Source organism: Dipteris shenzhenensis, chromosome 25, assembly GCF_047967505.1.
Source record: "Dipteris shenzhenensis isolate YYH24624 ecotype China chromosome 25, Dip_SZ_1.0, whole genome shotgun sequence".
In the NCBI taxonomy this organism is placed as follows: domain Eukaryota; kingdom Viridiplantae; phylum Streptophyta; class Polypodiopsida; order Gleicheniales; family Dipteridaceae; genus Dipteris; species Dipteris shenzhenensis.
The window spans coordinates 18,017,739-18,089,827 of record NC_141620.1 but is presented as its reverse complement, the minus strand read 5'-3'; the positions used below and the strand labels follow the sequence as shown (position 1 = coordinate 18,089,827).

General features: G+C 41.3%; 1 protein-coding gene across 1 annotated transcript in view; it reads right to left on the bottom strand.

Annotated features, from left to right (window-relative positions):
* Positions 1-1,082, bottom strand: part of CCR3 (CRINKLY4 related 3) — a 3,122-nt gene extending 2,040 nt beyond the window's left edge. The window contains exon 1 of the mRNA XM_087396502.1: positions 1-1,082. This exon is cut by the window's left edge and continues 2,040 nt beyond it. Within this exon, the coding sequence (XP_087252628.1) occupies positions 1-1,035 (1,035 nt within the window). The 5' untranslated portion in view covers positions 1,036-1,082.
* Positions 1,083-72,089: the final 71,007 nt, after the last annotated feature.

Sequence of the window (72,089 nt, the reverse complement as noted above, 5' to 3'; positions counted from 1 at the left end):
CGGGCATCCCAATCTACATGGCAAGCATACATGCTGAGAGTTCGCACAGATGCCTCCCGAAATGTTGGATTTTACCTGGAAACTCCCTTGATCGCAAGCCACCGAATTGCAGAAACTCGGAATGGCGGTATCCGAATTCAACAACTTGCCCGCACCGAATTGCGCACCCCAGCAGAAGATCGACAAGTTAGAATTGATCACTCCGCATGTAAATGAATCACTTGCTGCTATGGTTGCAAAGGCGAGACCGGCAGGAGCAGCGGTGCGATTGGAGGAGCTATCGCCCCAGCAAACTACGTTGCGACTGAAGGGATTGATGCCACAGCTATGGCGTTCCCCCAATGCGAGGCCTAAGAACTGGGTGGGGGAGCTCGGAGCATCGAGCTGGTTGTGGGAGTTGTCGCCCCAGCATTGCAAATTCCAATCGGAGGTGAGCCCGCAGGCGTGGTGCGAGCCTGCCTGAATGGATTGGAATGTGGCATTGGGCAAGCCGCCGGGTTCCGTGAGGGCTCCCCAGCATTGCACGGTGTTGTCGGAGGCTTTCAAACCGCAGACGAAATCAGCTCCGGAAGCAAGGGAGACGAAGCGCACTTGAGAAGGGGTCGATGCTTGGATCGTTTTGTTCCGCCAGCAAGTCACGAGGCCACCGCTGCTGGCATTGGACAAAGCACAGACGTGGGAGTCACCGGAGACGAGCTGCTGGAAGGAGTTGTTTTTGAGGCGACGGGGGGAGGAGAAGTTGGCGGAGTTCCAGCAGAAGGGGCGGAGGGAGTCGGAGCGGAGGGCGCAGAGGGATTGAGGACCAGAGGAGAGGCCGAGGAAGGGGACGGAAGAAGGGGAAGGGGAGGAGGAGGAAGAATTGAAAGAGGAGCAAAGGATGAGCTGCGAAGGACCGGGGAGGATGAAGCAGGCGAGGGAGGAGGTCAAGGAGAGGGTGGACATGGAGCCGAGGGAGGAAGCGAGGGGAGCAAAGAGGAGGAGGAGGAGGAGGAGCAGGGGAGCTATGGCAGAGGCGCCATAGCTGGGAAAGTCCATTGGGGGGAAGGAAAGAGAAGGTTGGAAAGGCCAGAGGGGGGGCTGGAATACATTCCACCGTCACCACCTTCTTCTTCTTCTGCTGCTGCTTCTTATTCTTCTGTTTCGGCGTGGGTTTACCAAGTCTCTGCGGCAGCCATAGCCAGTTCGTTTCTTCTTCTTCGAAGTTCTTCTTCTGCTCTGTTTTACCAGTCGCTTATTAGCTCCATCACCGACCTCCCGCCGCAAATCCCTCCTACACCGCCCCGTTCCCCTCTCCACCTCTCTCTCTCTCTCTTTGTGCCTTTTCCCTCTGTCTCACCCCCCTCCTCCTCACCTTCCCGCCCACCTCCCTCTCATCTTCCCACACTCCTCCCTCCCACTTCGAACTTCGCACCCTGCCTGCACACCCCTGGCCCCCCCCTCCTCCTCCTCCCACCACCTCCCCTGCTTTCTCATGCCCTCCTCAGTCTCATCCCATCTCCCCTGACAGCCTGACTTCTTATAAAAAGTTCTCCTCCTTCTTCCTCGTCGTCGTTCGGCCGACTCGGCCCCTCCTCCCTTTTCAAAAACCGTTCCCTTTACGCCCCTCGCCCCACCACCACCACTCCCACCACCTCCCGCGCAACTGCCCGTCCTGCAGCTCCTACTTTTTGTCTTCGGTCCCCCTCTTCGGTCCCAAGATTCTTTCAGCAGAATCACGTCCGCCCCTTCCTATTGGACCTCCGCTCGCTGCTGCAGGCTCCTATGCAGTGACTGTATTACTACTAATAATCAGTTGCGCGGGGCCATTGTAAACTCAAGCGGATGCGGCACCTCCCTGAACCGTATATCTGGGATTGCAACGATTGCAACCTCTGTGAGTATTGAATCTTCTCGACGCAGAGCCTCAAGAATTCACAAGCGGTAGTCTGGAATCTGAAGGGGAATCGCGGCGACAATCCCTCTGTATCTGCGCACTAACTGGCGGGATTAGTGGGAAATTAATGCGCTTTAACTAAGTACCTTCACTAAGAAAAGCACTTTTAAAACTCTCCATCTCACCACGTGTACATCTTCAGGGGCTGCCACGTTGCAAGCGCCTACGTGGAGGCCCTCTGGGTGTGAATGCTCCCGCGACATTCAAAAGGTGTGGTTGCTGGCTTTTAATTTTACAAAGAAAGTCCTCGCTTTGAAATAAATTATTAAATGTGAATTTTCCCCCTTGGCGGCTGCCTGTTTTCAACCCATATTTTTCCTTTGTCAAGGTGTGCTGCCACGACCCCAAGGCCATGCCACTGGGTGACGACCATGCCACTAGGTTACCTCACGAAACCCAGCCTGATACAATATGAGCAAGCTTTTCTCCCTGATCCCTTTCAATGTATTTTCAAACTAAAAAGGGCGGAGTTGTCCCTATAACCACATCCTTGAATGACAAAGATGTGGTATTGCTACATTCAAAAAGGAACATGGAAAAAAGAGTTTATGCTCTCAATAGAGCCATTGCACTTGAGCTTTGAAATGTCTAGCAAGTGGTTCTCTCAAGGCCTATCATATCCACTATTCAAAAAATAAAAAGGTCTAACACCACTTGGATAACAAATTACCTATGGTCTAAAGCCCCCACTTTTGTGAACTTGTACGCTTTACAAATTATTAACAAGAGAGCATGAATGCACTACCTCGACATTTGTTCCTAGGTTGAGAGAAGCAAGTTGAAAAGAAGACCCACCTTCTTTAAAAACTAAAAGTAGCTAAAGAGTTTCCACAACATAAAAACAAGTATGATATTACTAGTTACATGCTCTTTCTAAAGCATTGCACTCTAGCAAAGTCCTCCTATTAAAAATGGTTTAGTAAGGACTAAATGGATCTCTTGATGTTCACACAAGCAACTAACCATGAGTACTTCAAAGGCTATAAAATGTACCCTCATAGATGTTAGGGATTCATAGCAAGCTACCCCAATTAAAGGCCATGCCCTCTGAATCATCACATGCACTAGAAATCATTTTCTTTTATTTGTTTCCTTGAAATGGACCATAATATTATTTAAAGTAGGGGGCTTATTTGCATCACATCTTCTCAATACCACTTGTAGGTAGTAGTTGAGTGCCTTTAACAAATTTTCATTTCCACCTCCTTAAAACGACTTGAGACCATGAGTTCGAGTGTGCCCACTTCTATGCATGCATCTTGATAAACACCTAATCACACTTTCTTTATCACCCAACAATGATTTGATTGTTCAACCAAAAGTAGGCATATTGTTAAGGTTTAAGTTAAAAGTTTATTCAAGTGGTAGCTATCTCCTTCAAATCTTGTACCATTATTGACCCAGTAGATAGGTGATCACTCTTTCTCTATGACATGCCACGAATACTTTTGTCCATCAACTAATTGAGAAGGTAGACTTCTAGTAGCTATGACCTAACCCTTCTCCTCAAAATAAAACTACCTTTTAGAGGGATACAAGCAAGTCTTCTTTGCATTTCGGTGTATGGAATAACACAAGTTCATTATGGCACAAGCTTGAACCCCCATTTGCTGTTGACATATCCTCCTTGATGGGACCACAGAGGAATATGTAAGATAGCACATGCAATCATCCAAAGAGGTCTCCTTATTAGATACTTAAACATTTTCAACAAAAATATTGTTCTAGAAGGAATTGTTCAAAGGGATTTTAGAAAAAATAAAAATACGACTTAGGATTAAATACTTATTTGAGATATGGGTTTTATATTAGTCCTACAAAAATATTGTTCTAGAAGGAAATTTTCAACGAGATTTTGGAAAAAAATAAAATACGACTTAGGATTAAATACTTATTTGAAATCATAAGGGTTTTATACTGGTCCCTCGAATGCATGTGCTATACACGCTCTCTACGTATTGAATCTCATAGCGTATCATCCTCAGGGAGATAATGTAAACTTTAAAATTAATATTATTTGAGCTATAAGACATGTTTGGGATGTTAGGTTGTTGGGATTGGGCCAGTTAAAACCACCTTCAACAACAGTGTTAGCTGGAAGACCTTTAATTCACAAAAATCACAAAAATGCAGGCAAAATTTTTCAAATTTTTGGGTATAGCAAGTATGCTACAAGTACACCTTACATGGGATGATATTTTTATCTCCATGTTTGCTCACACCACCAACCCCTATATGGAAGGTTGAAATTGCAAAAGCATGATGACTTACCAACAATGGTATGTAGTTATCCCAACATGTTACAGGCATGATATCACTTTCAATCCCTTCAAGTGGATTACAACAACAAACTACTTATTGTTGCTTGAGTTCAATAACGGTTAATGAAGTTAAAGGGAATGTGATCAAGCCACCATCCATTTGCTTCATATGAAACCTCATGATAGGGATACAATATTAAAAGGACTCAATCATCAAATCAAGTGTTAGGAATATAAGGAGTGTTTTTTCTACATGTATCATATGATGAATATGTAAAGTACATATATTTTCATGGAAATTATGACTATATGGTGTACTAGACAACACAAGAATTGCCTAACATGTTGATTATTAAGAAGACTAATACATTACAACCAATGAGAAGGCTTGTTAAGTAACTACTTAAACTAAATAGAAAAGGGACAAAATTTAAGCTAGATGCTTGGAAAGATGGGCCACCCAAATGTGAAACATGATCAAATGACACAAGGATCATGCAATATGATGGCATAGTTTCCAAAATCTTGTTGTCCAAAGGCTAGAGTTGAATTTTGTGTCTTACTCCTAGATTTTTCACTATATAAATATGTAGCATGTAACTTATTTAATGTAGTGTTATTTCTCTAAATTGAGAGGCTTACATGCTATTTACATGAAACATTGGTTACATGCTAACATTACTTACTTGGATGGAGCCCATAAATGGCACCAATGAGGTGAGGACACCTAGTAGTGGTGAATGTGCTACATGACATGATTGAAGGTTTTCATATGCATGTACCAACAAATACCAGAGTAGCCCTTTGGGACACCCTTTTCAACATAATGCAAGCAATAGGGAAGCTCATGGCCTCCCTTTTAGGAATGGCAAGAAATAAGGTAGCTTATGATTACCCTTTTAAATTGGACAGCTTATATGGCATTTTGTGGTTACCCTCTTAAATAGGGGAGCTCATATGGCTACCATTTTAAATAGGGTGCCCTTTTATATATAGGGTAGCTCATATGGCTACCCTTTCAAATAGGGTAGCTCATATGACTACCTGTTTAAATAGGGTGGCTCATATGGGCATTTGTGGCTTACTCATAGGGTGTTCATATAGCATGCACCTTGGTTAACATATGGAGGGTTCTTTACATCAAGAGACTTAAATGCTATTTAAATGAAATGTTAGTTACTTGGTAGAAGTGGGTAAATGGGGCCGATGAAGTGAGGACTCGTGGTTGGTGGTAAATGAGCGACATGATTGAAATATTTCATAGGAAAGTAGCAATAGATACAAGAGTAGTATGTTCCGATAGCTCGTATACACCCCCCTTTTTGGCATGAAGGCAAGAAATAGGGTAGCTTACGGCCACCATGGCAAGAAATAGGGTAGCCCATGCTGCACACACACACACACACACACACACACACACACACACATATGCATGCACGCATGCGCATGCGTGCACATGAGCACACACACACACACAGACATGCACACGTGCATGCATCCATACATATGTGTGTATGTATATACAAGCATGTGTGTGTGCATGCGTCCTTGCATGCAATTGTGTATGTGTGTGTGTGTTGCACACATTACTTTTGACAAAACCCATACAATTTTTGAACAATACTTTCACATGACATGACCATGTATCTCATTGTAGCATCTTAGTTGGGCATGTCTCATGAGGGATTTTCATATTAGATTAATATGCTTCTAGATGCTCCATATCTCGTATTAATCAATTGTGATCACTCCTTTTGTAATCACCGCACAAGATCTCACCATGAGTGAAAGTTGCAATCAATCTGTTCATGATGGACCACGTTGATTATGCTATTTAGCATCCCACATATTTGTGCCTACCTTGCAATGTATCGTTTCTATTTGAGGGATGATTTTGACCACCAAGCAAAATAGAGGCCTTGGTAAGTCAAAGCATGAATTTGCTACCAAGAGGAAAAGAAAGTTTTTCATATGTGTTTGCTTATATGGGGCCATCCTTCTGACACTTTAAAATGTACAGTTTCATTTCTACTAAAAGTTATGTATATAGTAGCTGCCATATAGCTCTTACCAACCTAATCTATAAGCATCTTTGTAGTATTATACTATACCCATAGTCTTATTTAGGTAGTAACGAGGTAGAGTATTGATGCTTACCTAAATAAACACCTATTTCATTAATTTTGGACTAGTGCACTGTCCAAATTCGTTTTGTGAGATAATTTTAGATAAAGCATTTAAAAAAAAGAGGCTCTTATAAAACAAAACTTTGAGTCAAAAAGTAAGATTTTAAAAAATCAAATTAGAAAAAATGACGTGACACGTTATTAAAATTAGAGTACATTAAAAAAAGAGGACTTCATGTTGTTAAAAGAGAAAAAAAGTAAGATTTTAAAAAATCAAATTAGAAAAAAAACTAGAGTACATTTTAAAAAAAGCATGACACATTTGTACAAGAAGTAGATCATATAACTCAAAGCCATATGGTGTTAAAAAACACCTTCCATTAGCTCAGCCTAGAAGATGTCATCTTTGTCTCTCTTGTCTATTACAACTTTACATTAGAGAACTAAAAAGTCTTGGTGGAACTGTAGTTTTATTTCTTGTCTATTACACTTACTTTAGAAAACACATAAGTCTATGGAATTAAATTTCACAGTTACTTTAAATTTCTATGGAATTAAATTTCCATCACTTGACTATTAAGTCATTAGAGAGAGCATATGTCCTCGAAAGTGCCTACTATGGCATTGGCTTTATGAAAACAAGCAGACTTTAAACTTGCAGGCCATGCATAACCAGGGCTGGCATCACAAATCTCCTCACAGACTCTCCTCACAACTTGTTTCGAATCTTCCGCCGACTTGTAAGCATTCAACAACTCTTCTTTTCTCTCTTGGCTTTCCTCATCTTCACCATTTTTTTCAATACAGCTTCTAGCCACCGCCATATCTTGTACGAAAATTTAACTCGTTCGCATAAGAAGTATGTGATTAAAAGAAGCGAAAAAGAAAGCTAAGGACATTCACCTCTTCTGTTGAGTTCAAATCAAGCAGCCATGTGCGAAACATATCCTCCTCGAATGATTTTCCCTTCATTGGTCCATACAAAAGAGATCTAAGACAGAATTTGAGTTCAGTAAAATGAAGTCGAGTAGTAACTAGTCATTGTCTTAGAGGGAAAGTGGGAGAAGGAGGGTGAGGGAGCGATAGCGAGGGATGCACAGTGAGCTGCCCCTCCTTCAAAAGTGATAGAAAGTGAGGGAAGATGTAAAGTGAAAGACGAATACAAGTTAATCAGAAGGACTACGATGTAAGAAATAAGAGAGTGTTTGTGGAAGGACTACGTAGGATGGAAGAATACAAGTGCACTAAGGCACGATGTGTTCGCTATGATAAGGGTTGGAATAAAGTGAGAGAAGCATTGGAAATGCTCTACTTTAAGTGAGTGGAGACTATCCAACTGAATAAAATTTTGTAGAGCATTGGGAATGCTGTACTTTAAGTGAGTGGAGCATTGGGAATTGATACTTTGCCATGAAATATATTACAAATATTACATCATCACATATTCATATCAAAATTCTCATCACAGAAGGTTATATTTCCTAATAATCACATCATCACACATTCATATCATAAAATTGTGTGCATGAAATAAATATATAAATATCATGGCTAAATGCCACTTAAGTAATAAGTCAGAAATTGGTGTATAATCAACAAAAACTACATCATGATTCATACATTGCAACAAATAAATGTCAACCATAATATTCATGGAGTAAACAACATCATGAGAATATGCTCCTCATGCATATATACAAACATAACATCATACATGCATCACAACTCTTCTGATGCTTCTAGTGGAGACTGTGGCAACTCTTCTGATGCTTCCAATGGAGGCTGTGGTGCTCTAGATGTACACTCAGTCTCTACTTCTTCTTTGTAGTATGTAGTGCTTTCGGAGTAGACTCAGTATCCTCTTCCTTAAATACAAGTGGAGGCTGTGGCAACTCTTCTGATGCTTCCAATGGAGGATGTGGTGCTGTGGGTGTACACTGAGTCTCTACTTCTTCTGTAGTGTGCAATGCTTTCACAGTAGACTCAGTCTCCTCTTCCTTAAATGCAAGCTCTGATATTGCTTCAGTTGCACGTTGTATTCTAATGGCAGCAATTAGGTCTCGAATGATTTCAGCCCTAAACAATTGTATATCCTCCTCTGAATATTTGAGCTCCAAAGAGTCTTCCGATGAGATCTGTGGCTTAAGTGAGAAAATTTCTTTGAAAATCAACATGCAGTTGTAGGCAACTCTCCACCCACAACTATGCCCATCTTCCTGCTCTACTACTAAATGCTTTTGGAAGTCCACCGAGTCTTTGTACTGTCCTGTTTCTCTGATAGCAGATACCAACTTCTCAATCGACCTGCTCATCATGACATATTAAAAAAACTTAGTGTGTCTATTACATAAGGTACATAATATAGAAGTAACAACAGATTAATAGAATACTTACGTTTGCACTGAGCCATGAAAGCCTACAATTGAGTTAACAAACCAACAATAGTTGTCTTCAAGGTCCCAAACCACCGGACTCCAATGTTCCCTACACGAATAATTAAGAACCATTATTATTTAACACAATGTTGCCAGTATAAGATGAAAATAAAGGTTGCCATGATACTTACATCTTGTGATATGCCATAAATAGGACTCGCACACCATGTAAATGTAAAGGCTGTAACCATTTACAAACATCAGCTATCGTCTTTCTGCTATCGCTAAGTATAGGAGAAAGGAGGGAATCCAACATATACACACGGTTTTGTATAGCTCTACCAAATCGTGAGATAACTATACTGCACCAACAAATAAATGAATATTACCTTATTAGATTTAATCAAAATATTGAATTATCGAGCAGAGAAAAAGTTTGTATCAAACCTGAGAATGGCCATCATAACGTCGTTATTGATCTCATTTGAAGCTCTAGACAGGATTGAAATCTCCTCTCCCCCAAATTCAAGATACTGAGGTCTATGTTGAATCATAATCCTAACATTAAAAGAGCTTCCCAATTCTTCCAATGAAGCCATGTTTGTAGAGTTGAGGTCTTTTATCCCCTTTGACTCTTTGACAGCATTCATTTCGCACTCCTCTAAGCCATTATCTATTTGCCTTGTGGGAGGGTCCATAATGTCGCCCTTAATGATTGCTCGAATGGTACATGTTATAAATGCATAGAGATGCAAATCCGTATATGTTGACAGTGTGGTGTCATTTTGTATCTCAAAAATTTGACCAAGTACCAAAAAGCAATTGTAGCCCACTCTCCATCCACAATTATAGATGTGGCTATTCTCTTGATATGATACCTGACATGTTATATACTCTATTTGTTGTGCCAAGTCACATTGCCGCATTACTGTGTCGATAGCACCTACTAACTTTCGAGCTAATCTGCACATCAAAACATATAACAACAGTGAATATGTGCATTGCATATCAATCTACATGTCAAGAAGTGACAACAAGTGTAGTCTATACTTACTCTAACACAGTGCCATGGACGGATGTCATTGAGTTGGCAAAGAAGCACTTCTTCGCAAAGATGTCCATGACTACCAGACTCCAATGTGAGCTGCATTATCAATAAATAATAATTACTGTGTTTGAGACAATTCTAGCAATGCAATAGAAAAAACAAGTAGGGTTTGATGCTTACTTCTCATAATATGCTGTAAAAATAACTCGTGCGTCATTCATAGGAACGTGCTTCAACCACTTGCAAACATCCTCTATGGTTTCTTCTTTGTTGCTAAGCACTTCCGAAATACGAGAATCGAGCATATATGAAACGCTTTGTATATTTTGCGAAAAATTTGCTATAACATTACTATATTTAAAAAAAAAGTATTAGCTTCTTGGGTTTAATCAAAATAAGCAAAGTATAAAGCCAAGGAAAAGGTTGCATCAAACCTAAGGATGGTTGTAATGACTTTGACATTAACCTCTTTCTTAGGATTCAAGAGGATTGAAATCTCTTCTTCACCAAATTCAAAAAAATGAGGTTGTTGTCGAATTAACAATATAGCGGTGAATGAACTTCCAATCTGCTCCAATAGATTCATATTTTCATGACTCATCTTATTGAGAGAGTAGTCTACATCGTATTCTTCTTCACTTGCTATGTCTTCTACATCCTCCTTCTGCTATAAAAATATAAAAAAGTTATGCGATGTACACATCCCAAATAAAGGCTTAAACAAGCAGATAAGGTTTCATACATGCTTTCATTAGAGTGAGTCTCTCCTCCTCATGGAGCAAAAATTTAAAAAGTAAGGTTTCATACATGCTTTCATTAGAGTGAGTCTCTCCTCCTCTTGGAGGAAAATTTTAAAAAGTTATGAGATTTACACATCCCAAATAAAAATAAAGGTTTAAATAATCATAGAAGTATAAAGATAGCATGCTTTCATTAGACTCAGTCTCTTCTCCTCTTGGAGGAAAATATAAAAAAGTTATGAGATTTACACATCCCAATTAAAGGCTTGAACAAGCATACAAGTATAAAGATAAGGTTTTATACATGCTGCAATGTAGTCATATTTTCAGGTTGTTTCCCAATGGTAGCAATTAGACACTGAATACTCTTAGCCCAAAATGCTAGCAGATCGGCTTCTGTATATGATTCCATTTTGATTGGTAACTCCAAATAAAAAATCTCTCTAAGAAACAACATGCAGTTGTAGGCAACTCTCCACCCACAGCTATGCCCATCTTTTTGCTTCACTGGCAGACGTCTTTTGAATTCTACTTGGTCTTGTTGCTCTGTGGTTGTTCTGACAGCAGATACTAGTCGATATGCAGCACTGTCCATCATGACATATTGAATATATTAATATGTCATGATCATAAGATACAAAATAAGAAAGTAACAAAAATATTAAGAGAATAATTACCTTGGGTATTTGGCTGATAGCCTTCCATTGAATTCACAAACCATAAACGGTTGAGTTCAAGGTCCCAGGCGATCAGACTCCAATGTGAGCTACATGACCAGAAGAAAAATGATTATTGTTTTTACATAAACTTGCCAAAGAAATAGTAAAAATAAGGTTAGAGTTGATACTTACGCCTCATGATAAGGCATAAAGATGACTCCCACCCCATCTAAATTCAAAGGGCTTAACCAGATACAAACATCTTCTATAGTCTTTTGAGGAGAGCTAAGAATAGAAGAAAGGAGAGCATTGAGCATGTAGACACGATGCTGCACTGCACTAGGAAGCTGAGAAATAACTATACTGCACAAAGAAATAAACAAACGTTAGCTCATAGAATTGATTTGCATTTTGCACTAGGAAACTGATATATAACTACACTTAACTACACTGTAAACAAATAAACAAATGTTAGCTCATTGAACTAGCAACAAATAAACAAACATTACCTGAGAATGGCCAAGATAACATTTTCATTAACCTCTTTTAAAGGATTGGAGAGGATTGAAACCTCCTCTCTACCAAAGCTCAAATACTGAGGTTCTCGTTTCAAAACAATCCTAACTTCAAATGAGCTCTCCATTTTATCCAATGCAGCTAAATTTGCAGAATGGGTCTCTGTTATAGCTTGTATTCTATGTTTGCGGTCATTCTGCTTTTCCATGGTGTCTTTAAAGCTCTTATGCTCATGGGATTCTTCAATCAAATTTAGAGGTGGTTGCATTGCTAAAGTAGAAGGGAGTGCTTCCATATTGACTTCATCCATTTCTTCTCCCTCTATTGCCTGTAAACAAATATGAGAGATTAGATTCATTATCTTTAAATTTAAATCTTATTTAAAAAATTGTATTTAGTTGAGAAATAGAGAGTTCATACCGCGAAGTATTGTCCTAGTGGCCTTTTTTCATAACCCTGCAAGCCATAATTATCAAAGAAGACATCATCATGTTTGTCTTCATCCACCAACCTCTGTCTGAACAGGTCATGTAAGTCCATCTTTTCATCATCATCAACTGGGACATTATGATCTTCAAGGTAATCATCCATGTCATCAGTGTCCTTGTGGTCTATCTCTTTTTCATAGCCTGTGGTTAGATCTGCTTGAAGCTGAAAATAAGCCATGAAATGCTTGTTTTCAATAATATTTGTGGAGTTGCCTTTTCTGAGGAGATCCTCAATAAATATCCCATCCTGCACAAGGTGACCTCCCAACCTGTCGGTAGCAAATTCTCCATCATGGTAAGTAAGAGACTCCCACTTTTTGTATGACTTCCATAGTTGTTTTTTTTATAATGTATGGATCTGGGAATGTCTTGCTCTTCTAGCATCAATCTCAAATTATTTGAATTACCTCTTATGTTCTTTTGTAAGGAGTGATCAGGGTTGGGACTCCACATACACAAAAAGAATGATTCAAGAGATTGAATCGCTATGCCACATTCTCTCTTGCCTCTCTTTACTGCATAAACACCACTATAGATCTTCAAATCTGATGAATATGCTCGCTCTAGAGTAACCTACATGGCTTCTTTGTCTTTTTTATCAACAAAAATGACAATGTTGCAAATTGCCACTTTGCTAATGGTGGTATATACTATTCTATCAATGAAGTTATGGATTTCATCGCTAGAAACTTCATTGATAAAGAATAGTTATGGCTTATCCCATGCTGACTCATTCTTGATGAAGTCATCTTCTGAGACTCCCCTAAAGTTCACAAGCTTTCCAGACTCTACCGTAACCTCTACATTGAATTGAAAGCTTTGGTGCATATTTGTCGGCATCCTTATCTTGTTGATTAATCTTTCCACATATGCAACCACGTGTTGTGGGATTTTTTTTCTCATATAAGAGGTTACTATTTCTGACCCATCTTCATCCTTTTTAATCCACTTGTTTGCCCATAGCTTTACCTTGGGTGTTGACAAAGAAGCTATATGCTTCACCACATTATAGTCAATGTTACAATGAGTAAGTGGAATTTGTTTCTCTGACAGCAAATACTTAATGGCACTATGCACTACATTGAATTGAAAGCTTTGGTGCATATTTGTCGGCATCCTTATCTCGTTGATTAATCTTTCCACATATGCAACCACGTGTTGTGGGATTTCTTTTCTCATATAAGAGGTTACTATTTCTGACCCATCTTCATCCTTTTTAATCCACTTGTTTGCCCATAGCTTTACCTTGGGTGTTGACAAAGAAGCTATATGCTTCACCACATTATAGTCAATGTTACAATGAGTAAGTGGAATTTGTTTCTCTGACAGCAAATACTTAATGGCACTATGCACTGCATCACGCCTCGCATGTACATTGATGCATTCTTCCATGCAGTGGTCTTTGTCTTTTTTTCCAAAAAACCATTCTTTCTTTAAAATTTTTTGTGCTGCCATGGATGCATACTTGTCAGGTAAGTATTTTATAGGCCTCCACATCCTTGCCGTCAACTCCTTCTTATCCATTACCTTTGACTTTCCGGAGATAAACAAAGGAGCTTCATAGATCAACTGTCCATGCTCACAAGCAATGCACGTTTCAAGCATCTCATTGAACACTTCAACAGGAAGAAATATGATAGAAGCGTAGTCGGCGTATCTGTCCCTCACCACCTTGAGGCTTGTCATATTTTCTTCTCGCCGCTCTTGAGTTCCCCTAGGCACAACACTCAAAGAAGTATAGAAGTTCGTGAGTGTGTCAGTGCCTGCTTTTGTGACCTTTCGCTTCAAATCAGGATTTGGAGAACCAAATGCTGTCCATATAACCCTTGCCTTCTGTAAGACCTCTGATGTTGAGGATATCTTACGCTTTCCATGGACATAATGATTAAGTCTTTCAGACTCAATCAAATACTTGATCTCATGCTTGAATATACAGATTGTTGCAAGATAATAATGGAATGAACTTATCTTTGCAAATTGTTTTGAAGTGAGTCTTTTGACCTCCTTTGCTTCCTTTGCGATCTGATTACAAGCATAAGCCCAATGTTGACCATCAATGGGCTGGAATCTCGGACTCAATCAAATACTTGATCTCATGCTTGAATATACAGATTGTTGCAAGATAATAATGGAATGAACTTATCTTTGCAAATTTTTTTGAAGTGAGTCTTTTGACCTCCTTTGCTTCCTTTGCGATCTGATTACAAGCATAAGCCCAATGTTGACCATCAATGGGCTGGAATCTGCAATGGAGGAGGAATTCCTTCTTTGCTTCCTTTAGCATATTCTCACCTTGTGCCTCTTTGCCTTGTTCATGTGGAATATTTTTAAGAGTGTCTTTAAAGAATCGACTGAAGGTTTCCTCGAAATGTGTAGGCCCTGTAAATGTTATTTGATCCAGAAAACTATTTTTGATTGGACAAAACATTATTGGGCGCAGGACCACATTGCTTGCCACAGGTTTCTTACCATCTCTCAAAGCCTCGTCGTATATTTGCAGTGCATAGGATATATCAAGGCTTTGGCCATTAGTAAAGACAGTTGCAGCTTCCACATCTTTGGCATTCACAAACCACGTCCTTTGACCCCAGATATATCCCACATCATCATCTGTAACTGCTTCATTAAGACACAGATTAAGATTTTTGATTGATATGAGTTCATCCTGATCATCTTCAGCCTCGGGTTCTGAGTATTCTTCATCTTTCTCTTCTTTTAACCGTTTTTCATCCACATTATCTCTCTCTATTGTGGGACGATGCCTTTTTTTACTGCTTGGAACCGTGGCTCTTGTAGTACTAGCCTTTTGCATTTCACATTGTGGTTTGCTAGCAAGAGCTTCTAGCATAACTGCAGTGGATCGACCTTGATCTTCTTCAATTTTTTTAAATTCCCGTGCACTCAAGGCTTGTGTTTCATCATCCTTAGTTACATCCACCATTTCTTGCTCTAGAAGTTTGCACTCATGTTCTACACATTTGTGACAGTGTGCCTGTTCTTCTTGTCCCTGCATCGAAGTTTGAGCTTTTTGATCTCCTTCATGTGAAGATCCTTGAATATGAGGAGCATATTGTGCATCCTGAAAGTACTCAAACATTATCTTTGCATGCATCCTTTTTGCCACCACACTAGGAAATTGCTCCCAAGTATATGAAAGAGCCTCCAATGTACTTTGCAGCTCTGGAAACTTTGATGGTTGAGGAGGAGGCATCACAAAGGTCTTTGAGTCTCTCCTTGACACAACAAAATGAAGACCGCCAACTTCAGGATCTGAACTCTTTGTAAAAATATCCATAAAAGTCTCTTTTGGCTCTATCATTATGCCTACTACAAGGCTTAAAGTCATATATTTTTTGAAGAAAGTAGCATCCCATGGATGCATCAGTTGGGTATCAGTGCACAGATATCAATGGATGGAAAGATTACATGTCATCACGAAGATTGAAGCTTTATGACTAGAGGGCAAATCAATGGATGGATAGATTACATGTCTTCACGAAGATTAAAGCTTTATCACTAGATGACATTTTATTTCATTGTAAAGCTTTATTGGCTAATTTTTTTACATTTGTACAAATATTTAAGCCTTGTAAAGCCTTCTAGGCTATTTCCCACATTTATTGCCATATGAAGCCTTTTAAAGCCTTTTGGGCTATTTCCCACATTTATTATATCAAGCATTGTATATTGTACTTTACTTGTATGTATGTAAATTATTCATTATCTTTTCTTGTAGGATTATGGAGCAATCAACTAATGTAGGGGCTATCCTAAATGACTCTGAGATCAGAGAATGGGTCTCTGATGTCACTTTGAATTTGAAAGGAAAGGAATATAGCCCCAATGGCTTTAGTAGGTGGACTCGATATCACATGGGCAGAAGAGCTCGGTTTCTTCATTAAAAGGAAAAGAGACTCTTTCTACTTATGTCAAAAAGGGAGTTCAATGAACTGTTCCACTGATATCCACTTATGCAGCCCACATGATATCCACTTATGCAGCCCACTGATACTCATTAAAAAGTGAATGGTCAGGATGGTCGGGTTTATTACAAGGTGCTTCATATGATAATAAATGTAAAAAATAGCATAGAAGGCTTTACAAGGTTTTTTATGACAATAAATGAGCTTAAATATTTATACAAATGCAATAAAAATAACCAATAATCATCAAGCTCCAATATGTCCCATGACATGTAATCTGTCCACTGATATATGTAATCTGTCCACTGATATCTGCTCATGCAATTTGCCCACTGATAAACTTCTTGGTAAATGGTAAAAGGTCTTATTTAATAGCATGTTATGAGTGTTAAACCGCATGTGAGCAAAGCGACTGACAACGATTAGGAACTAGTTAGAAAAATTTGAGCATGGCTTCGATTGGCAACTTGGAGAATTGTCTCTCCTCTAAGGCAATCTAATCTATGCTAAACTATGCTAAACCAACCGTCGAAGTGAAGAAAAGCAATAAATAATTTCTTTTTCTGTGTTCATTTTAATGTGCTGGGGTTTAAGAGGCTTAAATATGCAAAAGAAGGGGTTTTGATGTAGAGGCTAAACCTGCATGTGAGAGAAATGAAGAACAAGTATCTAAAGAAAAGTTAACATTTTTTAATTTAAAAGATGAATATATATAAAAATGTTCTCACCTTCAAAACAAACCATAAATTCACTCTTTTATAAATTTTTAAAAGTATAATATAAAACAAACCATAAATTCACTCTTTCTTTTCCTCCCTACTCATCTCTCTCATTGCTGCCAGGAGACTTTCTCTCTCTTCAAACCATAAATTCACTCTTCAAAACAAACCATAAATTCACTCTTTCTTTCCCTCCCTACTCTTCTCTCTCATTGCCGCCAAGAGACTCTCTTCTCTCTCTCCCTCTCTCAGCTCTCTCTTTCTTTCCCTCCCTACTCTTCTCTTTCATTTAAGGAGCCCCTCTTCTCTCTCTTAATCTCTTGTCTCCCTCCCTCTCTCTCTTTCTCTCCCTCCCTACTCTTCTCTCTCATTTCTCATTCTCTCTCTCCCTTTGGTGGCCACAGCCGCGAAGAGCCCCTCTTCTCTCTCTTAATTTCTCTCTTTCCTGCGAAGAGCCCCTCTTCTCTCTCTTAATTTCTCTCTTTCCCTCAAGAGCCCCTCTTCTCTCTCTTAATTTCTCTCTTTCCCTCTCTCCTCTCGCCACGTTTCATTCTCTTAAACTTCTCTCTCTCTCCCTCTCTCTCTTTCTCTCTCTCTCTCTCTCTCTCTTTCCCTCTCTCTCTCTTTCTCTCTCTCTCTCTCTCCCTCTCTCTCTTTCTCTTTCTCTCCCTCTCTCTCCCTACTCTCTCCCTCCCTCTAGCAGCCACGGCCGTCAGGAGACCCTCTTCTCTCTCTTAATCTCTCTCCCCCTCTCTCCTCTCTCTTTCTTTCCCTCCCTACTCTTCTCTCTCATTTAAGGAGCCCCTCTTCTCTCTCTGAATCTGTCTCTCTCTCTCTCTCTCTCTCCCTCTCTCCTCTCTCTCTTTCTCTCCCTCCCTACTCCTCGCTCATTTCTCATTCTCTCTCTCATTTCTATTCTCTCTCTCCCTTTGGCGGCCACGGCCGCCAAGAGCCCCTCTTCTCTTTCTTAACTTCTCTGTTTCCCTCTCTCCTCTCTCTTTCTCTCCCTCCCTATTCTCTCTCATTTCTCAAATTTACAAACTCATATATAAATAAGAAAATAATTAAAATAGAACTCAAAATCTCAAATAAGAAACTAATTTAAAAAGAATTGTAATGCCTTCTAAAAAAACCCCCTCCTCTAGGTGCCACGGCTGCCAAGAGTTTTCTCTCTCTCCCTCCGCCTCTCTTCTCTCTCTTAATCTCTCTCTCTCTTTCTCTCTCTCTCTCTCTCTCTCTCTCTCTCTCTTTCTCTCTCTCTCTCTCTCCTACTTTCTCTCCCTCCTTTCTTTTCTCTCTTAATCTAGTGCTATCTCTCACACACACACTCTCTCTCTCCTCTCTCTCTCTAGCTCTCTTTCTCTCTATCTCTCTTTTCAAATTTAGAACACAAATTTCGATAAGAAATTAATTCAAATAGAACTCAAAAACTTTAACAATAAACTAATTGAAAAAGAATTGTAAGTAAAGAAAAAGAATTACAAGAATTTTAAGAAATAGAACTCAAAAACTTTAACAAGAAACTAATTGAAAAAGAATTGTAAGTAAAGAAAAAGAATTACAAGACGAATGAAAAAGAATGCAAGTACTTAGAAAAAGTGAAAAAAGTAAGGCTCCGCTTATCCTTTCTCTTCCGCTCTTGGTTGCTTCAATGAAATGAGGAGAGAATGAGAATGAATGAATGGAAAGAAGAGTATATATAAGAAAAACTAGCCCACTCCTCCCACACATAAATTTGAATTTTTAAAAAAGAGAGGGAAATTTGATTTCATTATAAATTTGAATTCAAATTTGTGTTCAACATTCTTCTTATACTTTCTTCTCGTACGTTCCTTTTGAATTCAAATTTGTGTTCAACATTCTTCTTGATACTTTTTTCTCGTAAGTCCCTTTCATTCTTCTTGTAAGTCAAATCTTATTTGTCGCTCTTGATCGTGATAGTAAGTCAAATCTTATTTGTCGCTCTTGCTTGTGATTGTAAGTCAAATCTTATTTGAGCAAGAATCTTATTTGTCGCTCTTGCTCGTGATATTCTATTTTTAGTTGTAAGAATTCAAATTTGTGTTCAACATTCTTCTTGATACTTTCTTCTCGTAAGTCCCTTTCATTCTTTTCCTAAGTCAAATCTTATTTGTTGCTCTTGTAAGAATTCGACCTCTCTCCCTCTACTCCCTTGCTTCTCTCTCCCTCACTCTCTCTCTCTCTCTCCCATACCTTCCCCCCTCACTCTCTCTCTCCCTCCCCTCCCTCCCCTCACCTCTCTCTCCTTCTGCTCCCTCCTCTCCCCTCCCTCTCTCTCTCTCCCTCTCTCTCCCCTCCCTCCTCTCCCCTCTCTCTCCTTCCGCTCCCTCCTCTCCCCTCCCTGCTCTCCCTTTCGCTCTCCCTCCCCTCCCCTCTCTCTCTCCCTTGCCTCCCCTCCCTCCTGTCCTGGCAGCCATGGCTGCCAAGATGCCCCCCCTCCATCCCCTCCCCACCCTTCCACCCTCTCCTTCCCCTCCCTGGGTCCTTGGCGGTGGTGGCTGCCAGAACCCCCCCTCCCTCGACCTCGCCCCTGCACCTCCCTCCCCTTCCCCCCTCCATCCCCTCCTTGGGGTCATGGCGGCCGCGGCCGCTAGAACCCCCCCCTCGCCCCCTCTACCCCCCCTCATTCCCTCCTTGGGGTCTTGGCGGCCGCGGCCGCGAGAACCCCCCCCTCCCTCGACCCCCCTTCCCTCCCCTCCCTCCATCCCCTCCTTGGGGTCCTAGCGGCCGCGGCTGCTAGAACCCCCCCCTCCATCCCCCCTACCCCTCCCTCCCCTCCATCCCCTCCTTGAGGTCCTGGCAGCTGCGGTCGCCAGAACCCCCCCTTCCCTCCCTCGACCCCCTTGCCCTCCCCCCCCTCCATCCCCTCCTTGGGGTCCTGGCAGTCACGGCTGCCAGAACCCCCCCTCCCTCCCTCGACCCTGTCCCCACCCTCCCTCCCCTCCCTCCCCTCCTTGGGGTCCTGGCGATCGTAGACTCCAGAACACCCCCCCTCCCTCCCTCGACCTTGCCCCTTCCCCTCCCTCCCCTCCCCCCCTCCCTTCCTCCCTCAACCCCGCTCCCCTCCCCCCCCCTCCCCCCCTCCATCCCCTCCTTGGGGTCCTGGTGGCTGCGGCCACCAGAACCCCCCCCTCCCTTGACCCCCCTGGCCCCCCCTCCATCCCCTCCTTGGGGTCCTGGCAGCCGCGGCCACCAGAACCCCCCCGCTCCCTCCCTCGACCCCGCCCCCACCCTCCCTCCCCTCCCCCCCCTCCCTCCCCTCCTTGAGGTCCTGGCAGTTGTAGCCGCCAGATCCCCCCCTCCCTCCCTCCCTCCCTCCCCTCCCCTCCCTGCCCTCCTTGGGGTCCTGGCGGCCGTGGTCGCCAAAACCCCCCCTCCCCTCCCCCCCCTCCTTGGGGTCCTAGCGGCCGCGGCTGCTAGAACCCCCCCGCTCCATTCCTCGACCCCGCCCCCACCCTCCCTCCCCTCCCCCCCTCCCTCCCCTCCTTGGGGTCCTGGCGAATGTGGCTGCTAGAACCCCCCCCTTCCCTCCCTCGACCCCGCCCCTGCCCCTCCCTCCCCTCCCCCCCTCCCTCCCTTCCTTGGGGTGGTCCTAGCGGCCGCGGCCACCAGAACCCCCCCTCCCTCGACCCCCCTGGCCCCCCCTCCATCTCCTCCTTGGGGTCTTGGCAGCCGCTGCTGCCAGAACCCCCCCCGCTCCCTCCCTCGACCCCTCCCCTACCCTCCCTCCCCTCCCCCCCCTCCCTCCCCTCCTTGGGGTCCTGGCGACTGCGGCTGCTAGAACCCCCCCCTCCCTGCCTCCCTACCCTCCTTGGGGTCCTGGCGGCTGCGGCTGCTAGAACCCCCCCCCTCCCCTCCCCCCCTCCTTGGGGTCCTAGCGACCGTGGCTGCCAGAACCCCCCCCCCCCGCTCCATCCCTCGACCCCGCCCCTGCCCTCCCTCCCCTCCCCCCCTCCCTCCCCTCCTTGGGGTCCTGGCAGCCATGGCCGCCAGAACCCCCCCCCTTCCCTCCCTTGACCCCACCCTCGCCCCTCCCTCCCCTCCCCCCCTCCCTCCCCTCCTTGGGGTCCTGGCGGCCATGGCCACCAGAACCCCCCCTCCCTCCCTCAACCTTGCTCCTTCCCTCCCCCCCCCTTCTTGGGGTCCTAGTGGCTGCGGCCGCTAGAACCCCCCCACCCCCTCCCTCCCTCAACCCTGCCCCTCGCCCCTCCCTCCCCTCCCCCCCCCTCCATCCCCTCCTTCCCCTGTGAGGGTCCTGGCGGCCGTGGCCGCCAGAACCCCCCCGCCCCTCCCTCCCCTCCACCCCCCCCACCCCTCCCTCCCCTCCATCCCCTCCTTGGGGTCTTAGTAGCCATGGCCGCCAAACCCCCCCTCCCTCCCTCGACCCCGCCCCTCGCTCCCCTCCCCCCCTCCATCCCCTCCTTAGGGTCCTGGCGGTCGCGGCTGCTAGAAACCCCCCGCCCGCTCCCTCCCTCGACCACACCCCCTCCCTCCCTCCACTCCCCCCCTCCCTCCCCTCCTTAGGGTCCTGGCGGCCGTGGCCGCCAGATACCCCCCTCCCTCCCTCGACCCCCCCCCCCCCCCCCGGGCTCCTCCCTCCCTCCTTGGCTCCTCCCTCTCATCCCTCTCCACTTCCCTCTTCCTCCTGGAGGCCGTGGCCTCCAAGGCTTCTCTCCTTCTCTCCAAACTTTCTCTCTCTCTCTAGTTCCTCTCTCTCTTTCTTTCTTTCTCTCTCATCAATTTTTTTTAAAAAAATTTAGATAAAGAATTAATCAAAAAAATATGTAAGTATCTGGAAAAAGTTTGTAAGTTTGCTCTTTCTTGCTTTCTTGCTCTTCCTTCCTTGCTTTCTTGCTCGTCCTTGCTTTCTTGCTTCAATGAATGAAATGAGGGGAGAATGAATGAAGAAGGAAGACTATATATAAGAAAAATTAGGTTTTCCTCCTCCTCTCCTATTGGCTTTCCATTCCTCCCCTCTCTCCTATTGGCTTTTCATTTCTCCCCTCTCCCATTGGACCCCCATCCCTCATCCCAATCTTCCATTGGCCCTCCCCCCATCCATTTCTTCTTCCTCCCCCATTGCCACCACTCCCATCCCACATTTCTATTGAGATATCGAGCTCCACTCGCGATATGCTAGGGTGATCGTTGTGCATTTATGTCACCGACTTGTTAGCTGCAGATGCGGTTGGTACACCGCCCACGAATAATAGCTGGATGACAGCTATCCTTATCTACTCTAGTTCGTGGCTCAGTTAGTATGCCACCTTAGTTAGTTGAGTTTGGTTTGACACCCACATATAGGGTTCTTCTATTTCTTTATACTAGAGTTCTTTTGGCTTTCACAACTAAGAAGAGGAAAACTGTTTTCAGCCTCCACCTGTGTGTGTATTCCCCCATTGTGTATGTGAGAAAGCCGCAAGTGAGACTCCTTCCCTCTCTCCCACTATCTTCACATGGTATCAGAGCCTTGTTCATGGTAAGGAGCTCAAGAAAGCAAACCAGGTTCGCAATGTCCTGGTAAGAGGACCAGTGTTGCTTTCCTATTTCGAGTTTGGGAGCAAATCTCTACGCGTAGCACAGCCAGAAGTGCAAGAGTGCACTGTCTCAAATTGAGACACCCTTCACGGTGTGGCAAGAGCGCAGTATATTTCGAGGCCATTTTGGGGCCCGTTTTGAAGGCAAAAGTTCTTCGCAGGCACTCAAAAAAAGGCCTTGTTTTTGTTGTGTGACCACTGCTCTGCTGGTCGGTGAAAAGTTGCCACAGAAACTGCATCGTATGCCTGTGTGCAGAGATATTGGGAGTTGTAGAATCATGCTTGTTGCCTGTTGATGCAAAATCGTCACTAGGAAGTGACTGTGTGATTAAATACCACTTTCGTCAGTTTTGCAGATCTACCGTGTGAGGCAAAAGCTGTGTTTTTCTGCAGTGACAGAATATTTTGCAGTGTTCTGTAATGGCGTCTGATTCTCTTTCACAGATTGTCACTGAAAAGCTTGACAAGAACAACTTCCAGGCATGGAAGTTTAGAATGATGAATTTCCTTATGGGAAAAGGCTATTGGGAGTTCATTACAGGAAATGAAGAAGAACCAGTTCTTCCTAATGTTCCTAATCAACAGGAAATGCAGGCATTTAAAGGATAGCATGAGAGAGCCAAAAAAGTTATGTACTGGCTGTCTATCAGTATTTCGGATTCTATGATTGTGCATATTCAAGATGCAAGTATGCCAAAGGAGGCATGGGATACTTTGGCAAATATGTACAGCACAAATACACAAGCCAGGAAAATGCAGCTCAAACAGGAGTTGCACAATGTGCAGAGAGAAAATTTGAGCATCAATGACTACCACATGAAGGTGAAGAAAATTGCAGATGCACTTGCTTCCATTGGGTTGCTAGTGGAAGATGATGATCTAGTTTTTGTGACCTTGAATGGTCTAGGAAAGGATTATGCACAGCTCCGGACATCCATTGCCGTCCGTGAAAAATTTCCTAATTTTGAAGAGTTGTTTGCTCTTCTAATTTCTGAAGAGCAGAGAAATGGGGGTGCATCTTCTTCAGGAGGAACTTCAAAAGAAACTGTCTTCTACTCCAATGCTGGAAGAGGTAGAGGCAGAGGTAGAGGAGGCCGATCTGCAGGCCATGGTAGAAATCAAAATATGCAGCAAACTCAAGAAAACCAGTCCTATGGAGGAGGACGTGGGAACTCTAGAGGCAGGGGGAGCCAAAGAGGCCATGGTGGATGGCAGAGAGGCCAAAATGCAAACAACAATGTTGAATGCTACTACTGTGGTAAAATGGGTCATACGGCTAAGGACTGCTATAAAAAGCAGAATGACATTATGAATGGAAAATTGCAGCAAGGCAATTATGCATCTTCTACTAGATAGGGCGATGACAAAAATGAGCATCTATTTATGGTGCAGCACATGACCAATTCTGTGACAAGTGCAGAAGAACGAAATGATGTGTGGTATGTTGACTCAGGTGCATCAAACCACATGACAGGTCATGCAGAGTGGATGCAGGATGCAAGGAAAATGGAAAATCCAGGATTTGTGGAGACTGGTGATGATACTGCACATCCTATTGTGCAGATTGGTAAAATTCCTTTGTCTATGCAGGATGGGAAAAAGAAATACCTGTCTGATGTATTTCATGTCCTGAACATCACTAAGAACCTAGTTTCTGTTGGTCAAATGGTTGAGCAGGGCTTGCAGTTCAGATTTAATCCTCATGGATGCTTTGTTGAGGATATGAAAAATAACGGTTGCTTGATAGCAAAAGGAAAGAAGAAGGGCAGGATGTTTACGTTGGATGTGGACATGCCTGAATTGAGTGCAGCAATGTTTGCACATGGGACCGGTGTAGTTGCAGATATTGATATCTGGCATAAACGCATTGGTCATGTTAATATACAGTGACTTAAATCAATGCAAGCCCAAAATATTGTTGCAGGATTGCCTAAATTCAAGGTTGCAGAAATGCATAAGGTTTGTGAAGCCTGTCAATTTGGAAAACAAGCAAGGAAACCATTTCCTTGGCATGTTCAAGAGAGTAAAAAGCCATTGGAATTAATCCACTCTGATGTGTGGACTACTAAAGCTGCATCTATTGGAGGCTGTCACTATTTTGTCACTTTTATTGATGACTTCTGCAGAAAAGTTTGGGTGTATTTTATGAAAAAGAAAAGTGAAGTGTTTGGGCACTTCAAAGCTTTTAAAGCTATGGTTGAAAAAGAAATAGGCCTGCAAATAAAATGCCTAAGGTTAGATGGAGGGGGAGAGTACCTCTCAAATGAGTTTGCAAGGTTCCTGTAGGAGCATGGCATAAAGCAGCAATATTCATGCAGTCATACCCCACAGCAAAATGGACTTGCAGAAAGGAAAAACAAGCATATTGGAGAGGTATCTAGGGCCATGCTAAATGAGAAAGATCTACCAGATTATTATTGGGCTGAAGCAGTTGCTACAACAGTTTACATAATGAACAGGACTCCCACTGTAGCAATACATGGCATGACGCAAGAGGAGATGTATACTAGTAGGAAACTAGACATTTCTCATTTGAAAATTTTTGGTTGCATTGCCTATGTTCATGTGCCAGATGAGTTGAGGTCCAAGTTGGATCCAAAAGCTAAGAAGTGCGTCTTTATTGGTTATTCTCTGTAGCAGAAAGGGTATAAATGCTATAACCCTTCTACTCGTAAGTTTACAGTGAGCAGAGATGTTGTCTTTGATGAGATGAGTAGCTGGTATAAACCAGTAAATGTGATGATTGATGTAGATGCACGAAATGGTAATGTTGCACAGAATTCAATGCAGCAGTCACAAAATATCAGTGGACCTGTAGTGTCCTCTAGCAGTGGTTCACATACTTCACCATGGATAGGTAGATTGAGATCAGGAGAATCTCCTCAAAGCAATGCAGATAGTGGTATGCACGTATCACGAAAAGGAAAAGAGAAGGTAGATCAGCCCATGTTTGATGTGAATGCACGTCACTCTTATGTGAATGGTGAATCCAGTGGCTTAGAACAGAGCATTGATGATGAGTTGGGTATTCCTTTTGTTATTACACCTGGAGTAAGGAAGATCAGGGATGTTTTGAGAGCACCTGGAAGTGAGCCTATTTTGCATAGGTCTACCAGAGCTAGGTATCCTATGGATAGGCTAAAATATGATGGATTTATAGCATTCACTATGCCTATATGGTCAAAGTGATACAGGAACCAGAACCCACTTCTTTTGAACAAGCCATGGGAAATGAAAAATGGGAGAAACCCATGGATGAGAAAATGGATGCCTTGGAAGCAAATGCTACATGGGAATTGGTGCCTTTGCCTAAAGACAAGAATGCAATTCACTGTAAGTGGGTTTATAAGATCAAGCACAATGCAGATGGTTCTGTGAACAGATACAAGGCAAGATTAGTTGTCAAGGGGTATGCACAGACATACGACATTGATTATGAAGAAACATTCAGTCCGGTTACAAGGATGGCAGCTGTAAGAGCAGTCATTGCTATGGCTGCATCAAAGGGATGGTCTTTACACCAGATGGATGTAAAGAATGCCTTCTTGCATTGTGATTTGCAAGAAGAGGTCTTTATGGAGCAGCCACTAGGTTATGTTCATGCTATTCATCCTGAGTTTGTTTGCAGGTTGAAGAAAGCCTTGTATGGCTTGAAGCAAGCACCTAGAGCATGGTCTGACAAGATAGGACAGTATCTTGTTACTATTGGCTTTCAGATTTCCAAGGCAGATTTCTCACTCTATGTGAGAAAAACAGATAAAGGTATTATGCTGCTTGTCATTTATGTTGATGATTTGATCATCACAGGTGATAGTGATGAAGATATCCTTCATGTGAAAATGCTATTGAAGCAAAAGTTTGAGATGAAGGATTTGGGAGAGCTGCATTATTTCTTGGGCATTGAGGTGATTAGATCACCAAGTGGGATACAGCTCTTGCAGAGGTAGTATGGATTGGACATGCTATCCAAATATGGGATGATAGGCTGTAAGCCTATTTCAGTTCCTTTGGAGCAGAATGTGAAGCTGAGCACAGATGCAAGTGAGCTTCTAGAAGACCCTACTATGTACAGACGCATAGTAGGAAGTTTGATTTATATGACTATTACCAGGCCAGATTTAAGCTATGCTGTTGGATTGGTAAGTCAGTTTATGCAGGCTCCAAGGAAACCGCATTTGGATGCGACTAGACGCATACTCAAGTATGTGAAATCTACATTATAGTATGGACTATTTTATGAGGTTGGGGTTTAAATACAGTTGCATGGATACACTGATGCTGATTGGGCTGGTAGTACTTCTGATAGACGATCTACCAGTGGATATGTGTTCTCTTTTGGGAGTGCTGCAGTCACCTGGAGCAGCAAGAAACAGCCTACAGTTGCCTTGTCGAGCACAGAGGCTGAGTACAGGGGTGCAGCAATGGCTACATGTGAGGTAGCTTGGTTGCATAAGCTACTTTATGATATGCATCAGTCTACAGATGGGCCATTTGTCATTTATTGTGACAACATGAGCAGTATACACTTGGCAAATGACCCAGTCTATCATGCTAGAACAAAGCACATTGAGGTGCATTGTCACTATGTGTGGGAGAAGATTTTACTAGGTCTTATTGATCTAGTTTATGTCAGCATGGAGGATCAAGTAGCTGACATATTCACGAAGGCATTGGGCACAGAGAAGCTGCGCAAGTTCAGAGACCTACTTGGTGTGTAAGGATTGGGATTGAGCTCGAGGGGGAGTGTTGAGATATCGAGCTCCACTCACGATATGCCAAGGTGATTGTTGTGCATTTATGTCACCGACTTGTTAGCTGCAGATGTGGTTGGTACACCACCCACGAATAATAGCTGGATGACAGCTATCCTTATCTACTCTAGTTCGTGGCTCAGTTAGAATGCCACCTTAGTTAGTTGAGTTTGGTTTGAGACCCACATATCGGGTTCTTCTATTTCTTTATACTAGAGTTCTTTTGGCTTTCACAACTAAGAAGAGGAAAACTATTTTCAGCCTCCACCTGTGTGTGTATTCCCCCATTGTGTATGTGAGAAAGCTGCAAGTGAGACTCCTTCCCTTTCTCCCACTATCTTCACAATTTCCACCACGTCCCATACTCCTCCCATTTCCCAAAATCCCGTATTTCCCCATCTCACCCTCCTCTTTTTCATCCCCCATTAACTCCCCTCACTCATTTCACTCCCTTATTATCCTACTCCCCTATTACCTCCCCCTCTCCCATTCCATTCTTCCCTCCCCACTCTCACTTCCACTTCCCATTACTCACTTGCCATTTGAAAACTATTAATATATTATTATACTATTTTTTATACTTATTATCATACACCCCTATTACTTCCCTCTCCCATTCCACTCCTCCCTCCTCACTCCCACTTCCACTTCCCATTACTCACTTGCTATACACATTTGCAAACTATTAATATATTATTATATGATTTTTTATACTATTTGCAAACTTACATGTGGGCAAAATCACAGGTGTCAAAGCGATCCTATTGTGGTCATACAACAACTGTGCTTTTATTCAAGGGCGTATTTATCCTCATCAACAAGCTTATTTTAGCTTTTATTTTGACACAATACTGAAGGTATGAAGTGCATAATTTGTGCACTAGGTGTTTACTTTGTTGTATCAAAATTGTTTGCCACACACACTCACATACACATACCGAGAATTTCCTAATATTATCACATCTACATTTCTCCGATGGGCAAAAACCTTTGTACACGCCTCAACCTAGGTCGTATTGACTTGCATACAAAGTGGTGCACCCATCCCATAAGTACTTGTTCGGATAACACACCTCCAAACTAACCTCCAAACGTATTTTATGACGATTGTGCATAACACTAGGAACAAAATGGTGTATAATGTGCGATCAACTATGCAAAGCATATCCAATGGACATAAGACTTTGCATGTTCCTCAACCTAGGAAGTACTGACTTGTGTGCAAAGTGGCATCCCCATCCGATAAGTACTTGTTTGAAAAATACACCTAGGATCATGTTTTTTGACGGTTGTACATGACACCAAGGCAAAAACGGTATTTAATACTCAATCTACCATGTAAAGCATATCCAATGGGCACAATACTTTGCACGTGCCTCAAAAGTGGTGGTATGGTATTACATGCAAAGTGGAATGCCCATTCAATAAGTACTTGGTATGATAATACACCTAAGAGCGTGTTCTTTGACAGATGTGCATAACACTAGGGGGAAAACGGTGTATAATGTGTGATCTCCCATGCAAAGCATAACCGATAGACACAATACTGTGGACGCACATCAACCTAGTTGAAATTAACTTTCTTGCAAAGTGGCTCCCCCATTTGACAAGTACTTTTTAGAATATCACACCTAGTTTGATCGGATAACATACCTAGCAGCGTGTTTTTTTACGGATGTGCATGACACTAGAGCAAAAATAGTATTTAATGCTCGATCGACCATGCAAAGGACATCTAATGGGCACAACACTTTTCCTACACCACAACCTAGGTGGTATTGAAATGTTCTCATAGAGGCACACCCATCCGATAAGTACTTGGTCAGATAACACACCTAAGGGTGTGTTTTTTTGTGGATGTGCATATCACTAGGGAAAAAACGGTATATAATGCATGATCGACCATCCAAAGCATATCCGATGGTGAAAATACTTTGTATGCACCTCAACGTAGTTGAAACGGACTTGCGTGCAAAGTGGAGCCCCCATCCAATAAGTACTTGTTTGATTAACACACCTAGGACCGTGTTTTTTCATGGTTGTGCATTACACTAAGGCAAAAACGGTGTTTTATGCTTGATCGACAATGCAAAGCATATCTGATGGGCACAATACTTTGCACATACCTTCAATTAGGTGTAATTTACTTACATGCAAATTGGCATTCCCATCCCATAAGTGCTTGATCGGATAACATACCTAGCAGCGTGTTTTTTTACGGATGTGCATGACACTAGAGCAAAAATATTATTTAATGCTCGATCAACCATACAAAGGATATCTGATGGGCACAAAACTTTTCCTATGCCTTAAAATTGGTGGTATTGAAATTTTCTCAAAGAGGCACACCATTCCGATAAGTACTTGGTCAGATAACACACCTAAGGGCGTGTTTTTTTACGGATGTGCATATCACTAGGCGAAAAACGATGTATAATGCATGATCGGCCATGCAAAGCATATTCGATGGTCACAATACTTTGCACACACCTCAACCTAGTTGAAAGATACTTGCGTGCAAAGTGGAGCCCCCATCTCATAAGTACTTGTTCGAATAACACACCTAGGACCGTGTTTTTTTATGGTTGTGCATTACACTAAGGCAAAAACGGTGTTTTATGCTTGATCGACAATGCAAAGCATATCCGATGGGCACAATACTTTGCACACACCTTCAAATAGGTGGAATTGAATTACATGCAAAGTGACATTTCCATCGCATAAGTACTTGATCGGATAACATGCCTAGCAGCATGTTTTTTTACGGATGTGCATGACACTAAGGCAAAAATGGTATTTAATGCTCGATCGACCATGCAAAGCATATCCCATGGGCACAATACTTTTCCTAGGCCTTGACCTAGGTGGTATTGAAATGTTCTCAAAGCTGCACACCCATCCGAGAAGTACTTGGTCAGATAACATACCTAAGGGCGTGTTTTTTTGCCGATGTGCATATCACTACCGGAAAAACATTGTATAATGTGTAATCGACCATGCAGAGCATATCCAATGGTGACAATACTTTGCACGCATCTCAACCTAGTTGAAACAGACTTGTGTGCAAAGTGGAGCCCCCATCCAATAAGTACTTCTTTGATTAACACACCTAGGACCGTATTTTTTCATGGTTGTGCATGACACTAAGGCAAAAACGGTGTTTTATGCTTGATCGACAATGCAAAGCATATCCGATGGGCACAATACATTGCACACACCTTCAACTAGGTGGAATTGAGTTACATGCAAAGTGGCACTCCCATCCCATAAGTGCTTGATCAGATAACATACTTAGCAGCATGTTTTTTTACGGATGTGCATGACACTAGAGTAAAAATAGTATTTAATGCTTGATCAACCATGCAAAGGATATCCTATCGGCACAAAGCTTTTCCTACACCTCAAACTAGGTAGTATTAAAATGTTCTCAAAGAGGCACACCCATCCGATTAATACTTGGTTAGATAACAGACCTAAGGGCATGTTTTTTTGCGGATGTGGATATCATGAGGGGAAAAACGGTGTATAATGCGTGATGGACCATGTAAAGCAAATCTGATGGTGACAATAATTTGCACGCACCTTAACATAGTTGAAAGGGACTTGCGTGCAAAGTGGAGCCCCCATCCGATAAGTACTTGTTTGAATAACACTCCTAGGGCCGTGTTTTTATATGGTTGTGCATGACACTAAGGCAAAAACGGTGTTTTATGCTTGATCGACAATGCAAAGCATATCTGATGGGCACAATACCTTGCACACACCTTCAACTAGGTGGAATTGACTTACATGCAAAGTGGCATTCCCATGTCATAAGTACTTGATTGGATAACACACCTAGCAGTGTGTTTTTTTACAGATGTGCATGACATTAAGGCAAAAATGGTATTTAATGCTTGATCGACCACGCAAAGCATATCCGATGGGCACAATACTTTTACTACACCTTAATCTAGGTGGTATTGAAATGTTCTCAAAGAGGCACATCCATCTGATAAGTACTTGGTCAGATAACATACCTAAGGGCATGTTTTTTTGCGGATGTGCATATCACTACGGGAAAAACATTGTATAATAATGTAATCGACCACGTAGAGCATATCCGATGGTGACAATACTTTGCACGCATCTCAACCTAGTTAAAACGGACTTGCATGCAAACTGGAGGCCCCATCCGATAAGTAGTTATTTGATTAACACACTTAGGACCGTGTTTTTTCATGGTTGTGCATGACACTAAGCCAAAAACGGTATTTTATGCTTGATCGACAATGCAAAGCATATCCGATGGGCACAATAATTTGCACACACCTTCAACTAGTTGGAATTAACTTATATGCAAAGTGGAAAATCCATCCCATAAGTGCTTCATCGGATAACATACCTAGCAGCGTGTGTTTTTTTACGGATGTGCATGACACTAGAGCAAAAATAGTATTTAATGCTCGATCGACCATGCAAAGGATATCTGATGGGAACAACACTTTTCCTACACCTCAACCTAGGTGGTATTGAAATGTTCTCAAAGAGGCACACCCATCCGATAAGTACTTGGTCAAATAACACACCTAAGGGCGTGTTTTTTTGCGGAAGTGCATATCACCAGGGAAAAAACGGTGTATAATGCGTGATCGACCATGCAAAGCATATCCCATGGTGACAATAATTTGCACGCACCTCAACATAGTGGAAATGGACTTGTGTGCAAAGTGGAGCCCCCATCCGATAAGTACTTGTTTGAATAACACACCTAGGGCTGTGTTTTTATATGGTTGTGCATGACACTAAGGCAAAAACGGTATTTTATGCTTGATCCACAATGCAAATCATATCCAATGGGCACAATACTTTCCACACACCTTTAACTAGGTGGAATTGACTTACATGCAAAGTGGCATGCCCATCCCATAAGTGCTTGATCGGATAACATACCTAGCATCGTGATTTCTTACGAATGTGCATGACACTAGAGCAAAAATAGTATTCCATGCTTGATCGACCATGCAAAGGATATCCGATGGGCACAACACTTTTCGTATGACTCAACCTAGGTGGTATTGAAATGTTCTCAAAGAGGCACACCCATCCGATAAGTACTTGGTCAGATAACACACCTAAGGGCATGTTTTTTTGCAGATGTGCATATCACTAGGGAAAAAACGATGTATAATGCATGATAGGCCATGCAAAGCATATCCGATGGTCACAATACTTTGCACGCACCTCAACCTAGTTGAAAGATACTTGCATGCAAAGTGGATCCCCCATCTGATAAGTACTTGTTTGAATAACACACCTAGGACTGTGTTTTCTTATGGTTGTGCATTATGCTAAGGCAAAAGCAGTGTTTTATGCTTGATCGACAATGCAAAACATATCCGATGGGCACAACACTTTGCACACACCTTCAACTAGGTGGAATTGAATTACATGCAAAGTGGCATTCCCATCACATAAGTATTTGATCGCATAACACACCTAGCAGCGTGTTTTTTTACAGATGTGCATGACACTAAGGCAAGAATGGTATTTAATGCTCGATCGACCATGCAAAGCATATCCCATGGGAACTACACCTTGACCTAGGTGGTATTGAAATGTTCTCAAAGCCACACACCCATTCGACAAGTACTTGGTCAGATAACATACCTAAGGGCATGTTTTTTCGCCAATGTGCATATCAATACCAGAAAAACATTGTATAATGTGTAATCGACCATACAGAGCATATCCGATGGTGACAATACTTTGCATGCATTTCAACCTAGTTTAGATGGTCTTGTGTGCAAAGTGGAGCCCCCATCCGATAAGTACTTCTTTGATTAACACACCTAGGACTGTGTTTTTTCATGGTTGTGCATGACACTAAGGCAAAAATGTTGTTTTATGCTTGATCGACAATGCAAAGCATATCCGATGGGCACAATACTTTGCACACACCTTCAACTAGTGGAATTGACTTACATGCAAAGTGGCACTGACATACAAAGGATATCTGATGGGCACAAAACTTTTCCTATGCCTCAACCTAGGTGGTATTGAAATGTTCTCAAAGAGGCAGACCCATCTGATAAGTACTTGGACAGATAACACATGTAAGGGCATGTTTTTTTGTGGATGTGCATATCACTAGGGAAAAAACGATGTATAATGCATAATCGACCATGTAAATCATATCCGATGGTGACAATACTTTGCACGCACCTCAATGCAATTGAAAGGGACTTGTGTGCAAAGTGGAGCCCTCATCCGATAAGTACTTCTTTGAATAACACTCCTAGGGCCGTGTTTTTATATGGTTGTGCATGACACTAAGGCAAAAACGGTGTTTTATGCTTGATTGACAATGCAAAGCATATCCGATGGGCACAACACCTTGCACACACCTTCAACTAGGTGGAATTGACTTACATGCAAAGTGGCATTCCCATGTCATAAGTACTTGATTGGATAACACACCTAGCAGCGTGTTTTTTTACGGATGTGCATGACACTAAGGGAAAAGTGGTATTTAATGCTCGATCGAGCATGCAAAGCATATCCGATGGGCATAATACTTTTCCTACACCTTAACCTAGGTGGTATTGAAACGTTCTCAAGGAGACACACCCATCTGATAAGTACTTGGTCAGATAACATACCTAAGGGCGTGTTTTTTGCAGATGTGCATATCACTACGGGAAAAACGTTGTATAATGCATAATCGACCATGCAGAGAATATACAATGGTGATAATACTTTGCATGCATCTCAACCTAGTTAAAACATACTTGCGTGCAAACTAGAGCCCCCATTTGATAAGTACTTGTTTGATTAACACAGCTAGGACCGTGTTTTTTCATGGTTGTGCATAACACTAAGGCGAAAATGGTGTTTTAGGCTTGATCGACAATGCAAAGCAAATTTGATGGGCACAATACTTTGCACACACCTTCAACTAGGTGGAATTGACTTACATGCAAAGTGGCATGCCCATCCCATAAGTGCTTGATCGAATAACATACTAGCAGTGTGATTTTTTATGGATGTGCATGACAGTAAGGCAAAAATGGTATATTTAATGCTCGATTTACCATGCAAAGCATATCCGATGGGCACAACACCTTTCCTACAACTCAAACTAGGTGGTATTGAAATGTTCTCAAAGAGGCACACCCATCCGATAAGTACTTAGTTGGATAACACACCTAAGGGCATGTTTGTTTGCGGATGCGGAAATCACTAGGGGAAAAACGGTGTATAATGCATGATCGCTCATGCAAAGCATATCTGATGGTGACAATACTTTGCACACACGTCAAACTAGTTGAAAGGGACTTGTGTGCAAAGTGGAGCCCCCATCCGATAAGTACTTAAGTGAATAACACACCTAGGACTGTGTTTTTATATGGTTGTGCATGACACTAAGGCAAAAACGGTGTTTTATGCTTGATCCACAATGCAAAGCATATTCGATGGGCACAATACTTTGCACACACCTTCAACTATGTGGAATTGAATTACATGCAAAGTGGCATTCCCATCGCACAAGTACTTGATCGGATAACACACCTAGGAGCGTGTTTTTTTATGGATGTGTATGACACTAAGGCAAAAATGGTATTTAATGCTCGATCGACCATGCAAAGCATATCCGATGGGCACAATACTTTTCCTATGCCTTAACCTAGGTGGTATTAAAATTTTCTCAAAGAGACACACCCATCCGATAAGTACTTGGTCAGATAACATACTAAGGGCGTGTTTTTTTGCTGATGTGCATATCACTACCGAAAAAATATTGTATAATGCGTAATCAACCATGCAGAGCATATCCGATGGTGACAATACTTTGCACGCATCTGAACCTAGTTGAAATTAACTTGCGTGCAAAGTGGAGCCCCCATTCGATAAGTACTTATTTGATTAACACACCTAGGACCGTGTTTTTTTATGGTTGTGCATGACACTAAGGCAAAAATGGTGTTTTATGCTTGATCGAGAATGCAAAGCATATCTGATGGGCACAATACTTTGCACACACCTTCAACTAGGTGGAATTGACTTACATGCAAAGTGGCAGACGGGTCCCATAAGTGCTTGATCAGATAAGATACCTAGCAGTGTGCTTTTTTCAGATGTGCATGATGCTAGAGCAAAAATAGTATTTAATGCTCGATCGACCATGCAAAGGATATCCGATGGGCACAACACTTTTTCTACGCCTCAACCTAGGTGGTATTGAAATTTTCTAAAAGAGAAACACCCATCTGATAAGTACTTGGTCAGATAACACACCTAAGGGCGTGTTTTTTGCGGATGTGCATATGACTAGGGAAAAGACGGTGTATAATGCGTGATCGGCCATGCAAAGCATATCTAATGGTGACAATACTTTGCACGCACCTCAACCTAGTTGAAACGGACATATGTGCAAAGTGTATCCCCCATCGGATAAGTACTTGTTTGATTAACACACCTAGGACCTTGTTTTTTCATGGTTGTGCATGACACTAAGGCAAAAACGGTGTTTTATGCTTGATCAACAATGCAAAGCATATCCGATGGGCACAATACTTTGCACACACCTTCAACTAAGTGGAATTGACTTACATGCAAAGTGGCACGCCCATCCCATAAGTGCTTTTTGGATAACATACATAGCAGCGTGTTTTTTTACGGATGTGCATGACACTAGAGCAAAAATAGTATTTAATGCTCGATCGACCATGCAAAGGATATCCGATGGGCAAAAAACTTTTCCTATGCCTCAACCTAGGTGGTATTGAAATGTTCTCAAAGAGGCACACCCATCCAATAAGTACTTGGTCAGATAACACACTTAAGGGCGTGTTTTTTTGCGGATGTGCATATCACTAGGGAAAAAACAGTGTATAATGCATGATCGATGATGCAAAGCATATCCAATGGTGACAATAGTTTGCACGCACCTCAACATAGTTAAAACGGTCTTGCGTGCCAAGTGGAGCCCCCATCCGATAAGTACTTGTTTGAATAACACACCTAGGGCTGTGTTTTTATATGGTTGTGCATGACACTAAGGCAAAAACGGTGTTTTATGCTTGATCCACAATGCAAAGCATATCCGATGGGCACAATACTTTGCAGACACCTTCAACTAGGTGGAATTGACTTACAAATGTGCATTCCCATTACATAGTACTTGATCAGATAACACACCCAGCAGCGTGTTTTTTTACAGTTGTGCATGACACTAAGGCAAAAATGGTATTTAATGCTCGATCGACCATGCAAAGCATATCCGATGGGCACAATACTTTTCCTATGCCTTAACCTAGGTGGTATTGAAATGTTCTCAAAGAGGCACACCCATCCTATAAGTACTTGGTCAGATTACATACCTAAGGGCGTGTTTTTTGTAGATGTGCATATCACTACAGGAAAAACGTTGTATAATGCATAATCGACCATGCAGAGCATATCCTATGGTGACAATACTTTGCACATATCTCAACCTAGTTAAAATGGACTTGTGTGCAAGGTGGAGCCCCCATCTGATAAGTACTTATTTGATTGACACACTTAGGACTATGTTTTTTCATGGTTGTGCATGACACTAAGCCAAAAGGGGACGAGCATTTTCTGAGCAAAAACGTACGAGCGATCTGAGCAGTGGACCTTTAGTTAAGTCTAATTTGATACCTTCAATATATATATTTTTTCAATAAACATCATGTGCAAAAAAATAAAGTAAAAATAATATTTCTTCCAAACAATTTATAGTCAAATGGTCTAGAATCTCAGGAAGATTGAATTGAGAGACATGGATAGATTTCTATAAAAGGACCATTCAAACACACCAAAAGGTCACCAAAAACTATAGTGTGGTGAGTAATACATTGTTCATACACAACTCTTAAAGAAGCTGTGGGCAACAAAATACTGTTTATATACATATAGCTATATTGTGTCAAGCAAATGACTATCAAAATGCACCCAAAAAGTCAACACAAGCTACAATGGTCATACAATATTTGTATGCACATATGCAAGTTCCTTTGATATAACCACAAGTAGAGATAAACGCCCTTCTTAGCAAGCAGGTAGAGCTTGGTAGAGTTCTTGCCTACTTAGTGCAGATTGGTGAATGAACATGTGTATCTTCTCATCTAGACCCAAGTATTGCATATAAATGTAATACAGATGTTTGCATGGGATATATCTGTTTTTCCCTTGAGAATGGCCCATAAAGTCCAGACATGTGCATGATGGAAACACTGAAACCACAACATTGTACTTGCTCCCTTTTCTACGTGCTCCTGGAGTGGAAACTAGGTACTCCACATGCTCTCTAGGGACAACTATATTAACATTGTGAACAACACATTCCAAGGAAATAGACTTAGCTATCCTTGTTCTCATTTCACATGTCACCTCAGTTACCCATTCCACAACCATGCCATCCCTTGTGCTCGATCTACTTGTTAAATCAGCAGATTTGGCCCTAGTGCATTGCTTTTTTAATCTAAATCCTCCAGCTACTAATAACCTCATTTCTTCCTCATCCAGGCTTGTCCCCTTCTCAATAGGCCACTCCCTCGGCACCTTAGGTGGTTTTTCTTCAATGCAATTTGATGGTGTCCATGTGTGGTCCATGTTATCCCCACAAAACCAAATCAATTACCTTCGAATGCCTGCTTTGGTGTTGATTCTCCCAAAAAAGCTAGGTGCAGGAACACCTCTCTTTCCCATCCTACCCTTGTGATCTATCAATTTGTGGCATTTGATTCCTTTGTCCCCTAAGTATCCTTGACACCTCACCTCACTACCTGCATTAGTTCTTCTTATAGCCCACATAGTCTTGTGTACTACCTCTTCTTCAACATATTGATTTGTTTTCAAGATTGGTGTGGTATTTTGTTTTCTCTTTCTTGGCTGATTTACATACTGGTATTCTGGACGATGTGAATCATTTGCATACACTGCTTCTGAGAAAGATTTTGACCGCTTCCTTCTCACAGTCTTCAAATCACCCATACAATCTTGACCTCCAATAGTTGCATCCACCTTGCTAGCCACCTCATTACTGAGATCAATGAACTTGCATGAGTTGCTCCCTATGTCCCCATAAGAGTGCCTTCGAGATAGCTTTTCCAAACTAGGTCCACAACCCAAGTGTAGTCCCTTTAGATATTCTGTGTATCTTGCAGTTTGCAGCAAAGCACCCGTCATATCTGTCTCACAAGCATTTTTTAGTGTGACATATTTCACTCCCTCATTCGATGCCAACCAACTTCCATGGACTGACTCTGCAAGGTTGGCTCTAGGAACTAAAAACTGGTCAGATCCCTCCATGCCCTATGCCACAACATAGATTAGTTTCCAATAATCAAAAAACAATAAAGTTGTGAATGAAATAACAATAGACCTACCTTGAGAATGTATTCTCCCCAATGAGCCACTCTTGCATGCCACCACACAATCCATGTTTCTAAAATGGAGATGTCCTTCTTATGTGCAAGATGCTTGAACCACAAATGGAGGTTTTTCAACTCGATGTCTGTAGCTTCTTGAGATGGAGCATTCTTCCACTGTCTACACCTTAGCTTGAACTCCTCACGATCAAATGATGGAAGGAACTTAGCATGGTTTTCCAAGCTTTGCTCCCAATGGAATAAGCAAGATCTCTCTTTTTCTTTGAGCACCTTATTGGCATCACCATTGAATACCATTCTAATTGCATGCCAATTTGCTTGTGCCTCATCAGCCATAAACCCTTTAAATTGAGGCTTTGGGAATCCCTCCTTCTCCATGACTCTATTTAACATTTCCCAAAAAAGGATCTGGGCTTCTGTATCCTCAACCTTGAAATCCCCAATAGCAATAGTCTGTAGCTCTTGAACAAAAGGGTTGTAAACATGGCATGCCATTGTATTCCAATCATGCATACGTTTGACAAAATCAAAGCAAACCCAGCACGATCCTAACTCTCCACCTGGCCTCATCTTGTTCACTAGATCAACACCACTACCATGTCCCTTGGTAGACATCTTGAAAACATGACATCTTTCAAATGAAGAAAATTCAAGTTGTCCAGGGAACACCATGCTCTAAAAATAATCATATACACACTTTCTTTTCAGTTGTAAAAGAGCATCATAACCATCTGCAAAGGATCCACTTTCAATTTGGGCCTCCCTTTTCCAACGTGCGAGCCTACAGTTAAGAACATGTAGCATCAAAATCCCATTACTTATTTTTCATAAAAACTTGAGCACTTTTAATCACATTAAAAGGACAAGTATGCACATACCTTCTCTTGTCCAAAGTTGGAGTAATCTTCTCTAGTAATGATGTCAATTCAGCATCACTCATGGCTTTCAGATCATCTTGAATGACGGCATCCAATATTATTTTTTTTGCTAATGTTTTTTGCAAGGCTTTAGGTCTTCCCATCCCATCTCTTTGTATGAGCTTAGTCAACCTAGCCTTAACTTCCTTCACAGCACCTCTAGAACTTCCTTCACCAACGGGATGCAAATGATACCCTGAGTGTATAACACACCTCTTAAATTGTGTATCACCCTTGGGGTGTGGGTAACATAAGAATAGCCTACATGGGCACTCTTGCTCGCAGAAAGGACGAGCACCACAATGCAAACACTTAAGAGTACTATTTTTGCCAACATATGATCTTTGAGGACACACTCGTGAAAGTATCCCTTGCCAATGCTTCTCATTGGCCTCTTTGGTTCTCTCCAAGTAAGGACAAAATATGTTTTTGCATTGTAGATGCCCACCACATCTTCGAATTCTAACTAAACCATCAAATCCTGTCATATTACTTGTTATATCATCCGTCCAAACATGGCTGTCGTATTTGGTTTCTGTCCCCTCAGCACGGTTAGGGAGGTCCGAAGCGGGAAGCTCAAACAAAATATTGCCATCATACTTTACTAGAAGTGCATCAACTTCTTGTATTGTTGTTACAATGTCCATAGCTTTTTTGAGTGCACTTCTTGCAGGAAGGTTTTTCAAGAGAGGAACCAAACTCATGGTCTTATCGGATTGTTCATCTACTTGTTTTTTATCCGACACTTCCTTACTGATTTCTGTCAAAAGCTTTACACCTCTAACAATGAAGGTGGTTCCAAACTGAGTGTCAAGATGAAACAAGGACTCCTCACCTACAAAGGGAACCTCAAAGGACAAGTCGTCACACTTGCTATCAAGTAGTTGATGCAAAGAGATTGAGCTCGGTGAAAGTCCAAATGCTAAGTGAAGGTATTCCCTACTAATGCGTGCAACACCATTAGTTGTTGCAACTTGCAGTGTCTTCGACCTATTGTCATTGGACACAATTGCAAAATCCATGGAGCTTGTGGAACACAATCTCCCTTCCTTCAAGTGAAAGGGAAATTAGTCTTACTAGTTTTGAGATCTATTGCTAGCAAACGAGGCACAAGTGAGTAAGCATGTGAGCAACAGTAGTTCATGCACTTGTCTCCTTTCGAACTCTATATTGACCAACTCTGCACTTGTAGTGCAAAAGCATAGAAAGAGGCCATCATTGTTATTTGATACTAAATCAGCTAGACGATCAAACTCATAATATAACCACATTCATTGCCACCGCCACGTCCCAAGCGCCCACGTTCCAAGCACTCAAGTTGGCACTCTACTCATATAATCAATTCACAACATTCAGTCTGACCGCCCACATTCCAAGCACTCAAGTTGGCACCCCACTTATCATTCATTGAAACTTTCTCTAGGATGGAGAGGATGGGGAGTCATAAAAGAGTCATGTTACTCAAGGTTGATTTTTCCAAGGCTAATGCACACAAAAAAGAACCACTACAACTTAGTTTCGCTAGCGAAACGATATTAGCAGATGCAACTAGCTCAAAGAATGGATGGGAGGTGCTGATAGAAGCTTGGATGGAGGGTTTGTCAATTTCACTACACAAGCAAGTTTCAAGTTTATGGGAGCTGTTGCTTATATCTCTTATAGTTTCGGCGACAAAATTTAAGTAGTATGCTATGGGCATTTTTTAAACCATTTTGAATAGCACTAAAGGGATGTATGCTATATGTGTTCTTATCAATTATGTTAATAGATTGTGTAGGCTAAGGCTAATGACTCTTTGCGATTGACAAGTACTAGATGCACCGAGTAGTATCCAATGCCCAAAGGAATAAGGGCCAAATTAGGACTCTCAATCATATAATATTTTAAAATCTCATGCCCAATGTTTTGAGCAATGAAAAATATCAAAATGTCAGTACTTTACTTTAAACAATGGAAAACATCATCTTTAGGATACCTTTGCCGAAGAGGCCTTAAATGGGTGTGTATCCCTAGTATAATTTTTACTCTAAAATTAATCATACCAAAGGATGGAATAGTTGCGAGAGAAAAATCATGGACATGATGCCATCATTAGATCTAATGAAATAATAGAGCTCAAGAAGGTTAATGGATTGAAGGTGGTAGGAAAAAGTAAAGACATCATAGTTTCGCTGGCGAAACACTATTGGAGGCCATTTCATTTGGAGTTCACAACTATAGTTTCGCTGGCGAAACTAAACGGGGCGGAAAAAATGAAACTAAGCGAAGGAGGAAGGTCGAAGGGAAACGGAAGTGGAAGAAAGGAGGGTGGAGAGGGAGAGGGAGAAGAAGAGGCAGAGGCAGAGAAAGAGGCGAAACTAGTTCAGAGAAAGAGAAGGGGAGGCAGAGCCAGAGAAAGAGGCAGAGAAGACTAGTTTCGTTGGCACTAGTTTCGCTGGCGAAACTAGTGAACACTAGTTTCGCCTAGTGAACACTAGTTTCGCTCGCAAAACTAGTTTCGCTGGCCAGCGAAACTAGTGAACACTAGTTTCATCAGTGAAACTAGTTTCGCTGGCGAAACTAGTTTCGACTCCGGTTGCGCCCATGCCTACGACTCCGGTTCTGCCTACGCCCACGCCTATGCCTTCACTAGTTTCGCTGGCAAAACTAGTGAACACGTAGGCATGGGCGTAGGCGGAACCAGAGTCTACGCCCATGCCTATGCCTAGTTCTTTTTTTGCCTATGCTTCTTGTGAGTGTTATCTCATGCCTTCACTAGTTTCGCCAGTGCCCACACCCACGCTTCTTGCATGCTTCTTTTTTCGCCAAGCTTCTTGCATGCTCTTTTTTCGCTTGCATGCTCTTTTTTCGCTTCTCCACTCACCTAGTTCGCTCTCACTATCTGTTTCCTCTACCATAGCCTCGGCTTCCTTACGCTTGCAAGACATCTTTGCCTTCACTTCGCTGGCTCCTACCTTGTGGCTAGTTCGCAGGTTACCTTGCTGCCATGCAAAGCTGTATACAATGGTTACTCTCTTAACCTTCTATATATTTACCACAGCACACGATTCCTTCCTTATGTCTTCAAGCTTCTTACCTCTAGCATTTAGTACTCTACTTACGTGGACAGTTCGTGCCTACTCATTGTCTGGCTCCCTCTTGCCTTTCGGGAAGTTGCAAGAGGGAGGGTATTTCCTGTCTTCATGGTTCACAGCTCCTTGACATTCTTCTTCTTAGTATGGTTCGGCTCCTTAAGATTGTTTTCTCTTAACTTCTTTGCTCGCTACCTTCATGGTGTCTTGGCATATTTACTAGCGATGGATTTGTTCCTGAGCTCCCTTTCAACCTTCTCTGCCCCACTTCTTTGTGCCTTTGACTGATTCACCATCAAGATTCTTAGGTTGCTCTCATCCACTTCTCTGTCTTCAATATCACTCCTCCACTTCTCCTTCTTCACCCACGCCCACGCCCACGCCTACGCCCACGCCTCCTTCTCGACCCTCCTTCTCTGCCTACTTCTCCTTCTCCTTCTCGACCCTCCTTCTCCTTCTCCTTCTCGACCCTCCTTCTCGACGCCTCCTTCTCGACCCTCCTTCTCGACCCTCCGCCCTCCTTCTCGACCCTCCGCCCCATCACCACCGCCCTCCTTCTCGACCCTCCGCCCCATCTGTAAGTGCTCTCTATCTCGTCTCCTTTGTAAGTGCTCTCTATCTCTCACACTTTGTAATTTTTGTTTTCTTTGTCTTCCTTCTTCGAGCTTCTGCTCCTCCTCGGTCAGCAGTTTCCTCATTGATTTCCCATCAATTTCCTCCCATCTCGCTCCCCTTCTCTCCACAGTTCGTCGGTGTGTCTTCCCCCTGCTTTCAGACACCACCCCATCCACATGAATATCTTATTCGTCTTACACAGCATCATTCCGCCTGAGAAAGAGAGACAGATTCGGTGATAGGCTGACGTTTATGCATTTGGGGTGGTGCTGTTGGAGCTCATGACAGGAAAGCGGCCAGTTCAGTCCTTTGGAGAAGAAAATCTTGTCTCATGGGTAAAGCTTCTCTCATCCTCAAGATCTTTGGAGCTCGCTGATCTCCTGCTCATGGATAGGGATTACTAGGGAACTTCAAGCTTCATCATTGATACGACTCTCCATCTGTGAGACGAGTAAAGGGACTTATCGTTCACCTTTCATTAAGAGGTCGGCAGAAAGTTCTCTTACTCTATGACGAAGAACCACTTACCTATTTATAGTAAGAACAAGTGGCCTCTCGCCTTCATTTCCATTCCTGAGCTATTGATGGACAAGAGTAAAGAAACCTTACGCTGTAATTGTTTAGAGATTTGCATAAGTTTTCCCTTTCTCTATGTAAGTGACAGATTGCTCACGGGCTTGTTCGCAAGGATTAAAGGGAACTAAAGGAGACTCCAGCTTTAGGATGTGCACATAATTTTGTGCTATCTCTGATATGTTCTGCAGATTTTGTCTTGTTTGCTCTTCATAATCTCGCTTTCGCGCAGTGTAAATCCTGAATACTGAGGCACTTCATTGGTTTCAAATCTTTAGGCGAAGGATCCTAACCTAAAGGGCTTGTATACCCCCTCAAAAATGCAAAGAATGCTCTGCATAGCCGCCCTTTGTGTTCATCCGATTGACACTATTCGGCCCTCTAGCAGCAAGGCAATTCCTTAATTACTCTTGACTTGGCATTTTTGACTTATGGCTCATTGGATTGGCTTCTATCTCCAGGGTCCTGCTAAGGTATGTTGTGTATGAGACACAAGATTCAGAGACATTGCATGAGTCACATCACTGCAGGTCTTGAGCCTTATGGAGAAAGAGCAAGATAAGAGTCTGAACCAGTTATTGTGCGAGGCTTATGCCAGCTCCACTGTCTCTTCAAATGGATGATAAATAACTTTCAGAGGATTTGGAGTCCATTTGATGTAAGATGAGCGATGGCGGCACTTTGATTTGGAGAGGGAGAGAGTGCCAGAAGCACTGCCCATTTGTGCTGGGCACAAATGTCTCCTGGCAGAGCCAAAAGGCCTTGTGGTGGCTCGACTCTCCATTTGCACTGAGCGCAAATTGGCAGAACCGAATGGCCCCTTCTCCCTTTGGAGGCTTGACAAGCCTTTGCGCTGGGCGCAAATGAGTGTTGGAAGGACCAAATGCCATATATGGATAGTTTGGCGAAGGGAGGACGGGGCCATTTGCGCAGAGCACAAAAAGCTCAGCCTAGAGCCAAACGGAGCCCAGACTTGGGACAGGCTAGCCAGCATCATGCAAACATATGCATATCTGGCCTTCGAATAAGCATCACGGGAGAAAGGGCAACAATACGAAATTTGGGAATCAGTCTGAATTTCCATGCTTTCTTCTGTTCAGCAGAATTTCTCCCGTGCCTTCACTCTGTCATTTTTCAGATGGTTACACTCTGTCATTTTTCATTTAATCATTTCAAAGATGGTTTCACTATGTCATTTATTTGTTTTTCTTCTTGTGCAGGTGAGCTTATTGAAAGTTGTGCAACAAATGCCTCCAGTAAGTTTGGTTTCTTTTTCTTTTTCTAGTTGCATTTCACCTTTGCATTTTTGCAAATCTTGTAATTGAGTTCTTCAAATGTGTAGAGAAAGAAACGTGATGTGTCTAGTCCTATCACAAGGAAAGGTGGCAAAAGGAAGAAGCAAGAGTCAGAGGTCAAGAATGAACAGAAGGAGCTTGAGCAAGTTGACATTGAAAATGATATTGAGGATCCTGAGGACAACAAGGATAAAACTATAGATGATCCATCCAACAAAGTAGGAGTTAAAGATGATGTGGAGGATATCATTCCAAAGTGTGTTGAGAGACCTTCAGGTGCAGATATTTTAGAGCTTCTTATAGTAACTAAAGAAATTCCACCTCCTCGAATGCCCTTGTGTCGTTGTCTCATAAACCCAGTTGTGCATCAAATTAGGAATGATTTGACCATTTTGAAAAGAGCATTTGAAATAGAGGGATACATTCCGACAAAAGGATCTTTTATTCTATCTATCAAAATGCCTGATGGGTCTTCCAAGGATGTTGATGATGTCACAAGAGAACGTTGGGACAAGAATTGGAGCTTAGTTAATGATGAGTTTGAATCAGAGATAATTGGCACACCATGGAGCTTTCTATCGAACAAAATGTTCTTCGTGTGGGAAGGAAATCATCGTACGGCATCTTGGATGGAAAGCATAGAAGAGATTTACACAAATATCAAGTCTAGACACATTAGAGTGCAAGCTCAAATTATTGAACCGGAAGCAAAGGATGAGCTTAAGCTTGTTGCTGCTCTGCAAAGATTTAACTTCAAGCCTTGTTGTTTATGTTTACTATATTGAGATGGTAAGTGCTTGTAAATGAAACCAATTTTGATCCATTTAAGTCAATGGTTGCAGGCTTAATGAAGATGCAATTGTTGTTACTAATCTCAAGGATTATTTGTACCACACAAGCACACTCGTATTTTGTGATGCTCAATATTTTACTCAGGATTTTAGTGAGGAGGAGAAAAAAGCTATTGAGTTGGCAAGACAGAAAGAGGTTGGAAGTGGACGAAGGGTGTGGTATCCCCTCACCCAAACTATTCTTGGGAGGATGGTATTTGCTGTAAGTATTAGTTCTTTAGTTTATATATTTTCTTTTTTTGTGACTTTGCTTTGTGTTCCAATAACATTATGATGAGATTATCTGTTTATGTTGAAAGGGGAAATGGAAATCAGATTTTGAGGCTCAATGCAAGAAATTGCATTCTTCCATGCCAAAGGATGAGAGAGAGTCCAAGATTCATGAGATTAAAAAGACTGTGGGAGCAACATATCGAAGAAAAATTACACGGGTAAGTTTTCAATTTACCAAATTTTGTATTTATAGATCACAAATTTGAATTTGTAGTCCACAAAATTCTACGTTTTATATCTCAGATATTTGAATTTATAGTTTGCAAATTTGAATTTATAGTTTTCAAATTCTAATTTTACAACTCATAAACCTTAATATATGGTTTGTTGTGTGTATCAAAGTCTCTTCTAAAACTTTACTATTTGGCAGATGCTTTCAATAGTCAATCCTTCCCATGGCAAGGAGTGGTTTAATATCCTTTGGAATTTACCATTTGAGGATACATCAATGAAGATCACTTTGGAGAAGCTTTACCAAGTATCAATTGCAACCTGTTTTAAGGCAAAGCAACTATCTATTCTTTCTCTTCTTGGTGCAGATGACAATCTAAAGGAGAGTTATGGGATGCCTATGACTGACCATGGTTTCATACCTTGGCTTGCAAAAGAAGTATGGATGGACCATGTGTTGGCAGATGCTGGGTGATTGCTTGACCAAGTGATGAAATCATCAAGCATTGAGGGTGCAGCTACACTTCCAGACAGTCCTTCTATTCTGGAATACTTTGATGGCATTATAGTGAGACACAGGCCTTTTTTTTTTGAGCCTTTTGCTTCATTGATGACAGTTGCTGTTGTTCCATCCAAGTAAGTTGATCTTACAAATGCCAGAGACGATTGGTTTACAGGTGCATTTTGGCTTTCGTTTTCAATGGAAAGATATCTTTGTAATACCTTGCATTCTCTTATATTATCCTAAAAATCATTTAGGTATCTCCATTATCTGGCTGCAAATAAGAGTCTTAAGGTGGTACCATCCATTTGCAAGGCTTGGACTATGCTTGCACCTGCTACTTATTGCATGTACACCTCTCATATTTTTAGAGAGAATAAGCATAAGGATGGTCATATATTGCTTACGGAGTGGGAAAGGAAGCACTGCCCTTGGTGGATTGAGATGAAGGCTGGAACATTTATCGAGGAAGAGAAGGAAACTTATGATCGCCATTTAAAAGGTGAGTGCAAGTCAAACTCGGGTTCGTCGGGCAACATGGATGAGGCACAAAAGAAGAGGCTTGAAGAGGAGCAAAAAGCAATAGTAGAAAAACAAAAGGCAAGTCATGTGACTCCAAATAACAAATGAGGTGGAAGACCTAAACCAACGGGCACTTCTAACACAGGTCTATTTTCTTATAACTCTTTCTTTCATGTTTCGAAGTGATTAGAAGCTTCCTACAAATTTAATTTAGGATTCTTTGTTATTGTAGACAATGATCCACGAAAGGAGGAGTCTCTTCTTAGCAAGAAAGTGTGTAATACGGATATGGTTTATGTTCCTTTGTCCACTTTCTCATCATTTGCAACTCGTATCTCACAAGAAAACTACAAAGTTTGGGAGTATGATTATGTATCACTTGGAAAAGAAGTTAAGCAATACAAGTACGATGGGGCTTTTCAAATCATAAGAGATTTTTACCATGAACTTGGTGGCATGAAGAAGTCACGCAATGGAAAAAATGCTGCATGGAGTGTGGATTTTTGCTTGATTGACCTTCCTACAGGATCTATAGTGAGTGGAATCAAGGGTGGAATCCCTGGATGGAACATTCTAAATGAGGAGCATATCTCATGCTCACTTGCTATTGCTTCATCTGTGATGGATGATTATGGATGGACATTGGTGATGTGTTCACCTGTATCCACTTCATTCGTTGAGCGTTTGGCAAGACAAATGAGACTAGAGGTTTCTTGTAGGTGAGCAATATATCACAGTTGATAATGTCTGTTTATGTGAATTGCATTCAGCTATTGGTATCTTATAGTTAGTACATGTAGATGGATCGTGGAGACAGGAGATTGCATTGATGTTGCGGATAATGTTGGCTTTGGTGTCAAGGTATGTCATTTGGCTATTTACATGATTGTCATGTTCTTGTTTGTTCGTATTTTAGCATTCTCCGTTAACTTTTTCAATCTATGTTTTATGTAGATTACTGCCTTTCAAATCCTATTGTTCTCTAGGATTGGCAAGAAGGCACATCATATCTTGATAGGGCAAATAAAGTTTCCCAATCCCTTAAGGTGTGCATGGACAATTATTTCATCACTCATTACTTGCCTTCAAGTGTACGGTGCATAAAAGAGGGAAAGGGTGGACAGTGGCGTGGTGGGTTGGAGAAGAGTAGCTCCATGATGTTGATGTTCATGGAGTTGTTGTGTCCGATTGGAGGCTCTGTGCTTGAGCTTGGTGCAGGTACAACACCTGGGATGAAAGCAGCAATTCACTCAGGACGTCCATGCATGGCAGTGGACAATGACAAAGAGATTTGCACAGGATACTTAGAAGGCATGCTTAGAGACAACTTCACAGAGGCAGGGCCTTCAAGTGTGAATCAAGCAATCCTCATGATAGATGATGAGGAGACAGACTATGACTTTGATGCACCTCTTGATTAGTGAGTAATTTATTTGATCTATGTGTATAATTTAAGCATGGTTAGATACTGACTAATTGAGCTTAGTGTTCTGCCTTGCTATGCAGAAGATGTGGCTACCCAAATGGCAGGAGATAGCACATTCGATTATGAGTTGGTGGAGAGGCATCATGGACATCTAGACTACATAGATGACTTGGCTGATGAGGTCTAGAGAGCATGTCCTAGCTTTTTATGGATTGATGCAAAACTTAATTTCTCATGTTTTCATTATCATCTCATGTAGACCTGGTTTCTTATGGATGGATAGCCATTACCTTCTTATGAAAACCTTAACTTCTTATGGATTGATAGATTATGGCTTCTGAATCATGTGATTTTAATGTTCTTTGACCTAATAATATGAACATGTCATAGTTGTTTTGGAAATGTATGGCAAGTTGTAATTTTTAGGTTTGAATTTTTAGGTGAATTCATAGTTTACATCTTTGATTGTTAAAATATATATCCGTCCCTCTATTGAGTTTCGAAAGACTAAAAACAAATAATTGTTGGCAATCTCACAAGCTTGAGGGGAGGTATTAATAAGCATATCTACTTAAAAGTGAACAATGCCACTAGTCCTAATTTTGTTGGCATGTTGAGGCTTATAGAAAATACAATGAATGTGCAAATATAATACACACAATTGCATCATGAGAGCATTCAAACCAAGGGTATATGTCTTTGGCTCTTTGTACCTTGGTACATGCATGCAGCTAATATGAGAGCTGTCGATTGAGGTTTTAAAAAAAAGATATTCCATAAAAAAACATTCATTCAAGTATAACTCCATTGAGTGTTGCTCGGATAATCCGCTCAAGGGTTTCCGCTCATAATATGTACGCACCCAAGCCAAAAATGGTGTTTTATGCTTGATCGACAATGCAAAGCATATCCAATGGGCACAATACTTTGCACACACCTTCAACTAGGTGGAATTGACTTACATACAAAGTGGCATGCCCATCTAATAAGTGCTTGATCGGATAACATACCCAACAGCGTGTTTTTTTACGGATGTGCATGACACTAGAGCAAAAATAGTATTTAATGCTCGATCGACCATGCAAAGGATAACTTGGCATGTCCATCTGATGAGTACTTGATCGTATAACTTCTCCTGCCAATAAGATAAGTACTAATTAAAAATTATAATAAATGAGTAGATTATTAAAAAGAGACTAATATTTATGTAATTTTTGCTACTGCAACTTACTTGCGAAGGACTCTCACAAAGGAGATGGCTATAGATTTTGTTCCAGAAATGGATGTGATTTTATGTAGTAAAAGAGAAGTAGTTGCATTTGCTACAATCCATGATAGTGATCCCAATTCAGTTTGCCACTTTTGAAGACTTGGCGAAGATAAGGTGGCAGTTACTGTATCAAAGATTCTTAGCGCACATGTTGAGCTAAAGTATAAATGTGGAGATATGGAAACACTTGGAGACGTTATGCCCTACCATACATCCAACAAATCATTTATAGCATGGGACAAAGATGAGACTTATGCAACAGACATTATTAAGAATACAAAGTGCACCACCTTGGATTTTACTATAGGGGACATTTTACAAATGAGATCATTTGCAAATAAGACTGTAAGGTGAAGTATTGGGATTTGAACAAGTGGAGCAATGGTCATTTGCACAAATGAGGATTCTAAAAGTCACTGATGATGGTATGATTGATAACATAACATCCTTATGTGATTCCTACTATGAGGTAAGCAAGAATATGAGATGGAGCATGCAATTTTTAAACATGAGAAAGAGGCACGTGGTTTTCAATGATAAAGACAAGGTATACTACAATATCAAAGGACCTAAAAAGCATGCCCATGTGCCAGGATCTATCACTTTAAATGTGGATGATTTCAATGTACTCAATTATAGAAGTGACATCTTATCTGGAGTGGATGAGTTCATTGGTTCCAAGAAACAAAATGATTTTAGAAGCGAAGCCTTAACTGGGGTGGATGAATTCTTGCACAGTGAGAAGGGCAAAGGTTTCAATAGCGATGTCTTGTCAAGTGTGGATGAGTACATGCATATTAACAAACCTGGTGTTAATCAAGCTTGTGGATTTGTGAAAGCCATGCAAGATGTCCCAATGAGTGATGTTCTCTCAGGAGTGGAAGAATTTCAAGGTTCTCAATACTCTCGTAGAATATTGAATTTATTGAATGGTCCTAAGAGTATGTTAAAAACGAGGATGAGATCAACAGAGGATTATTCAATATTTAACTTTGATTGTGATATGGCCAAGGATGCAACGACCAATCATGGATGCTTGGTTACAAACAAATGTGAGGAGGAGAAGTGCATAAATACAGATAACAACATGCACGAGGAACGAAAATGGTCATACATATGCATGAAGAGAAAGCGAATCCAGGTAGATCCACAAAAGCAACCAAAGAGGAAGAGAGTAATGAAGGAGGAGAACATGTTAAATGCATTGGGATATCTATGTTGCAAGCGAAGATGTGCACTTTATTGATCTTGTAGACATTAGGGAATGTAGAGGACACGTGTGGCAAAGAAGAGGAAGCGAAACAAATGAATACCTTCTCACAAGTCTCTCTTGCTTTCTTTAGAATGGCAATAAAAGGCTAAGTTCAAGACAAAAGGTAAAACCTCTCGTAAATGGAAAAAAGATTTGCAATAAGGCATATTGCAATATTATTGGATTATCCCATGGTACATATTGGGATTTAGTCACCAAGGCAAAGGACGGCAACAAATTTAGCATTCACGGTAATAGAGGAAGGTCCAAATCAAGAATCTCAACTGTCAGGGCAGCAACAATTTTGCAAGACTTCATACATGAAAATGCTTTACCTCAACCCCATATATCTACCAAACTCCCTAACGGTGACACGATCACTGAAATGCACCTTCCAATGGGCTTGACAAAGCTCGAAGTATTTGACTCTATTATAGAAAAGCAAAGGCAAATAGGGGATGCTGTAGCTTCTTCTCATACTTTGTGTACTCTTTGGAAGAAGAACTTTGGATATGTTAAAATCCCAAGGAGGCAAAAAATGTCAAAGTGCAACGTCTGTGATGATTTAAAGTGAGCGATTGAGAGTGCAACATGTCCAAATCAAAGGGAATTATACAAAAAAAACCAAAAATCTCATCATGACCTTATTCGACATTCCAGACAAAAATATGCATTTTGGAAGGAGCAAGCTATTTCGCATCCCAATGACTAGATGTGCCTTATTGTAGATGGCATGGATCAGAATACAACAACATTGCCTCATTTTGTTGCCACTCCACCTAAATTACAAGGAAAGCACTTTCTAAAGACACATCTATGTGGAGTGTTAGTGCATGGAATTAAGTTCTTTGCAGATATATGGATTGATTCCTTGCATCTACATGATAGCAATCAAGTTGTAACATCTATTATGAATGCAATTTGCAATGTACATGCAGAAAAAGGTCGCCTACCACCGACTTTGAGAATACAAGCTGATAATTGTTGGCGAGAAAATAAGAATGTACTCATGTTTGCATTCTGCTCCATGCTAGTTGCTCATCGAATCTTCAATGAGGTCGAATGTGGATTTTTGTATGTTGGGCATACACATGAGGATATCGATCAGGTTTTTAGCACGGTCTCAAGGGAGCTTAAATGCAAGAATGTGGAGACAATAGATGACTTGGTAAGAAGATGTGGTAGGCAAGTTGGTGCTCGTAAGGAAATTACAATATGTGAGAGGCTCGAAAGAATGTATGATTGGAAGAGCTTCATTCTACCTTTCATACAAACGGGTGGTGATGCATTGACAGGTCATACCAATCCACACTACTTCCATTTTTTTTTAAAAGATAAAAAACCCGTAATGCAATGGCAACAGCATTCTCATGATACAAAATGGGAACCTAAAGAACCTTACAGTCTCTTAACTTCAATTTCCAGCAAGGAAAGGTATCCAACATGGGCTCCTATACAAGAATTCAATGAGAGGTCTAACTATGAAATAGAAGGATTAAAATTATTTATTACATACAAAGAGGAAATGCTCCGGAGATATCTTGATTCGAAGCCTACTTGGAGAGAACACACTACCACTGTAATTAACAAGACACAAAATTTAATAAAGGGCCTTGAGAGAATGCGAGTCTCAAAGGATGTCAAGGAAGAATGCAATATGTTTTGGCCAAATGTTCATAACGATTTGCGCCCAACTCCAGTCTTTGAAAATGAATTTGTATCATTACTCCCACATCCATATTGTGGACTGAAGAAGAGAGAGTTTATGCCACAAGTAGATATAGAGGTCGATTATTTTGTTGTGGTTCGGCTATCGGATGATGAATATGAGAATGTGAAGTTTTGGGTTGCAAAAGTAGTTGATGTGCAAAGAGATGACCAAGGGAGAGCTACAACATTTACAGTGGCATGGTATGAGCCAAAGGGCAGGAAGGAGAATGTGGATAACAACACATTGTATACTAATTGTATAATGAAGGAGTGGGTCCCAAATGATGAAGCGGTCTCTCAAGTTTCGACAGAGACAATCATAGTGTCTTGGCATTCACTAAAAATAAAAATACCACAGCAAAGTATTTTGCATATACACAAATTTTTAAGGATGCTCGCCATGGAGGAAGTAGAAGGAGACATCGCAAATGAAGAATGTCCATGATTAAAGCTTTGTATTGAAGTCCATTGAAGGATTTTATTTGGGTACTAGGCAAGAAGCCAATTCAAGAAAATTGTAATCCGAGTCATCACCTCCTATGTCAAATGAGAGTCAAAATATGCACTGGATGTCACCCAAGGGTCAAGGCTTGGCAAGACAATAGGGAGTTAATGCAGATGGCACCTGGCAAGGGACTATCACATTGAGCAATAAGACAATGGGGAGTCAATGCACCCAAGGGGCAAGGCTTGGCAAGACAAATGGGAGTTAAAGCAGATGGCACATGTATTTTGCACTAGATGTCACCCAAGGGTCAAGGCTTGGCAAGACAATAGGGAGTTAATGTAGATGGCACTTGGCAAGGGACTATCACATTGAGCAATAAGACAATGGGGAGTCAATGCACCCAAGGGGCAAGGCTTAGTGAGACAAGTGGGAGTTAATGCAGATGGCACTTGGCAAGGGACTATCATGACATTGAGCAATAAGACAATGGGGAGTCAAATTATGCAGATGGCACGAATTGAAGCTCTTTAAGAGCAACAATTTAAATTGTAAACATATGTTCAATCTATATCATTTTGGATATAAAGACTCTAGCTAAGAGCAACGTCTCTCAATGTAATCATATAATAATAGCTATAATTGCTATTATACCTCTTTGGTTCAATGCAAAACTTGGGTCTTATGGCATCATGTCTTTTTTCTATTTATTAAAAGTTTTAAAAATTTTGTGCATGTTGTGAGTGACAATGTTATTTTCATGAAATATTTAAGTCTCCTTTCATGGATTTATAAATTTATCACGTCAAAGAAAAATATTAAAAATAATTAAATTAACAAATAACTTAGATATAGCTAGAATTTCTAATATAGGATTATTTCAAATTCTTGCATGTTGGTGCAAAAGTATAGATTGAAAAAACAATATTTTTATGTGAATATGATAGTGCCACAAAGGGAACTTTTGATTTGGGAAGAATATTTTCAGAAAGTAAAATTTTGATTTGGGAAGGATATTTTCACAAAGTAAACTTTTCATTTGGGAAGGATTTTTGGGCTTCATCCAAAAACAACAAAAAAAGTCCAAAATTAATGAAATAGGTGTTAATAGTCATATTATATTCTAGGTGCACCTCCTCATGTCTTCTTCCTAGACAGGTTTGATGTCTAGACTGCAATACACCAACCTTGTGAGCACCGCAGGAAGGTAGAAGGAAGACGATATAGATGATATCATCCTCATACCACAACTTGCAATAGAACATCATTGTGTAATCTTAGAAAGAAACTCTTTGTAACTCTTTTCTAGACAATCACCTGGCTTATACCGAGTTCAGTCATCTTGTCCTAAGCACATTTTAACTATTTCACGTAATCAATAGTCCTAAGTGGTAACAATAGTTGACAGTCTCGTAGATTCAAGATGACGGTCAGTGGTATATGTATAGTCATAAAGACAAACGGCATATATACCGTATCAATTGGTTCTTGTAACTCCTTGTAGATAAGTGATCATGTTGTGTCGCAACGCACCACCCAAGTTGACCTTGTACATTGGACTACTTGTCTAGCTTGGTGGGCTTGAATTGTTGACCTTGTTTATCACCACAATGTGTTGATGGATCATGTGCTTGATCAACTGTCATGCCACGTACACTAAGATGTTATTCACCAAGTAGTACATGTGTCGGTATTGCCGACCATCCATGAGTACTCAGCATAGTCTGTGCTTGCTATGATCAAGCCTTATTGCGGATTGAGGATGTCTACACACACACACACATTCTAATTTAACCACATGGTCAAATATTTTTAAGTATTTACATATGTATTTATGTGTGTCTAGGTTTATAAATATAAATGCCTAAATATATAAATATTATACAATATATATACAGCCACATATACATACATACATACATACATACATACATACATACATACATACATATATATATATATATATATATGTATGTATGTATATATATACATACATATACATATATATATACATATACATATATACATACATATACATATACATGTATATATACATATACATGTATATATACATATACATGTATATATACATATACATGTATATATACATATACATGTATATATACATATACATGTATATATACATATACATGTATATATACATATACATGTATATATACATATACATGTATATATACATATACATGTATATATACATATATATACATATATATGTATATATACATATATATACATATACATGTATATATACATATACATGTATATATACATATACATGTATATATACATATACATGTATATATACATATATATACATATACATATATATACATATACATGTATATATACATATATATATATATATATATATATATATATGTATATATACATATATACATGTATATATATATATACATATATATACATGTATATATATATATACATGTATATGTATATATACATGTATATATATATATACATGTAATATATATATATACATGTATATACATGTATATATATATATACATGTAATATATATATATATACATGTATATACATGTATATATATATACATGTAATATATATATATACATGTATATACATGTATATATATATATACATGTGTATATATATATATATATATATATATATATATATATATATATATTGATATAGATATGGTCATGTATATTTATAAAAATATATATAAATATTTTTTTATGTTCTATTTTATTATTAATTTTAAATAAATATTTAATATTTATATACAATTAATGTATGTATTTATTTATTTATGAATATTTATTTAGATATACATACTCTATTTTCATGTATTTTAGATATATACTCAATTTTATATCTAAATAACCAAATTTTGTATTTAAATAACTAATACTCATATGTATATGTGCGTGCGCATGTGTGTGTGTGCGTGCATGTGCACGTGTGCATGCGGGTGTGCGTGTGTTCTATTTAATTTAATATTTTAAATAAATTATATTATACATATAAAGTTAATGTATATAATTATTTATATAGGGAAAATTAGCGAGAAAATTATACGTTTGCAACAACAGGGAAAATATGTAAGTAAAAATCAAAAAATTTACAATAGGTTCTCACAAAAATGCACTACTTGCTTAATAGATTTTGCCCCTTGACATTCACACACACACACACACACACACACATGCACGTGCACACACACATACACACACATGCACACACACACACACATTTACATGTACATATACATATACACATACATACATACGTAGGTACATATGTATGTATGTATGTATCTATGTACGTTATGGGGACATACTCGCTTAATAGATTTTCCAAGTTGGGTTTTGATATCCTATAGATCACTAGGTGACCACCTCCAATATAAATCAATGCACTCCATTCTTACCATTACCATGCAGAATTTACATCCAACTATTCCTACTTGTTTCAAGCAAATTATCATTTATCACTATTATGGGGACATTGTAGGACACTAGATAGCAAATTGTCATTTATATGACCTGTGACCTCTTGTTGTGCTTAGTGTTTTGATCCTCATTGCGCTTCATTGTACCTCACCCTTCCCTCGATGCTAGCTCTTGTTTGTTGACTCAGTTTGCCTTGCTACCCTTCTTTCGCATGGCTATATCAATTTGCACACAAGTGATAGTCAAATCATACTCTACCATTCTTTCACCTTGCTCCCTCAAACTCTGCGGCTCTACCTCAAACTATGGCCTGATTTGAAAACCTCACAACAATAGGGGTGCTATTCTGGGTATTAACATTCACCTCCATTCTGCATTTATATGGGTGTAAGCACGTTGCATGTAGGATGCCTTGACCAATCTAGTAACTCTAGTTTAAGTCCAGTAAGTGCTATTGCAATTATCAGCAACAAGCAACGCTCGAGAACGCCAATGCATCGACTAGTGCTTCACCCAAAAATAGTCTTGTGGTGATTTTATAGTGATGTGTTGCAGGGAATGGCATGGACGTTTGATTTTGTCTCGATCATGTCTCCCAGGTACAAGGGCTCTCTTTCTCTTTGGCACTCTCTCCCTCACCCCCCTTTCCCCTCAATGTCTCATTGTCTTCTTGTGTCAAACTCTCCTTCCCTTTCTCCTTGTGGCCAAAGGGGCCTCCTCTTTTGCTCCTCTCCCATGTCCATATCCTCTTCCAACTCCAACCCCTCGCCTTGAAATTTGAAATAGTTAAATTCTAAACTTCAAATTTGTTGCCTAAGTTTGAAATATTTCAAAATCTCAAATTCAAAATTTTGGCCTAAAGTTTGGTTTGAAAGCTTCATGAGTGTGTCTATTTGTAACATGAGTGTGTTTCCTTCAAAAGTCTTGACCACAAGGTCAAAACATTTCCACATCTTACTCATGATGGAATCCCTCAGTTATGGGTTTGGGAACTCTTCACAAGTTTTGACCTTGGGGCCAAATCTTTACAAACCAAAAGTTTTGGACATAAGGACAAAACTTCTCCACATCTTATTCATCTCAGTGACATACCTTAAAGTTCCTTTGTGTCCACATCTATGTGAGTTGTGCATGTATAAAAGAAAGAGCCTAAAGAAGGTTTGACCATATGGTCAAAGTTGACAGTGACAAAATCCTCATGAGTGTATTTCCCTCAAAAATTTAGACCTTGTGGACAAACCTTTGTGGGTTGTGGTCCACAGAAGTAAGAGCCTAAAGAAGGTTTGACCATATGGCCAAATCTTCATGATTTATCAAGATTAAGAGTCGATTTGTCCCTATGCTCAAATCTTCTTGATTTATCAAGACTTTGACAAGGGTTGAATCTCCATAATTGCCAGACAAAATTTGAGCTCCATATCCACATAAGTAAGCAACCTGTAGAAAGTTTGACCATATGGCCAAATCTTTATGTTCACAGTAACAAAATCCTAATGAGTATATTTACCTCAAAAGTTTTGGCCACAAGGTCAAAACTTTGTCACACCCTATTCACAAAGGATGGGTTTACAAATTTTTGGCATTATGGCAAAACCTTTTTGGGTTGTGTATCCAAAAACAAGAACCTAAAAAAGGTTTGACCATGTGGCCAAAGTTTTGAGTGTATGGATAATTCTTTGTTACAAATCCTTATGAGTCAATAGTTTTGGCCACAAGGTTAAAACTTTGTCACATGCTATTCATGAGGTAATTCCTCCAAGACGAGTTTAGAAATCCTTACAAAGTTTTGGCCTTCTGGTGGCATAAACTTTGTGGGTTGTGTATCCAACAAAAGAAAAACCTAAAGAAGGTTTGAGTACATGAGTGAAGTTTTGATCATATGGCTAATTCTTAGGGGGTGTACTACGAAGAAACGCTGTGTATCACTTGCGTTCAAGATGTATTAAAAAAAACCCTCAACTTGAATTTTTGACTCAATAAAAACACCCCTCTTTACTTGTAAACTAAGCGATTTTTTTCTAATTTAGTTGAATTTAAAAACCCCTTCTATTATTGTAATCTTGTTAATTTTTTTTGAAAAGCTAAATTAAAATACACCACCTTTTGAAGGCACGTGGTACACTAAAGTTTTGTGAGGTGAACCCCCTAAGGGTTAATTCTTTGTGACAAAATCCTTATGAGTCATAAGTTTTGGCCACAAGGTCAAAACTTTGTCACATACTTTTCATAAGGTGATTCATCAAGGACTGGTTTACAAAGTTTTCACCTTGTGGCAAAAATTGTGAGGATAGTGTATCTACAAGAACAAGGACCTAAAGAAGATTTGAGCATAGGGCCAAAGTGTTGAATGAGTCAATAGTTTTGGCCACAAGGTCAAAACTTTGTCACATCTTGTTCATGAGGTGATTCCTTAAGGACGAGTATAGAAGCCCTCACAAAGTTTTGGCCTTGTGGCAAAAAGTTTGTGGGTTGTGTTATGGATAAATTTGACCAAAGTATGAGTGTGTGCTTGTATGTGTGGCAATAGTATAATAAAATATGGTAGGGCCTAGGGTTGAGGTGGCAAGGCATGACCATGTGCCACCCTTCCATGCAAGAGGATCCATAAGGTGTGTTGTATATAATCCATGGTAGTAATATTATAAAATGTAAGGAGGCATGGTTCCTCCATGTGCCACCCCTCCACCTAGGTGGTCCCATGCCTACATTTAGTGAGATATGGCCTAAAGTCCATGGGAGAAGTAATATAAAATAGGTGGAGATGGATATCTTCTGCTCGTATCGATCGCATCTGTAGAACTGTAACATCCGTGCTCCCTCTGAGTTCCTGCCTGGGCATTTGCGTGTCTATTGTGTACACCTGCGTGCATCACGGACAGATCGCAATGGTTTTCTGGGCTTTTGCGTCTTCTGGTCATGGACGATTTTCTGGGCTTCTGCAAAACTGTAACAGATCCCGCACCCCCCCTCTCTTGTCTTCTTCTCTTTCTCTTTCTCTTCTCCTTCTCCTCTCCTCTCCTCTCTTTTTATTAAAGAGTGGGATTTGAACCCAAGACCTCCCCCTTCACAAAAGTGAGGCTTATCATTGGGCCAGTAGATAAGAAGTGATGAAAATGTACTGCAAGAGATAGCGCAGTAGTTAAGGTCCCACTGCGCAAGGAATTTCGCAAGCCATCTGTGGGTACTTCTCCACTACACCGAGCGCACCCGCTATGCAAGAGATAGCACAGTACATCCTTCAAACATGGATCCAAAGGAGAGGATTTGTGGCCTATTCTTCTCGTTGATCCCTCTCGTCCTTCTTCCAAATCTTTTATAGCTCAGCAAACCGGATTGCATATCAACTTTCAAAGCTTTCAAAAACATGCGGCTACCCAATAAGGCTAATCTTTCGCTATCCTCTGATACCAGTGTTAAGATACGTATCTCCTCGAGGGCTTCTCCGACTTTCGTTCCACCCGACCACGGATTCCTGTTTGCTCCCTCTGTCTCCCCTTTTACTTACCATGTGGAGCTCTCTTTCTAGAATCCTCCCCCTTGCTCAATACCTCCCAAGTGGCCAACACTCATGGTGCCATGTGTCCAAGTGGACCTCATCATTAAACCCCTCTTTAGGTTCACTAATGCACCCTCCCATTAATTGCCTAGGCCTAGGATTTCCCCCTAGACCCTAGCCCTCATTAGCCACATGGGTAAGTATTGTTAAGCCCTCTTGGTTTCCCCGTTATACCGATGTCATGGTATTACAGTTAATGTAACACTTATCCACAAGAATTAATTCAGATGCACCAAATCTCCCCCCAAGATTGGGGATAATCCCACCCTTCAAAGAAGGACACCCTTTTAATTACATCCGAAGCAGCAAGTAGCTCGATCACCGTACAATGAGTAGAATTGAAATCAAAGTCCTCCCAGCGTATTACTAGTTCTTCACCTTGAATCATCCACGGTGTATCATCCCACCCGTCGTCTCCTTGAGCAATGCACTGTACAATTAGTTGTTGAAGATCAACATGAAGATCGAGAAAGAGATCTCACCCATTGGTAGCCGTAAGGCGCGGAGGTCTAGGCACCAAATCCTTAAACTCGACGAGAAGTGACATAAATATCCACCCTCCTCGTGTGGCATGTGTTCATGAATTGAACTTGAAAAAGTTTAGAATCTATGATCTAGTAGGAGATATGAGTAGAGCACATGAAGTGAAGTAATTTTTTTTTTAATAGAAAAACTCCCCACGGTTAGAGAGTTACAGTTCATGGGATTTCAATATATAAGGCAAGTTGATGCATTTTGGCAAAATGATGCAGTAAATGTAACTTGGTATATGCCATTGGTGATGCATTTTGGATGCATAAGTGAGTGGCAAATGCATACAATTTGATGTTCACTTGAATGCCAATATAATGAGGCCATATACATGCAGTAAATGCATTTTGGGGACTCTTGAAAGGCATTTTTTATTCTCTGGTATGCAATTTACAGAAAGCGGTTTATGCATTGGATGCCACAATAAATGCAAGTATTTTGCTCAGAAATTGGATGTTCAATATCTGGTTATGCTTTGAAGCCCGCGAGAAAATGATTGATATTCTTGACTGACAGGTCATTGAATAGTTGCTGCTGTTTTTTTTTTAATGACAGAACAATCATTTTCAGGACTGAATATCTCTTTCCTGGTGCGGAATTGGACTTTGTGCCGAACTAGAAAGTTGTAGTTCACATAAAATACTACAACTTTGCTTTTGAAAGCAAGTTGATCCGGTGTAAGCTGCAGGAGTCACAGCCTCTGCAAAACCACAAAAAGTTGCAGTCTACTGTCTATTTGTGACCAATGTGCAGGAAGCTGTTTTTCAGGTGAGAATATCTGAGAATCCAGAAGGATTTGGCTCTTGAAGTCAACTGACAAGTTGTAGATCTTTCTACCAGCTACAACTTTGCTGTTTACAGCTTTGGCATCCGGTCTTTCAGTGAAAAGATATTGCTGTTCAAAAACAAGGACAGCGTGTTATCTTGCCCAAAGTGATTGTGAGGTATTGTTGTAGGAATTTCTCTTGCACAACAGTGAATTGGGAACTCACAGTAAATTACAGAAATTGATTGGGATCTCACTTCAGTCCAAGGGCATTATTGGCATTTTGGCAAGTCACTTTGGCACATTTGGCAAGTGGTGAATGCTTGATTTTGTTGCCAAAGGATTGCACACTTGAGGTGATGCATTGGTGATGCAGTAAATGCCATTTCGATGCATTATGGATTTGCATTGGTGGATGCTGCACTGAAGTTTATGGATAGTTGAGCTGGGCTCCTATTGCCATTGGTTGAGCAGGCATTGCTCATTTGGTTTAGTGCATTTCTGACTTCAATTGCCAAGCATTGGCAGGTTACTGGGCTACATATATTCTTGTTTATGCCTCTTTATGGCTGAGTGCTTTTGAGCATTGGATCAGCCAGTTTATTTGGAGACCTGATTGGTCTGGACAACACTATATTTTTGGTCATTTGGGTTGCCTATTGCACTATACTGCTCTTTGGTTGTGAGCTATTGTGCCACAGATATGGCATCTACAGCTGGTAGTGCCCTCTTTGATATTGAGAGGTTGGATGGATCAAACTTTCAGTATTGGAAAGAGCAGATTTATGATGTGTTAGTGCAGAAGAGGCAGCATAAGCCCATTCAATGCAAAGGTGTCAAGCCTAATAGCATTAAACAGAGTGATTGGGGTGACATGGATGAGCAAGCATGCTCTATCATTCAATCATCACTCTCGAAGTCAGTCTACTTGCAGGTACATGATGGTGTACAAGGTGTAGACTGCCATGCATATGAGTTCTATACTCGTATATGCCGGATGTATGACCATGATAGTGTTATGTTACAGCATGATGGGTTGAAATGTCCTGATGGGCTGAAATACAGCCTTGATATGCACTCCAAAGGTCGATCCATTGGTAGAAACAGGTCATGTTCAAGGGGGAATTCCAGGAGCAAGTCTAGCTCTCGGACTTGTGTTAGATGTTTCTATTGTGGAAAGTATGGCCACATGAAAAAGTATTGCAGGAAATGGCTGAGAAAATGCAAGAAGAAGAGCAAGGTCAAGAATGACATGAAGAAGGAGAAGAAGCATGTTGAGCTTCAATGCGTGGATGCCAGGGTTTCCACTGACAGTAGCAGTGATGAAGGCATTCTTTTGTCATGTCTGACACCTCCTTCTTGGCCACTGATGTACCCATTCTTGGTGATTGGATGTTAGATCCATGTGCTTCATGTCATATGACCCCTCATAGGTCATGGTTCAGTGCATATCAGGAATGCATTGTGGAGAGTGGTTTGATGGGCATTGATCATTCTATGGATGTCTATGGTTATGGGGATATCCACCTTGTTATGCCTAGTGGCTCTATTCTTGTTCTATAGAGGGTTAGACATATACTAGGACTTGCTACGAGCAAGATCAGTACTGGACAGTTGGTTGAGGCAGGTTATCATGTCTCTTTGGGTGATCATGCATGGAAGATTGCTAGAGGCAATCTGGTTATGGCTAAGGGATCACGGGTTGGATTCTCTTATGCATTGCATGTATCAGGTGTCCAGGATAAGATGCTTATGATTAGTAAGCAGCCATCAGCTAGTTTATGGTATGCCAGACTTGGACATATGTCTACTGCAGGTATGGAAGCCCTTACAACATTGAGATACATTCCTGTTATGGATGTCTCTCAAATTTTATGTCATGATTGTGATGATGGTCAGCAGTCAGGATCCTCCTTTGTGAGGAAGATAGTCAGTGAGAGGTATCTTGAGCCATTGCAGTTGGTTCATAGTGCAGTTTATGGGCCTATGCCTACCGTTTCATTGGGTGGCGCCTCTTACTTTGTGACATTTATTGATGCTACTACAAAGTACATATGGGTATATCCGATTCGGCAGAAGCATGATGTATATGATACATTTCAGCGCTTCTTGGGTAATGCTGAAAATCAGTCAAGAAAGAAGCTATTGAGCTTGATGACTGATGGTGATGCAGAGTTTACCTCTTCTAGATTTCAGCATCTATGTGATACACTTGGTATCAGGAGGGTGTTGACCACTCCTCATCTTTCTGCTCACGATGCCTTAGCAGAAGGCATAAATCGGATTCTATTGGACAGGATTGGTAGCATGCTACGGTATGCAGGTCTTACCGAATGCTATTGGGCTGAGGCATGTAAGACAGCTGCATACTTGCTTAACAGGTCACCCAGGAGATCTTTGAATGGTAGAGTGCCATTTGACTTCTTGACAGGCAAGGCACCATGTTATGAGCATTTACGTGTGTTTGGCTACGAGGCTTATGTTCATGGTTCCCGATTGAGGAGGTGTATCTTCCTTGGATATAGTGAGTCCAGTAAGGACTACAGGTTATGGGATTCTTCAACTAGAGAGTTGATACACAGCCATAATGTCTATTTTAGAGAGGATGCTATGTTTGGACAGCCCAAGACTGTGGATAGCAGGAGAGTGGTGTTCCAGGAGGGTGTAAGTGCACTGATACCTCCGAATTCTATGCAGGGGCAGCCCATATCCCTTGGAGTGGGAGGTTTTTCCCACGGTGAGCAGGTTATAAAGTTGGGACAGCCACGATTACTTCCTGATTTTGGTCAGAGACGATCAGATGTCTCGAGTATTCCACAGGTTTATACTCCTATGGAGATTGTTGATGCATCTTCTATGGACAGTTACAGTTTACTCCCAGGATGCAGAGTGCCTCTTGCAGATGAGGATGAGGCTATGCATGGTGAGGAGGATACCTTGGCTAATGATGCCCGGTATGATCCATTGGCTGGTTATGCCAGGGCAGATGTGGTTTCTGCAGTTATTGACTCGGGTCATATTGCGCATGGGCAGGAATCATTGATATGTTTACTTCGTAAGTGCCTCCATGGCTAGAAGCAATCCCCTCGAGCTTGGCTTCATAGGTTTGATACCGTTATCAGAGCTCAGGATGTGATGCGCAGTGAGACAGGTTATGGTCTCAGTATTCAAGAGGTCGCTATCCTTCTGAGGTTACTTGCCATATGGTTCCTTATAAACAGGGATGCTTTGCAGTGGGAGCTGCATGGTCTTGATGATGTTTGTCAGATACTTGGTTGTTTCAGTATGGAGAATTTGATCCTCACTTCTCTGAAATATGGAAAGCAATTAATAACAGGGATCCAACTAATCGAGAGGCTTTCACTGAGGAGTCACATGGAAATGGCGACACACCACAGGTTGGTGATAAAGGACTCAAGTGGAGAAAATATACTATTGAAGATAGCTACCTACTCTACAAGGGCAGAGTATGTGTCCCAAATAATAATGACATTAGGCGCCAAATTCTTTTTGAATGTCATGATAGTCCGAGTGCTGGACACCCGGGAATTCAGAAGACATATGTACTTCTGAAAAGACAATTCTTTTGGCCTGGAATAGGAAAGGACGTCTAAGATTATGTATTGAAGTTTCAAAAATGCAAGGTCAATAAGGCTGAACGCCTTAAGGTAGGAGGTCTCCTACACCCATTGGAGATTCCATTTGGCAAATGGGAAAGCATCTCCATGGATTTTATTGTGGGACTACCTAGGACACAGAGGGGGCACAACTCTGTGTGGGTAATTGTGGATCGGTTGACCAAGATGGCTCATTTTGTTCTTGTCAGTGAAGATGTTAAAACTCCAGAATTAGCTAGGCTATTTGTGGAGCATATCTATAGATTGTATGGCTTACCTACCGGTATTGTTAGTGATCGGGATAGCAAATTTAACAGCCATTTTTGGAGGGCTGTGTTTAAGAGGTTGGAAACTTCATTGAATATGAGCACCGCGGATCATCCACAGAGTGATGGTCAAACTGAAAGGGTCAATCAAATCATTGAGGATATGCTTCGAGCATATGTAAATAAACGGCAAACTAATTGGGAACAGTATTTGCCCATATTAGAATTTGCATATAACAGTGCCAAACATTCAGCTACAGGTTTTAGTCCATTCATGATGATGTATGGATTTCAACCTAGAGCCCCAATGACAGTGGGACTTGAAAAAGAGAAGGTTCAAGTGGCCAAAGACTTTCTTGAGGATATGAATCAAATGCTTAAGTTAGCTAAAGATAGCATAAGAAGAGCTCAAGACAGAGCACAAAGTTATGCAAACCCCCATCGTAGAAAGTTGGAGTTTGAAGTAAATGAGAAAGTCTACCTTAAGGTACCTGAATCTTCAAAATCTTTAAAAACAGGTAAATGTCCGAAGTTATCTCCTAGGTATTGTGGACCATTCACAATACTTAAGAGGATTGGAGAACTTGCTTACAAATTAGCCTTACCTGAGGGATGTAGAGTACATCCAGTTTTTCATGTTAGTAGGCTAAAAAGAAAATTAGGAGATGATGATAATCTCATTGGAAATGAAGTCCTAGTTGAACTTATTGAACCCGCATCTTTACCACATGGACCAGAAAGAATTTTAGATACGCAAGAAAAAAGAACGCGACATACTATATGGAAAGAATGTCTGATTAAGTGGAAAGATAGATCTAAAGAGAGTTCAACATGGCAATAACTATAATACCATGACATCAGTATAATGGGGAAACCAAGAGGGCTTAACAATACTTACCCATGTGGCTAATGAGGGCTAGGGTCTAGGGGGAAATCCTAGGCCTAGGCAATTAATGGGAGGGTGCATTAGTGAACCTAAAGAGGGGTTTAATGATGAGGTCCACTTGGACACATGGCACCATTAGTGTTGGCCACTTGGGAGGTATTGAGCAAGGGGGAGGATTCTAGAAAGAGAGCTCCACATGGTAAGTAAAAGGGGAGACAGAGGGAGCAAACGGGAATCCGTGGTTGGGTGGAACGAAAGTCGGAGAAGCCCTTGAGGAGATACATATCTTAACAATAAGCTCATCTTGAATGGTTTATTCTCAATCTCACTACAAAGGTTTCTAGGGCTTGGCTATGGTTGGTAATGTTTCGACCAAGGAATCCATTTGTACCTAATCAACCTTTTCTACCTAATTTTGATCTTCAAGTTGTAATTCTTTTTGGTCTAAAGATAAACTATCAACAAAGGATTGCAAGTTTATTTGGTGCTGAATGTTTGGCTCAAGTATTGAATTCTCCCCACCCTCTCCTTCTACCTATCTTGGACTACTGAGAAACTTGGGATGTCCAGATTTTAGTCTTGGTGTGATGACATCTTGGATCCTTCAATTTGATGGAGCTTACAAACCTTCGACCAATGCTCACTTCACTGAGTCGTGAGGAGTATTGTTATAGCAAGTCTGCACTTGCAAGTACTTGCAAACAAGCTGAGTACTCGGCACTCATTTTTGGGCTACAAAAGGCACAAGAACATCATGTCAAGCAACTTGAGGTGCAAGGAGATTCTCAACTAGTGTGTGAGCAAGTTAGTGGAAGGTGCGGAGCAAAGGCTTGGTTCCATGACATTAACAAGCATTGGAACTTTGCAACCAATTTGAAGAAGTAAAAATCCAGCATATCCTTCGAGCTCAAAATCTAGTTGCTGATTTCTCGGCACGTGAAGCTTGTACTTCAATCACGCATGAAGCGAGTGGAAGCACCACCCCAATAAAGCTGCAAGCCATGAAGGAGGGTGATCATTTGTAAGGAATGCAAAGGTTGTGGTCATCATGAAACTAAGTGTTGGGCATATTTCATACGAGTTTACCAACTTCAAAAGATCATTAGAAAGGTCCTCAAGGACATTGCTCAAAAGAAGGATGCCAGACTGCACACCCCTTGAAGAAATAGCATGGCGATTACAAGAACTAGAAGAAGCTAAAGGTGATGTGCAAGCTCTCCAACTGTTGACATTTGTCATGGCATTCTTGTTTGCCTTGATGAACAACCTCATGCAACGCCATGTCTCTAACCCTCGCTTGTAAAGATGGATGTGATATCATGAGGGTTGGTCCTTTTAAGATTGTCTATGAGCTATTCTATGCTGAAGATTCTTCCCATGTAGTATTTCACAATACACCAGTCACACCCTACCTAACCTATGTGTGCTTTGTGGATGTATCTTCACCTCATTTTCAGTTCAAGCTACCTCTTTTCATTGTTTGCCAATAGATAAGTCTCATTTCGACTCTCTCTTTTCCATTTTTCAAGCATGGCTAACATTCTCGTGTTTTGTGGATAGGTTGAAGAAAATCCAAATGAGTATCTTGTGGTCTTCAAGTGCCGTTGTGTTTCTCTCAACTTTCTTACTGAAGATAGATGGCTGTTGGTTCTTCCCACATTTCTAGAGAATTTGGCTCAAGTGTGGTATGAGAAGTAGGCCAAAGACATTTGCCAAAGTTAGCCAAGGTTGATGGCAGCGATGATTGAGTATTTCGGCAAAGAAGAGGAGTCGAAGAGTGTGTACCTGCAGATGGAAAACTTGAAGCAATCAGAAGGTGAGATGGCACGTCGATATGTGGATCGAGCGGCTGTGCTCTTGGACCGTTTAATTGGCATGTAGGAGGACAATGCTAAATTTTAAGTTGGAATGACTCAGCACGTGTTGGGCTACCTTGTAGCAGGAGCAAGTGACAAATTCCGCCTCAAGCTTAAATGGGAGAATCCAGAAACTATGGTGCTCACACATGAGATTGCTCAAAGGTTTGATAAAGTTCAGTCTGACCCCGCTTTAAAGATGATGATTGTCCCTCCACAACCCCCTCCTCTCTAGCAATGACAACTTGGGGGGTCCCCCCCAAGGCATACTCCCACCCCCCATCAGGGATGTATCCACCACCTCCACCTCAAATGTATGGTCCTCCTTTACATGCTTACCCTCAATAAGGTGTATATCCTCACCCTCCGCCTGGAAGATTTTCCCAACCTCGCCCACGAGCCCCCCTCCTTTCTACTCCCTCAGCCCCTCCAACTAAAGAGGCCCCTTCTGCAAAAGAACCCGAAGTAAATGACCTAGCCAAGGCCCTTAATGATCTTTGGCTCGAGATGGTGGGCATAAAAAATCAAGCCAATCACCCTCCAAGAGAACGTGCCAATGTTGTATGCTACGAGTGCCACCAAAAGGGTCATTATCACACCGAATGTCTCAATATTCCAAGGGTGAATCTTCTAAGTGAATTAGGCTCTGAGGATTCTGATGTAGAGGTCCTTGACCTCGAGAAGAGATGTCGTGCCACCTCGAACCTCTCTCCAAACCGTGGACTAGGCCGCCCCAGGAAGAAGGTCTCCTTTTCAGAGCCCTCAGATGTTGAGATGGTAGATCCACCAATAGAGAAGACTAAAAGATCTCGCAGGAGTAAGTGGTCGCCCTCAGATTTTCCCATCGGATCAGGGCAAGAGGACTATTTAGTCATTCAAGACCTTGCTCATCGGTCTTTGAGCATCACGCTCCCTCAACTAATAGCATTAAGCCCTAAGGTGAGACGTGAGCTATAGCAAGGGCTCTCAACAAGGAGGAGCAAGAAAAAGGGAAAGGTATGAGAGGTCTCTTCTATCTCTGAAGAAATTGATAGGCACCCACATAAAGTAGATGTCATCATAGATAATTGCTGTGTCAAAAGTGTGTGTGTTGATGGGGGAGCTGCATGTAATATCATGGTGCCCTGAATCATGAAGAAATTGAATTTAAAATGCACAAGGCATTCCTCCACTTGAATCAAGGTAGCGGATGGTCGAGGACTTGCCACCTTAGGAGTCATTGAGGATTTGCCCATCACTGTCAATGGGTTGACCACCACCATCAATTTCTATGTAGTGGACATCGAAGATATAGGCAGGAGTTACCTAGCCATACTCGGGAGACCATGGTTGAGAAAGAGTGATGTAGTCAGCTATTAGGAGACAGGACACATGTCTTTTGGTGCTTTTAAGGAGAAGATCCTAGTGCAACTAGGTGCCACAGAATCAAAAGAAGAAAAGGAGCAAGACAGTGATACTCTCTCATCCTCGCTGTCTGAATCAATGGAAGAATCAGACCCGAGGGGGGGGGGGATTTTGAGAGGAGGTAGTTTACATGATGGGGGTGTCTCTGACTCCATCACCTGCAGAAAAGGTAACAGCTGATCCTCAATAGCTTGAATCTATGCTTTCCCCATACCTCACTCCAAGTGAGAAAGACGAGTTCCTAGAAATGTTCAAAGATTTCCCTGACCTCTTCGCAATTAGCTACCACCACCTTTGCCATGTGACTGCCATAGAGCACAAGATAGAGTTGAAGCCTGATGTGAAGCCTGTGGCTCAGAAGTATCAAAGATTAGGGCCCCTACAGACCAATGCTTTGTGCTCAGAGTTGCAAAAACTTGTAGAAGCTGGGTTTATTGTTCCGGTTCACAATACTGAATGGGTTTCACCAGTGGTAGTCACCCCAAAGAAAAACAACAAGTGGCAGGTCTGCATCGACTATACGAAACTCAATGTAGCCACCAAGAGGGACCACCATCCTCTTCCCTTTCAAGACCTCATTCTTGAGAAGGTAAGTGGTCATGAGATGTATACTTTCTGTGATGGTTACTCCGGGTTTTATCAAATCAGAATTGCCAAAGAAGATGTGCTTAAAACCACATTTGCCACACCCTGGGGGACATTTGCATTCAAAGTAATGCCATTTGGACTCACCAATGCTGCTGCTACCTTTCAAAGATTTATGCAAATGGTGTTTGCTCCTTATTTGGGGGATTTTTGGAGGTATTTTTAGATGACTTTTGTATATTCTTGTCAGGTAAGGAGCACATCATGAAGGTAAAGTTGGCCTTCCAAAGGGTCAATGATGCGAATGGTAGTCTCAACCCTGGGAAATGCACCATTGGAGCCACTCAAGGGAGGTTACTGGGACATATTGTCTCATCTGAGGGTGTCGAGCCTCTGACCCCGAGAAGGTAGAAGTTATCCTCAAGCTCTCCCCACCAACAACCAAACATCAGGTATGCTTATTTGTCAATCTAGCAGGATATTGTCTCCGCTTCATTGATCAATATGCTGCTTTGACACGACACATGACTATGCTATTGAAAGATGGGGTTGATTTCTCTTGGAATGAGGATTGTGATCATGGGTTTGCACAAATCAAGAATGCTCTAGCTTTAGAACCCATTCTATGCAATCTTGATTGGCCAAAGACTTTCTATATCAATCTTGGGTTTGGTGAGCACACTCTGGCAGGTATTCTTCTCTAGCAAGGGGAGGATTGGTTCATGTATCCTGTTCGATTTGCTTCTCAACAATTGCTCAAAACTGAACGATGCTACTCTGAGGCTGACAAGCATGCTTTGTCTTTGGTATTTTGCATTGAGAAATTCAAGCATTGTGTTGCTGGAAAGTCCTTCATTATAATCTATAGCAATGGTCTTGCAAAGCAGGTTCTTCAATCACCAAATCCCATGGGTCGATTGGCCAAATGGTTGGCAGTTCTACAAGAATATGATTTTTCTTTCAAAATTGTAAAAGGGGTTTGTTCCAACTTGAAGGATGCTTTGATTAATTTAGAGGAGTATCTCGATGTAACCCTTGTAGCGGCGATAGAAGTTGGGGATCCATAGTATGGTGGTATCTATAGGATTGCTTTCTCCTTTCCTCCGAAAAGTACTAGGTATGAGAGAAAGAAGATCCGAAGAGATAGTAGGCGCTACACTCTCCTTGATGGGGTCTTGTACTGTCAAGGCATGGATGGGGTACTAAGACAGGCCATTGATGCAGATGAAGTGCCTAAGGTATTGAAGCATTATCATGATGGATTTTGTGGAGGCCACTATGCCAGTGACTATACAGCTAAGAAGATTTTACATGCTAGGTACTATTGGCAGACCTTGTTCAAGGATGTCACTATGCATTGCAAAGCTTGTGAACCATGCCAATTCTTTGGTAGGAAGGATTTGCGTGCTAGGCAACATCACGCAGTGATGTCCATCCATCCGTTTCAAAAGTGGGGAATAGATTTTGTCGGCGGGCCCCTGCCCATGACTGCCTACAAAAAGAAGTATCTTTTGGTAGCCACTCAGTATGTCACTAAGTGGGCTGAAGCTATCGCCCTCCCCACAGCAAATGGTAAGGGAGTTTCAAATTTCATATTCAAACGTATCTGCACAAGGTTTGCGACACCCATGGAAATAGTATCTGACACTGGGAGTCCATTATTAAATGAAGCAGTGGAGTTACTCATGGATCACATGGGTATTGATCATCACACTTCTAGCATCTATTATCCAGCATCCATGGGTCAAACAGAGCAGACCAATGGCCTCCTTTGTAAA